The sequence below is a fragment of the Manis pentadactyla genome, chromosome 8 (assembly GCF_030020395.1).
Source record: "Manis pentadactyla isolate mManPen7 chromosome 8, mManPen7.hap1, whole genome shotgun sequence".
Lineage (NCBI taxonomy): Eukaryota > Metazoa > Chordata > Mammalia > Pholidota > Manidae > Manis > Manis pentadactyla.
Window position 1 is genome coordinate 71,769,349 of NC_080026.1, and position 72,089 is coordinate 71,841,437.

General features: G+C 39.5%; 1 long non-coding RNA gene across 1 annotated transcript; it reads left to right on the plus strand.

Moving 5' to 3' along the window:
* Window positions 1-3,880: 3,880 nt before the first annotated feature.
* Window positions 3,881-43,335, plus strand: LOC130684498 (uncharacterized). Its single transcript, XR_008998775.1, has 3 exons — window positions 3,881-3,955; window positions 20,655-20,757; window positions 43,276-43,335. It is a non-coding gene; the product is annotated as an uncharacterized LOC130684498 (long non-coding RNA).
* The last annotated feature ends 28,754 nt before the right edge of the window (window positions 43,336-72,089 follow it).

Below are 72,089 nucleotides of genomic sequence, written 5' to 3' on the forward strand. Positions count from 1 at the left end.
CAAGCATGTTCCCTCATATTCTAAACCAGACCTTATTTAAAGGGAGCACAGAATGTGACACACCTCTCCTTCCTATGCTTGTTCTGTGGAAAGAGTATCCCAGAGCTGTTTGTGGAGGCAGAGGAAAGAGGAGGTGAGAAGGAACAGCGGAAGCATCACACATTTCCCCTTTTTGCTCTGATTCAAGTTTTCTGAAACAGGACTATTTGGAAACATGAAGCCTCAGGCAAGATGCTGCCCTGACTCTTCCTACTGTTTGACCATGTTTTAACATGTCTTGGCAGAGAATGTGATCCTACTCCGGAAGATAGCGCTGAGTCCCCACAGGCATATCATTTACCAGATGGAAAGCTGGAGAACTGAGGTCAACCTCTTTCAAACTGAGGCAGTATGTGACACTGGTTAATAGTAAGAGATCTGGTGTCAGACAGAACAGCATTCAGTTCACAGCTTTGCGGTTTACCAGCTCTGTGACCATGGGAGAGCCCATCCTGAATGTTCCTTCCACTGTGAAATGATACCGTACATTCATTCAGTGACTGTGGATGCCATGCGCTATTCTAGGCACAGGGGAGACAGCAGAGAACAAAGAAAACAGAAACCCTTGCTTTGGAGAGCTTGCTTTCGAGGTAGGAGAGGGACATAATAAGATATATAAATAAAAATATGTAATATACTAGCTCGTGGTAAGTGTAGAAGAAAAAGGAAAAACTGGGAAGGAAGATGTGAATTGGTTGGTGGGAAGCTGGAATTTTAGGATGAACAGGGCAGGCCTCACTGAGAAAGTGACTCTTTGATAGACGTGAAAGAGGAGAGAGCAAGCTATGCAGATTGCTGCTGATGACTCGTAGGTGGTTGCGCACATGGCTTCGTTGATCAAGAGAAAGGCTCCAGGCTAGTGATAGAATTTAGAAATCATCACCAAATAGGTGATATCATAGTTTAAGCCATTAGACTGAATGAGGTCTCTGGGAAGGGACTGTAAAGGAAGAAAGACAAATGGTCCAAATATGGAGCCCTATAGCATGCCAACACTACCGAGTGTGAAAGAGAAAATACCAGCAAGAGAGCCCAGGAAGGAAAAGCAAGAAAGGAATAGAATAACAAGGTGTGTGTGGTGTCCTGGGATCAAGATGAAAATGGATCTGAAGGCAGAAAGAATGCGGCTGATACAGTAAGTAGACAGGAGGAGGGCTGAGAAATGACCCCTGGATTTGGTGACACAGCAATCGCTGGTGTCTCGGGAAACACTGATCTCGGTGGAGTGTTGGGACCAAATCCTGCTTGGAGTGGGCGTAAGAGAGACAGGAAGGAGAGAAACAAGGGCAGTGTGCCCCGATAACTCTTTCAAGATGCTTTGCTGCAAAGGGAAGGAGAGAAAGAAACGTGATTTAATGAAGATAAAAGCGGGATCAGGAGAGGGATTTTAGTTCTTTATTATTCTGATAGAGGAAAACAATCCCAGACATATTTCTACTAAACAGAAACCTGTGTTAGTGGAAAAGATCCTGAGAGTGGGAAAAACAGGTGGGGTTTCCCATTAACGACAACTGGGACAGTAAGACCAACCATACAATTGTAACTGGTTGTTTCTGTCAAATACCTTCCGTGAGTCAGGTTCTGTATCAGGTCCTTGGCCTTTATGATTGTCCTCTAAACCCGTTGCTGGTCATTCCATTTTACAAACAAGGAAACTGGGGTTCGGTGTGTTAGTTGTCATGCTTTTGACCAAGGCTTCTCAAACTTCAGTGTGCAGATTTGTAAACATGTAGATTTTAATTCAGTAGTTCTGGGCTGGGTCGTAAGAGTTTGCATTTCTAACAGTGCTGCCAGGTGATGCTGATGCTGTTGTGGCCTCCGACCACACGACAGGTCTGAATCCCTGACCTGGCTGATAAAAAACCCAAGTTCTTTCTACTGCGCCATATGTCTGCTCATGTTCGTGGCTGGGCCACAGATTAGGAAACCAAGTGAATGAAGCAAATAGAGGAAGGACAACATCGTTTCTCCTGCTGTCTTACAGGAAGAAACCTGAGGAAGCTGAGCCACGACCTGTTTGCAGCACAAAGCCTACGTTTACTATCAGCGCATCTGAAACCCCGAGAATCTCCCACTCAGCCACGTCAGGGTGGTTGGGCCAGACACGCTTTTCTAGTCGTGATGAAATATTGGCTCACTCAATTCATTCTTATTTAGCCCCACTCTGGTCCCTGCTTCTGTAGTAAATGTATTGAAGTCCCACCTGTATACCCAGAGTGAAGAAATAGACAGCTGAGTTTATTGTAATTTAACCTGAAAACTTGCTTTTCTGCATCAGTGATGTATGGTACAAAGCACAACACTCAGATTTGTATTTTACACTGTGTTTTTAAAATGTGTTTACTTCCATGCTGTTTAGTTTAAATATTTATTTAATAAATACTGGGTCTGCTATTTATTAAATGTATGGCCTGAGCACATTGTGAACCCACACCTTCATCTCTTAAATGGAGATGAAGTTCTTTAATTTGCAGGGAGACAGCACTGCATCATGGTTAAAGTGTGGCCCCTGGGAAGATTAAAAAGTTCACATCTAAATGTTATGACTTTTTCATTGTGCTCTTAACTCCTTGAGGCCTCAGTGTTTCTCATCTGTAAAATGGGGAGAATAATATGCTTCCTTCTCATGGCTGGTCTAAAATCAAACGAGATAGTCCATGTAGAGATCAATAACTGCTAGCTCTTTTCATAAATATTAATGCTATTATTACAGAGCTTTTATGAACATTGATTGGGACACAGATGTGAACATGCACAGTGCGACACCTTACATGGAAAAGGTACTCCACACATCTTTGTTTTCCTTTCTCCTACCAAACAAAGTGGGCAGCTCTGGCATTACTTGATGAAGTTTGTTAATGGAAACTCAAAAAAGGGAGAGAGAAAGACAGAAGCACCTCAAGTATCCAGGGTTTTAGCAATACCATTAAATTGGACTGAGGCAGAACTGAACAATCAAAGAACTCACAGAAATACAATTCTGTCTTGAGCAGTAGGAAAATACCAGAAGGATGAGGATGGTGACGATGCTCTCAGAAATCTTGAGGTGCTTATGCAGAAAGATTCTACTGGCTGCCCAGCTGCTCACAGCTGTGCCCTCCCTCAGCTGAGAGGGGCTCTCTAGGCAGTGCTTACCTGGTGCTGAAGCAGCAACCTTTCCTATGATTTCCAGATCAATGTGGCACTATGGCCATCTTTGCACAAGTGTCTGCCTGTGGACTTTATTCATGCCATCTTGAAATGCCACCACTTCATCTATCCTAGGTCTTCAAATAGGATATGTACAGACAAATTTTTTTCTTTTTTTTTACTTTGGAGAGTACAAAAATCATGAAAATTCATGTAAAAGCATAATCTAATTTTATCATTAATAACTGCATACAGAATATCACTTACAATCATATTTGAAGGAATAACTTGCAGAAAGTGCAACAACTTTTTCATCATCTTAATTTAAAGTCCCCACCTATTATGTGCAAGGCATTGGGCTTTGTGTTGTAACTAAACATGGGCCCTGTCTTCCAGTAAACTGCAGAAGTGTGAGGGTACAACTAAGTAAAGGATGAAGGAGAAAACTGAACATTTCTTCAGCCAAACATTTCTTAAGTAAATACACTAACCTCTCAGAGGTAAAGTTCATCCCGGGAAATTTATGGAGGAGGAAACAGTTGAGTTCAATCTTCAAAGCTGGGTGAGATACAGAAGTGAATCATCAAAATCCACTCAATGTGCAAATTTGGACTTTCAAATCCATGTTTACTCACTATACTAACTCCTTGAGGCACAGGACTTCGGGAGATAAAGATCCTCATTTTGCAGTAACTGGTAACTTCCATTACGGATTGATTCCACAGAGTTAATTCTGCTCTCAAAATGATCCTCTCTGGGGTGCTGTACTGCTGGGATGGAGAACCAGGTGAGTCCCTGACGTGTAGGGATAAAAGAGTTTATCAGTTCATTAGCCACCACAACTCACATCCCAGCCTCCTAACATGAAACTGATTCTTATCCCCCTATCAGCTTCTCTCTCCTCTGCTTTTGCTCAGGCTGTTCCCTCTGTCAATAATGCCCTTTGCCTACTTCTAATACCAGTAACTCAACTCAGTGGTTACATTGACCAAGACATGTGACTCCACAGAGAGGATCTTGCTCTCTTGTGTTCCTGTAACACCCCGGGAGGACTTCTGCCCACAGACTATAGCTCATGGTACCAACGGTTGAGTAACCATTTCCCTGACATCCCCTCCTTTCCGTAAGCTCCTTGCCTTTCTGTCCCTTGGACACAGTCCTCAGCACACAGCAGGCATCCAATTTGACACTGTCCTTTACTGGACAAAGACAGTCCATCTACATATTCCATAATTCATTGTTATGTTGAGATTTATTTCTACTGTCTCATTTTGTGCTGTTTAAACTGTTTGTCTATGTTTCTACTACATTCTTTTGGATGGATTTTTTTTTTAAGTTCCTCTCATCTTCCATTGTGGTTTGAAGTCATACATTTTATATTACTGCATTCTAATTTGGTGGTTAAACTTAACATTTAAAAACCATATACTTCATCTTAGAAAGTCAAGTAAATTAGCATCTGTACACTCCACCTGAATGGTACAATGACCTTAGAATGCTTAATAGCTTGTCATTCTAATTTTGTGTGTAATTGCCTGGTGTCTTAGTTCACTTTTATTTTATTATTATATTTATTTTTAAATCATAATTACTTTTGCTGAAGAGCACTTAGCTATATATAAGTTGTTCTAATTCTGAACTTTCCATTCTGGTCCATTCATCTATCAAGGTACAATTTACCTGCAATTAAATTCACCAATTTTAAGTATAAAAGTTAATGGTTCTGTACAAATGTATGCAGTCATGTAACCACTACCACAGACATAACATAGACTATATCCATCATGTCACAGAGTTTCCTTCCACCCATTTTCAATCAATGCCCCTTCAATCAATACTGTCTTAGTTCAGGCTGCTCAAACAAATCACCACAGACGGGAGACCTAAATGACAACAATTCATATCTCACAGTTCTGAAGTCTGGGAAATCCCAGATCAAGACGCCAGCAGATCCAGTGTCTGCGGAGGGCCCACTTCCTGGCTTGTAGATGGCTGTCTTCTCATGCGGCAGAGAGCAGAGTGTGGAAAGAACTTCTTCTCATAAGGATGCTAATTCTATTCATGAGGGCTCTATCCTCATGACCTATCCTCTTCCAAAACTATCACATTGGAGGTTAGGATTTCAACATATGAATTTTGGTGGGGAGAGACAGACATTCAGTTCACAACCACCACTGTGCCCCAGACACCCACTGATCTTCTTTCTACCAATACTGATTAGACTTAAGTTTCTCAGAGTTTCATACAAATAGAAAAATTTATTGTGTATTATTTGCCTCTACCATCTTTCACACAGTATAATATTCTGAGATCTGTCCATGTTGTGTATATGAACAGATGGTTCTCTTTTATTGCTGAGAAGAATTCTGTGATATGGAAAAATCATGATGATTTTTATCCGTTAATCAACTGATAAATATTTGAATTATTTCCAATATGGGCTATTATAAAAAATGCTATGAACATTCATATATGGTTCTTTGTGTACACATATTTTTATTTCTCTTGGGGAATTACTTAGGAGTTAAATTGCTAAGTCATATGGTAAGTTTATATTTTTCTAAATTTCATCCTGTAATTCTGATCGTAGGCAAATTAATATCACATGCATTTTTTTAAATGTAAATATTTTTAAAAATGTGTTATGCAATATGATATCAAGAACATGTAGCTGATGAAAGTATGTTTACTTTCATAAGGAAGGTCTAAACTGTTTCCAAGAATAGTTGTACTATTTTGCATATCCATCTGCAGTATATGAGAGCTCCCCTTGCTTCACATCCTCATTAACATACCGAAGTTATCAGTCTTTTTAATCCTAGCTATTCTGTGGACATGTGGTTGTATCTCATTGCGATATCAAACTAAAATTTCCTCAAGATTAATTATGTTAGGAATTGTTTTGTGTCTTAATGGCCTTTTCTATGTTTTCTTTTATGAAGTGTGTTCTCAAACTTCTCTGTATATTTAAAAAAATTTGGTCTTCTTGTCATTGAATTGTAAAGGTTCTTTGTATACTTGTATATTTTTTATTATAAATACTTGCTACCTACCTATAACTTACCTTTTAATTTTCTCAATAGTCTTTCATGAAGCAGAAGATTTACATTTTGCTGAAGTCCATTTTATCAACGTTTTCTTTTGTGGTTCATGGTAATTGGGACCTATCTAAGAAACCCTACCCCAAATTTTCTAAGATTTTCAACTGTTTTTATTTTAGCAGCTTTATATTTATAGAAGCTTCAGCTGATTATTTTGCTTGGTGTGAGGTAAGGGTTCAAGTTCACCATTTTCCACATGGATTTTTCAATGCTTCCTGCACTGTTGTTGAAGAGATACCTGTTCCCCATTTCTCAATTTGTCTAAAGTCAATATATATAGACACACACACACACACACACACACACACACACACACACACACACACACACATTCTGGACTTTCTATTCTGTTCCACAGTTCTATTTGTTTATCTTGATGTCAGTATCATACTGTACTTATTGCTTGTAGCTTTATAATAAAGTGAGTATGTCCACTTTAACTTCTTTTCCAAATTGTTTTGACTCTTCAATAGCCATTTATACCTTAGAATCAACCTGTTAATCAATTTTTGCACAAAAGCTGCTAGGATTTTGATTGAGGTTGGGATCCAATTTCATTTTTTTTAAATATAATTTTCTGATTTCACTCTTCTGTGGAGCATAAAAACAAAGCAAAAACTGAGGGAACAAAACAGCAGCAGACTCACAGAACCCAAGAATGGAGTAACAGTTATCAAAGGGAAAGGGTCTGGGGAGGGTGGATGGGAAGGGAGGGAGAAGGGGAATAAGGGGCATTACAATTAGCACACATAATGTGAGGGGGGGCACGGGGAAGGCAGTATAGCACAGAGAAGACAAGTAGTGACTCTATAGCATCTTACTATGCTGATGAACAGTGACTGTAATGGGGTATGTGCTGGGAACTTGATAATGGGGGGAATCTAGTAACCACAATGTTGCCCATTTAACTTTATATTAATATACCAAAAAAAAAAGTAGTGAGAATAGACATCTATGCCTTGTTTCTAATGTTAAGGAAAAAAAATTTATATATAATTTTCCCAGCACCATTAAAAAAAATTCCATCCTCACTGAAATGCACTGCCACATATATCAAATGTACATATATATATGCATTTATTTCTAGGATATCTGTTCTGCTTCACTGATATTTTAATTTTTTTCTTGTGCTAATAATATTTTCTGATAATCATTACAACTTTGTAATAATTCTAGGTATCTAGTAAGAGCCATCTCCCTCCCTTGTTCTTTGATTTTAGGAGTGTGTGGCCTCTCATAGTATTTTTATTTTTCACATTACCTTTTCAGTTAAAAAAAAACCTTATTGGTATTCTGATTGGAAATACTTCTAATCCTTAGATGAATCTGGGAAGAATAAACACCTTTATGATATTAAATCTTTTATCAAAAGGTGTTCTACCTCTACTGAGTTGATTATACAGCTTTTCTCCTTTAATCTATCAATGTGTTAAATTACACAAATTGATAGTTTAATATTAACCTGACTTAACATTCTTGGGATAAATCAAACTTGGTCAGCACATATTACTTGTTAAACATTCTATGTTCAGTTTTTGAGAGTTTGTTTAGGATTTTTGCATCTATCCTCATGAGTTCGATGGGGCTGTAATTTTCCTTTTTAATACTGTCTTCCTGAAATGTCAAAATCTGGCTCCTCAAATGTTACCAACACAGCCTGCTGATGAGACAAAGCTGTCAATTTGATGAGACAATTGTGTACAGCCATAAAAGGACATCAGCTCTGCAAAGCTTTGGCAGTGTCTCTGAGAAGGGAAGGGAAGGTCAGAGTTTATTGGAAGTTTTACAGAGCAAAAGTTTTCAATTCTTTCATAGATCATGCCTTTGGCATTGTATCTTAAAAGTCATCACCATACCCAAAGTCACCTAGATTTTTCTCCTATGTTATCTTCTAGGAGTTTTATAGTTTGCATTTTACATTTATATCTGTGATCCCTTTTGAGTTAATTTTTGTGAAGGGTGTGTGGTTGATGTTTGGATGCAGTTCACTCTTTTGTACATGGATATCTACTTGTTCTAGTATCATTTATCCTACATTCTTTTAAGTTTAGCTGCCTATTAAAAAAAAAGGTTTGGTTTCTCCTGTGATTTCTATGTATTTATAGTGGGCAGTATTTTAGTGTATCTCTTCTATCATGATGTCAGGAAAGGAAGTCCTCTATAAATATTTGTTAAAATGAGTAAGTCCCATAACTGGGGAAGTGTACTGAAAGTTCAATTTGTTGTGGAAAAAAAGAGATTAGTAAATTCATCAGTTTCTTAGTTTTCTATATAATTCTATTTCCAAGATCTCATCAGCAGATACTCTGTTTTACATGAAACCACAGACATATCATGGTATTACTTAACCATGGGTATGATTTCCCTGGGTCAGATCCAAGTCCAGCATCTGTGGTGAGTTCAGATCCTGTTTGTGGCTGGAATAAGGCAGGTTGCAAGTGTAATATGGGGTCAGGAAGTGGAAGCCATCTGGCCCACAGAAAAGGAGATCACAAAATAAAAAGACCTGCCATGTTGTTCTAAGGAGAGAATTCTCGCTGTTAAAAGTTAATTTACAAAAAAGCATAAAATCACGATTCTTACAGAGATGGATAAGTGAATTATGTGTTAAACTTTTTATCTGACTCATAATGAGGGAACCACACTGATGGTTCAGAGGAGAAATCACAAAAGCACAAATTTATGTGAAGTAAAGGAATGTTGAAACAAATGTTCATGGGGAGACAACACTAACCTCTTCCATGTTGGGAAGGGAGGTCAATTTTGAACCTCTCCTAGACAGGACAGAAGTTGTGTGCCTAGAGGGAAACATTCATTTCTGTCCATTATCTATAATTTTCAGGGTTGTAAAATAGCTTCCATCGAATTCCAGTAAGACATCCTGGAAGGGTGTGCTTTAGATAGTGCATTGTTTTCCACTGAAGCATGAATTTTTCCTTACACCACAGAGTCTGAGACAGATCCTTTGTCTTGGGGCAGTTTGTCAATCCATGAAATGAGGGTAATTTATTAAAAAAATAAAAGCTCCTTCCAGATCTGAGAGTCTAATTTTCTGAGGTACAACTGACCGACAAAATGAGTCTAAGTGAATTGGAGAAATAAATGAGAACAGTGCCCCATCTCCATGTTCCTCCTGCTATCTCTGCCTCCTGGGGCTCTTGACCACAGTCTCATCCACGCAAATCAGTATTATTGCAACATTTTGGACCACAAAATATAGTAAGTGTATTTTAATTGCAACACAGTGTGTGCGCGCACACACACACACACAGGACTGAAACAAAAGTTTTACTAAATCAAATCCTACCTTTATTATGCAGAATCCCCTAGTATATTTTCTTTTCCAATCCACTCCTTTTATAAAATGCTGGTTATGACTCAATAAATTAATGTTAAGACCCACTAACGTAGTGGTGTTCAACTTTGGTTATATATTAGGCACGCAGAGAGCTTTCAGAAATACTAATGCCTGGGTGGCACTCCCAAAGATTCTTATATAAATGCTCTGGCAAATGGCCTGAGCATTTGTGTTACGAAAAATTCTACAGGCAATTTGATGGATAACCAAGGTTGAGAACTATTCCCCTAGACAGAGCCACAAATTTGTAGCCCTGTTTCTCTGTATGCCAAGTCTCCATTCCATGGCTAACCAGAGTGTTGGCAACAGACTGTGGTCATCAAATAAATTAAACCCTGTTAATAAGATCAAATACTCATTTTGTCTTAAGTAGGGCAAAGGAAAACTATTACTTACTATGGTCCATCTGGAATAATGCTGTATTGGGGAATCCTACTAATTTTAGCTTCTAACTGCCTGAGGCAACCAAAACAAAACTAATTATTTTCTCCCCAATTAAAAGATTGATAATTCTTTTTAAGCCAACATTCTTACACTTGAAACTTCTATGATTCATTGATTATTGGAATAATGCTCTATCTGTCTTCCTGAATTTCCTGAGTCTGTGTCATGATTAGGACTCTCAAATTTGCTTCAAGCTTGGGAGTTCATTCTGGAATCTCCCACCTACCATTTTTGTAACTTTCGGCAGACACTTAAAATCCTTGTGTTTCACTTTTTTTCATCAGAATAAAAATTTAAAATAATTTCTGCCTCATTGGTCTCACAGTATTGTTGCATATGACTTTAAAAATTATAACAAGACATAAAATGGGTAGGAGGACACCCAACCCTCTCAGAAGCTCCCTAGCTTAATTTTCCACATCCAGGTGGTGCACCTGTATGGAGCATTGACTATGCCCCAGCTGCTGTTTTACAAACTGCAGGATAGGATGTCTCCCTGACTGCCACACTGTATACAGATGGACCAATAGAGAGCCAAATAATGGCAGTACAGGATAGTATCTACCAGACTTGAGTCTTTTTTTCAGAAACAGTAAAACTAAAGCAAGGAGGCCTGTGTTTCCTTCGGAGCATCACTGAATTTCCCAGGGAAGCCTATTTGGAGGTGGCAAGGACTGGGTCTGATCACCTGTTCCCACACACAAATTTGAAGACATATTTGAGCATTGAAGGTGAGCTATAGTCGGTATAATTCTTTTTTCCCATTATTTATATCTGGTGAGAAGTTTTCTTTAATTACTGTATTTCCATCAGAACCACATTTCCATTCCAAACAGTTATCTAATCTTCCAATCTCAGATTCTATATATGAATGGAAAATTCCCTGGCAGGGATAATGGCTTCTTGAAGTAGAGGAATAGGGTGAGTGATCAAACACCATCTCTCCCTTTTAAGTCTGTCTTATAAAAGATGTTGTCTTTTGGTTTTTAACACACACTAGAGTTGGAGTTCAATCAAGCCAGCTGTGCTTCCACAGCATAAAGGGTGACCAGGTTAAGTATGGCTGACCAAATAGTAATAAAACTCTAGACAGGACTTTTATTTAAAGACTTACACTATTGCATAAACAATGTTTAATTCTCCACAGAATTTAGTTTAATTCTCCTCAGGGTATCTGTATGAGGCATGAGGTTGATTTCAGAAAACTTGTCTTTCAAATATTGACTTGAGATTGGGGTCCGTGGGTGTCATTTGATCAGACGACTCAGATGTAACTAACTCCTACCTTCAGATGGAAATACAGCTGACAGCCAAGAATAAGAAAAGGCAAACTAGCACTCAGACACATAAACACTGATTACAAATATTACTGATATAATTGTTGCATAGAATACAATTTACAAATATCGATAGAGTATGCAATACTCTTTACTGTATATTCCATATAACCAACTGATTCTACAAGAAAGCCTTCTCTGACTTCGGCTGAACTCTCATATCTGTAGTCAACTTGTGGTTACAATTGACACAGGAATATAGTTCTGATAGGAATGCTCACTGATATTGTCATACCCATTAATGAATTAGTTGAAAGTGAAACAACTAAGATATAGATTGGAAACTCACTCATTTATCAGTTATGTGAGTGACTTTATTGCTGAGTTGGATAATGGTTTTAAAATACTAGAAAAATAACCCTCAGTTTTTGCTACTATTCACCACAGTTATGATGTACTTTTTTATGATATACTTTTTAAAAAATAGTTTTTATGTTGTAAATACTCCATGACCCATTTCAAGCTTCCAACATGACATCACTGAATATGATGTTGGGAAGAGATGCATGGTAGCATGCAATTGTAATATTTACATGATACAGTTGCAATTGACATAAAGACTCTTGAGAGAATAGTTAATAGTAAACTATCATAAGACAATTAGGAAGTGATGATTTTTTTAAATGAAATATTGATATACAATTTTATACTGGTTTCAAATGTACAACACAGTGGTTCAACAGTTACCACATTATTAAATCCTCACTGACACTAGTGCAGTTATTATCTGTCAACATAGGAATAATGTTGGGTTCTTTGAAATCTTATATTATAATTGAGAATTTGTGTGCTCCTTTATCCCCCTAAGCCACCCTACCACCCACTCTACCCACCTCAGCATGGTAACCGCTAATAGGAAGTGATGAGTTTTTGAATGTTTTTGTTTTAAATATGATTTATTTAAGTTTATGTAATTTACTTTACTCAGATTTAAAAGCTGACTCTCAGTATTTCTGAACATATGATTGGCTTTAGGACCTGGTATGAGATGGCCCCAGCACACCATTGTGAATAGCATCCTGGCGCTTGGGGAACTGCTGGTGCAGGGAGGAGGGGTGTCTAGTTTCATGGGTGTGTTCTTGTATCAACAGTGATTTGGAAAGACTTCAAAAAGGGGAAGGTGGAAATAAGAATGGGGGATCTTTGAAGAATGAGAAGGAGTTTGAGTGAATAAGTCATTTTTATAAACATTACTGAGAATGTACAGGTGTTGACTCAGAGCTATGGAGATACAGAGATGAGTTAAGACACAGCCCTGACCACAGAGTTCACAAATGATGGAACAGGTGTGCCCAGTCAGTCAGTCAGCTAGTTAATCAACAATTTCTTGCTCTCCTACTATGTGCCCCATGCCACAGATTTAATAGTCAATAAGATATCACAAATAAAATAATGATGCAAAGTGTTAAATGCCATAATAGAGATATGGGAAAAATATATAAGAACACAGAGAATGTTCTCATAGGGTATGATTCACCCTCTCTGGAAGGAGTGGGAAGTGATTTCATTGAACCCTGTGGCATATTCCACATTTGCTTAACACTCTTGCCTTCCAAACTAGTTGTCTCACTGCCTCTGAAAATGCCATGGGTATCTTATCTTTCATGCATTTTACTGTTCATTTGTCTTACTTTCTCTCCAATTTGTCTATTCAAATTCCAACTAGCCCTTAAGATTCAATTAAAACCTGACTTCTTTCTAGAAGCTTTCACTGACCTCCAGACCACAGTTCTATCTGCCCCTTCTGAACTCCTGTAGCATTGTCTGACAGCAAAATTATCTTGAGTATTTCTTAAATTATCTCTGTTTATCAGTGTAATGTGGAAAGAAAACACCATAACCACAATTGACAGGTGAGTCAGTTAAACTCAAAATTATTGGGCCATTGTGGGTGAAATTACAGTATTTCCAGAATCTTTCATCTGGCCGTAATTCATCTCCATATCAATAGGTAGTTACAAGGGTGAGTGAGGGCATATCTGGGCCGGAGAGGTTTGGCGGGGTCGCGAGAGACATGGGAGAGCAGAAGTGGGTGACTGCTTGTAAGCAGCAAATGGGTTTCTCCCACTTCATCTCTCCCTTTGACTAATTTTGGTTTCAAAGATATTTTGCCCTGGGATTTTCCCCCGGAGTTACAGGGGGAAAAAAAATAAGACTTGTTTTTTATGTTACATAAGACTGAAAAAAAAAGGCTTTTACAATTTTGCAAAGTGATAGAATGTGACCCCAAAATGTCCAGATATAAAGTATTTTTTATGAAAGGGCTTAAGTCTGGAGGAAAGTCACAGGGTATGGTGGAAAGAAGATGGACCTTCGCCTCAGGTGGGTGCACATTCAAATCCCTGTCCTGCCCTGCCCTGTTATACCCATGTCATGTAACTATGGTGAGAATTACTAGACCATGCAATCCTTGAGATTATGGACTGAATGTCATTTTTCTGTCGTTAGTTCCAGGTGCTAAGTTGGCTTGCAACATATATTTGTTAAAGGAATGACTGAGTCAGCTCCAGGCTACTATTATGGAATCATTTAGAACTGTCACCACCTCTCACTGCAATGGAATAGACCCAAGGACATTTTCTCCATTCATGTGACCAAAATAATGACTTAAAAAGAGAGAATGAATGTAAAAGGAGAAGTGAAATTGAATACTCAGTGGATTTGTTAACATGATCCAATTCCTTCCTGTGGCCATTCGCTTTAGCTATGTCTGGACCATTTCCTAAAGTCTCAGCCTACTTCAGTTTCCCATTTGCTGGGGATCTTGTCCTTTCAAAGTTATTTATGCCTGCAGAATTCCCAAGTGCTAAGCCAATCTGAATTGTTTGTGGTGAGGATGTGGGAAAGAGTTTATGTCCTAGGCCCACAGTCTTTTCTTTCATCCTGGTGCTTTCTAGAAGTGTATGTATATCAGAACCACAGAGAGGTACCAAGAGCACTCATTATAAGAAATGAGCCTGTTAGACACTCCTGCTTAGCATCTTTAGATTGGCATCAACTTTTAAAAGCTGATGATTTACTGATTCAGGGCTAGGATTAAGTCCCTGTACTGTATGTGGCAGGCAGAATAAAGTTCCCCTGAAAGTGACCACATTCTATCCCCAGAACATACAAATATGTTTCCTTTCACGGCAAAAGGGACTTGGCAGATGTGATAAAGTTAAGGATTTTAACATAGGGGAAGTGTTCTGGATTATCTAGGTGAGCCCAGTGTAATGACAAAAATTCTTAAAAGATGGAAGAGAGAGGCAGGAGAGTCAGAGAAGCAGAAGCTGGAGTGACATGACTGCTGGTTTTGAAGATGGAAGAATGGGCAATAAGCCAAGGAATGTAGGCAGCCTCTAGAAGCTGGAAAAGGGAGAGAAACATATTGTTTCGTAGAGCCTCCAGAAAGAATACAGCCCTGCCTAAACCTTGATTTTAGCTCAGGATGACCCGTTTTGGATTACTAACTTCCAGATCTGTAAGATAATAACTGCTGTTTTTCAGCCACTATGTGACAGTTTGTTACAGTGCCCATTGCAAAGCAATTCCCCATGCCTTCCTCCTACCCAGTGAAGTATATGACCGCACTGCTGCCTGACCTACCAAGTCCCCACCCTGTTGCATTGTCTTCTAGGACCTCTGTAATCTGAACCTACCTCTCTGTGACAGCTGCGCTTTTTACTTCCAGTCAAACTGGTGCCATTGCTGTCCCTCTAAGGCCCCCAGCACACATACATGAGCACACACACACCATTCCAGAATAGGCAGTTCCTTCTCTCTACACATCCAAGTAATAAAATTCTATCAGTTTCTCCAGACTTATATCCACTCCAAAAAGGCTTCCTTGATTATTTCACCCTCACTGATCTCCCTTACTGAACATTTATAACCATTTCTATGCAGTTTGATATTTTGTAACTAAATATACATGGGAGGGACAGAATGCATGCCTTATTTTTCTGTTACAACTCTTTTGCTATAGAGTTAGATAAATAATCCAAATCAAAAAATACTTGTTGCATTCATTATTCTTCTGAATCTCCTGAGCTGCCAAACATTAATTTTGGGTTCCTTGTTGAGCCTCAGATTCTATTAAACTGTAAATCTTCAAGTGTCAGAAAACTAAGCATTGTTGTTTCTGAATACGTCAGGTCATAAAACTAACTTTGTGGTTCTAAAGAACTTTGATTCTTGTCTATGACTCCGAGTGGTTGCCCAGGCTTTGAGTTTTTGGATAGTGATAGCCCTACGCCCAGCACAGCCACGGAGTCGTGTGATGACAAGGGGAATCCATAGTCATGCACCAGTTCTGTACAGACTGTGCCACCCAAAATACTAGTTCTCCGTTCTTTCTGACTTGATTGCTTCAGCCTGGCTATCTCCCTAAAACTGACTCTTGGTTCTCATCTGGTTTAGTATTGCAAAATAGTACCAAGGAGTTTTGATTCTGTAACTGGCCCTTTCCGTATTTGGAATGATGTTCTCAATATACTTGCACAGCGGTAGTGCATTCTGTCTCTGTCTCTGTCTCTCATGAAAGTCAAGAATCATGTGTTGTGTTCTTTATTTACATCTCAGTGGTATTTTCTTTGAAATCCAACATTTGCAGATGTGAGGCATGAGCCCAATATTTTACTCTTGATAGATGAATCCTTATGTTACCATTATTTTTCAACAGAGTAAAAATAAATGAAGTGGAGGCAATGGCAACTCTCTCTTCTGCTGACTACCCCCAAATTATTACAGGAACGACTTCCTCCATATGACTTGCAGAACCTCTTTGCTAAACTTCAGCTATCACCACCTGGGATCCTACTGCCTTTGAAAAGGGAAAGAACTGGAGAAATTTGCCTCTTTTGATGTGACAAACCTCTCCAGCTCTGCCCCGATGAGATCACTCATTTTCAAAAAGCATATGCAAGGGAAGCCAGATTTTAATTGACTAAAATACTTCTGACCTCGAAGAAGACACATGTTGTATTCAAAACAATTTCTATGTTTAAAAAAAAAAAAAGGAAAAAAGCAAGTGAGAAAATGAGCAGTCCAGCCGTATGGAGATGGATTATTCAAAGGCAGCCTCATCTCAAAGGGCACATTTACTCACTAATAGAGTGACTACTGTCATGGAGGGCAGGGCGAGTGTGACCATGTTCTTGGATGTGGGGGTGGAAGAAAGGAGTAAGAGAGGGTTCCAGAGTTTTGCAAGCAGGCCTCTATTAAGCCTCTTGCTCATAAGTAACAGAAACTCAATTCAAATTGGGTTCAAGAAAAACAAGTTTTAAAGGATTTGTTGGATACGTTAGTTGAAAAAAATCAGGGATAGGACCGATCAGACATGCCTGAATATAGATCTCTTTCTGTCTCTCAGCCCTACTTTCTTATTTGTTGGCTTCATTCTCAAGCAGGCTCTCTCATCAGACTGACAAATGGTTGCTCACTGTACGTGTACTTGTTCATACTTACAGCTCAGCAACCCTATTGGGAAGAGTTTCTCTTTTGCCAAAGATTCCAATAAAGTCCTAGGATTGAGCCTCATTGAGCCAACGTGGGCCATGTGCCAATATGTGTCTGAACCACTCATAATGTACAAGGAGTGAAATTAGCTTATTTCACTTATTAGTATCCAGGCTGAATCATCCTGGAACCTAGATGAAGGAGACAGAAGGTTAGGAAGCAGGCAACTCCATTTGGGCCGGATGGGCTGAGAGATAGGGAACAATGTTTCACCAGGGCTTTTGCAGTGTCTGGCTCACTTACCCTAAATCTCTGTTTCCTCTTCTTCCTAGATACATACACATTCTAATTATAGTTTTCAGCCTCCTTAACAGTTAGCTGTGCCCATGTGACTGAGTTTTAGCCAACGGAAAGTTAGAAGTAATATGTATTGCTTCTAAGTCCATCAAAACCTCCCAACCAACTTTGCAAGCCATGAATAAAATAGTGGTAGGGGTGCAAAAAAGGAAGGAGCCTGGGTTCATGAATCTTTACCACTTGGAGGAAAGCTGCCCCAAGCAGAAACATCCCTTGTAGATATTCTATCATGTTTTGTTTTCTTTTTAATTCTCCCTTTTTATAATCAAGTTATAAGTGACATGTAACATTATGCTAGTTTTAGGTATACAGCATGATGATTGAGTATTTGTATATATTGCAAAAGGATCACAATAAGTTTAGCTAACAGCCATTACCACAAATAGTTATAATTTTTTTTCTTGTGATGCAAACATCTTAAGATTTACTCTCAGCAACTTTGTGATGTAAAATACAGTATTATTGACTATAGTAACCATGCTGTACATGACATCCCTGAGATTTATTTATTTTATAACTGGAAGTTTGAACTTTTTAACCACTTTCACCCACTTTGTTCACCCCTCCCACCCCCCACTTCTGGCAACCATCAATCTGTAATCTGTATATATGAGTTCATTTTTCTTTAGTTTGTTCCTTTTTAGATCCTACCTGTAAGTGAGATCATACAGCACTTCTCTTTCTCTGTCTCACTTGTTTCACTTAGCATAATGCTCTCAAGGTTCATCATGTTGTCACAAATGGCAAGATCTCCTTTTTTATGACTGAATAGTAACTATATATATATATATGCCACAAGTTCATTATACATTCATCCATCAATGGATATTTAGGTTGCTTCCATGGATTGACTATCGGAAATAATGCTGTAATGAACATTGGGGTGCTGATATCTTTTTAAATTAGTGATTTAGTTTCCTTTAAATAAATACCCAGAAGTAGAATTGCTGGATCATAGTTCTATTTTTAGTTTTTTGTGGAAACTCCATACTATTTTCCACAGTGGCTATGCCAATTTACATCCCCATCAACAGTGCATAAGGGTTCCCTTTTCTCCATATCCTTAGCAGCAATTGTTATTTCTCATCTTTTTTATAACAGCCAGGTGTGAGGTGTGAGGTGATATCACACTGTGGTTTTGATTTGCATTTCTAACAGGTGTGAGGTGATATTGAACTGTGGTTTTGATTTGCATTTCCCTATTGATTAGTGATGTTAAGCATCTTTTCATGTACCTATTGATCATCTGCACGTCTTCTTTGGAAAAAGGTCTATTCAGATCCTTTGCTGATTTTTTAATTGGATTCCTTGTTTATTTTGGTATTGAACAATGTGAGGTCTTTATATATTTTGGATATTAACCCCTTATTAGATACATGATTTGTAAATATTTTCTCCCATTTGGTAGGTTCGCTTTTCATTTTGTTGATGGTTTCCTTTGTCTGCAGAACCTTTTTAGTTTGATATAGCCCTACTTGTTTATTTTTGCTTTCGGTGCCAATTTCGAAAAATCATCTCCAAGACCAGTGTCAAGAAGATACCATCTATGTTTTATGTTAGGAGTTTTATGGCTCAGTTCTTAAGTTCAGCTATTTTGAGTTTATGTTTGTATATGGTATAAGACAGTGATCCAGTTTCATTCTTTTGCATGTGACTGTCCAGTTTTCCCTACATCATTCCCACTGTATTTTCTTGGCTCCTTTGTTATAAATTAATTGAACAGATATGCCTGGGTTTATTTCTGGGTTTCCTATTCTGATCAATAGATCCATGTGTCTATTTTTATGCCAATACTATACTCTTTTGATTACTATAGCTTTGTAATATAGTCCAAAACCAGGAAGCATGATGCCTCTAGCTTTGTTCTTTCTGAAGATTGCTTTAGCTATGTGAGGTCTTTTGTAGTTCCATACAAATTTTAGGATTGTTTGTTCTATGTCTGTATAAAATGCTGTTGGAATGTTAATAGAGATTGCATTGAATCTGTATATTGCTTGGGTAGTATGGACATTTTAATATATGGAACTATTAATCTAAATATATGATCACAGTCATATTATACAGAGCCCATATATTAAAATGCATGATATAAATATTGCTTTTCCGAATCCATGAGCACAGAATATCTTTCCATTTATTTGTGTTTTCTTTAGTTTCTTCACCAACATCTTGTAGTTTTCAGTGGATTTAATTTTAAATATGTCAGCAAAATTTTTAAAAAAAGGTTAGATGGAGGAATAGATAAAATAAAGCATCAGAAAGTTGATAAATTCTGGATATTGGTAATGGATATATGAAGGTTCATTTTACTATTCACTCTACTGTAGGTATATCTGAACTTTTCTATGATTAAAAATGTTTATAAAAGGTTGTCTGTCATTAACTGTGCCCTTCTGGGAATTTTCTTTTTAGAGCTTTGCCTTGGATTTGCTTTTTTTAAAAAAATGCAGTCTACATTTTCTGCTTTGGTGATTTCACGTATTTACAGCTTCTAGTGTCAGTTCAGTTTTTACCTGAATTAATCTATGTTTCCCAACTTGTCTATTTTCAATCTATATAATTTCTTTTCTGTAGGTAAAATAATTTTTTTCCAAGTTGCAAATCATATCATGCATGCATTCATTTCATCGGAACTATTAATCTAAATATATGATCACAGTCATATTATACAGAGCCCATATATTTAAGTTTAATTTTCCATCCCCCAAATCACATTATAAGGTGATACACACACATGAGCTCTTGGAATAAAGACTTACTATCTACTTAATTTGATTTGGCTCTTTCCAGCTTTCTAGACACTAATCTTTTCTTTGGGTATAACCTTTATCTGGATCTTATAAACTCACCCAAAATTCTTTTAATATTTTTTCTGACTCATTTTCCTCTTCCTCTAACTCCAGACATTTGAATTCCTTTGCCCTCCACCTGCATTGTTCTCTAGACTTTTGAGGGTCATTAAAAATTATTTCCTTCAAGACTTGACATGACTTTTTATTCCCATGTCCAGAAAATTTCAAATTATGTTATTATGCTACTATGTGGCTAGCAATGTTCACTTATCTGTCTTCCCCACTAAACAAACCAGTTTCTTTGAGGATAGAAGATGGGCTTTCATCTCCCTGTCTCTAGGGCCTAGCACAGTTTCTGACATAGTGCTTGGGCTCTGGGAGGTGTGCACAAAGTGACCTCCAAAGGCCAATGGACCAAAGGCCAAAGGACCAAGAATAAGGCAGACAAGTCCAGCTTGAGAGTTAAAGCAAGTTTAATAAAGAGGTTACTTACAGTGGTGTGCCTTGGGTGGTGCCAAGACAGCAAGTGAGGCTTCTCTTTCATTTTCCTGCACCCTTTGCCTGTCCTGAACCCCTTTTTGTAGCCCTGCCAGTATGAGCCCACGTGCTGAAACTCCTTTATCCAATAATTACTCCCAAGGGGTCTGATATCTTGCAGCTCATGCCTATCTTCCATCAAGGGCAGTATTGGGGGATGGACACAAGAAGCAAGGCATCCGGTTATGCTAACAGCATTCTATAGTGGGGAGAGCCATGTGAAGGTCAGTGAATGGTTAAGCAAGTGGCAGATTCCACAAGATGGAGTCGCTCTGTTTCCACAATCCACCCCGAAAATCTGGTTTTTCCAATCTCACACACCCCCTTTCCTGTGATGGTCCCTGAGCCTTATAGGGGAGCTCCCTTGCTGCCATAAAGCTTGGCCATGAAGTGGGATTGGACTCGAAGGAAAATACCACCACAACAATATAAGCAATAGTAAGAAAGGTCCTATTCCTGCAATGCAAGTGAGGATGAAAAGAACTTTGTTACCCCAGACCTGAACCAACTTGACAACCAATTGTTGAAAGACATTTCTGGGCTGGATAAAGCTTCTACTTGTTTCATATCTGCTAAAACACAGAAGGCCAGAGGTGCTGGAGAAAAGGAGGAGGCTGCAGACCCAGCAAGCGTCTGTGTCAAGGCTGTCAGCAGAGTGTTGTGCCCAAGCCAGGAAGACGTTTCCATCACCCATTCCAGAGTGAAGAGAGAGAAGAAGCAAAAGACTAAGGGTGAAAGAGTAGATGATTAGCAGGAACCTGCCTGGCTAAGTCTTCTCCTTCTATTGATAACACACCAGTAGCCACATCCATAGATGTGAGAATGGCAGTGACTTATGGTTGATGGGGGACAGACAGTAAGTACCATGCATGTTGCCTGGGTTTGGGGGTGGCGGATTCTCTTTATATAGCCAGTGGCATAGGGGTGGCAAAGACCATGTCAAAGTGCCAACTGGCGTCCCCTTTTCAGTGGGCTGTTCTCCTGTGTGTACATATACAGTTCACCTAGGCTCACTATTCAACAGGATCAATAGAGCCAAGTTTAGGGCCCACCCACCCTTGTATGGACATGCCCATCCTTACCGTGACGGGCAGGGTCCCACTTCGTGGCTCCACCCCTTGCAGGGCTTTGTAGACTCCTAAACCTTGTGGTCTATAGGGGAGTATTGGCTCTCAGCACCTTTCCACAGTGGAGACCAAAACCCCAAAGGTGCTAATTTTCCCTGTTGTCCTTGCAGAAGTGCCCAGCTCATTCTGTCTACAGACACCATAACATCCAGGGTCACTGGGCCCCCAGGAATGGGTGTCTGCAAGGCTTGTGCCTGAGGGACAAGCACCTTTGCCTTCTTGAATGCAGCTTCTCATTCGGTGTCCCAATCCCAGCAGCTGCTTTTCCTTACCCAGCAATACAGTAGTCGTAAACATGGGGCTAAGTGGGGAGTAAAGTCATGTCCCTAGCACAGTAGTTCCCAGAAAACCCTGCATTTATTTTATGGTCTTTAGCATAGGGTATTTTATCAACCACAACTCCAGGTATTAAATGGGTCTTATCCAACCAGGTGACTCTTAGAAATTTTACGGCTGGTCCAGGCCCTTGGATCTTCTGTGGGTTGATGGCCCATCCCTGGGCCTGTAGATGGCTGTACAGGCCCTCTAAGTCTTCCTGCAATACAACTAAATCATTAGAAATCAACACAATATCATCTATTTAGTGAAAGCATTGTACCTCCAGTGGGAAAAAGTACAGGAAGGGTGTCCTGCTACCATCCGTGGCATGTGGTCCGGCTGCATAGATACCCTCGAGGCAGCACCTGGCAGGTCCACTGTCTTCCATTCTAGGTGAACACAAGCTGGTCTTGTGAATCCATGTGGGAAGAAAGGCTAATTAAAGTGTTGGCCAAATCTATAACAGTGTGATGAGATTTTGCCTTCTGTACTAATTGTTCAGGAATTAGTGTAAGCTTGGCACTGCAGCATGGATTTCAGGAGCCACTTTATTTGGTTCTCTCTAATCGACACTCATATTCCAGCTGCTATCTGGGTTCTTCACTGGCCAAACCTGAACTATTATATGGCCTCTGGGCAGCCTGAATTATCTGTACTTTCTCTAACTCCAAGACTGTTGCAGAAATTTCTTCAAATCCTCTGGGAAGTTTTATTTTTATTTGTTTATTTATTTATTTTTGTCCACACTTTCTAAGTGAGTAACTTTATTTATTTTTTATTATGTACACTCTTATGAAGGTTTCACATGAAAAACGTGATTACTACATTCACCCATGTTATCGTGTTCCCCCCATGCCCCATTGAAGTCACTGTCCATCAGCGTAGTAAGATGCCTCTGGGTAGTTTTTATTGCCTTACATTTAGTACCCTTCTGGGTGGAGGTAAATGTGTCAGTTCCCACTTTGAATAGCTCTGGAGAATGGCCTTTATGACCCACACCTGCAGACAAAATGTACACATTGTGTTACGATGATATGTAGAGATGTTCCTTGCAGTGCATCCAGGCCTATTATGTTTTCTGTATGGGGGAGAGGAACACTTCATATCCTTGTGGTGGACACCAATTCCCAATTGTGAAGGTACCCTTGTTTTTCCCCATATCTGTCAACTGCTGTTCACTCCCCTTGATGTCGCTCTAGGTTGCTGTGAATTAGGGGACATTTGTTAGAGTAGGCAGTTAATTGGACACAAGCAGGAGAAAAGGGCCAGCCCTTCACCAAGGAGGACTCCTCTCTGGCCATCTCCCAAGCCCTGCTTAGTTCCCAGTTTCACAGTCAAGGATATGTAGCTTATCAGGAGGCCCAGATAGTTAAGGGCACCTAGATTGTCAAGAGGCCCAGGAACACAGGGGCTTCCCTGAGTACAGGGCATGCGCAAGATCCGAAGACCTTGTCCAAAAATCACCCCACCTCATTAATATACCATAGTTGACATTGTGGTTTTGTCCCCACCAGGGGCTTTGCTTAGGCTGTTTGCTTGGGTAAGGTGCCTGTGTAATGAGGAAAAGGTTATATAACCTAGAGCTGTCAATCAGTCTGTCAATCAAATGACATTAAGTCACAGGGCTGGACTTCCTGTCATCTTAAGAAAAATCTAAAGCCAACCTAATCCTAATAGCAGGGCTGCTTCAGTTTTCAGACAGCCTGCTCTCCACCCCTCTTGAGAGTGTACTTAAGCTTTGCTTAATAAACTCCTGCTGTTTAAAACTGTCCTAAGTTTGTCTCTTGATTAAATTCCTTCCTTCAAGAAGACAAGAATCAGGGAAATCCAACGTCCACCGATAACACATTCAGCCCCGATAACCACTAAAGCCACGACTTTCATTTGTTCTTGGGGACCAGTACACAGTAACCACTCTATGGGGCCCCTGTCGCTCCCTAGGGCTCTCACCTGGAGGCAGCCTCAGCCTGTGCCCTGGTCCCGGGGAGGCGGGCAGCCAGGCCTGGCCCTTGGCCCTCTGACTCATTGTTTCAGCAGGTCATTTGGTTCAGTGGGAGGATCCGTGGGGAGCATTTAAAACTGCTTTGAAGTGGGTATATCTTCTCATAGGGTCACTAGGACTGCATTTGGCTGTTTGTTTTTTTCTATTTAGGGACTGCAGCCATCAGAAGGTCATGACACATTGCTTCCTAGTGACTCTGATGGGTCCCTGCTGCTCGGCCCTTCCTTCTTTTTGTTTTTCTTCATCCTTTTGGTCCTTTGTAACATACCTCACCCATTGTCTTCTCTTTTCTGTTCCACCCAAATCTGCAAGGGCTTCCGCAGCATCATACACATCCTGTCCTACCAGAGGGCTGAGAAGAGATAGCAATGGCCCCATGCCATTCACAAAGGGCACTCTGTAAGACTTTATTTTTCACGCTAGCAGTGAACACTGCCTTGTCAGGCCCCTCAAATGCTTGGACGCAGATTGCCTTATTCATTTCTAGATCCCTTAAAATACAGTGGGCTTCCTCTAGGATCTTCTATACTGCTAAGCATCCAGGAAAGTCTCCCTCATTGGCCAGGCTTCCGTCATGGCCACTATGATCCAATCCATAACATTGTGGGACCCTGGTTCCATCCATCATTGTGCAGACTCTGCAGTACAGCTGGGTGAGTTGTTTTATTCCTTATTTTTTCTCCCTCATGTCCTACGGGTGCACTATCCAGGAGGTTAAGCTTTCTCTAGGCAGCTGCATAAAGGCCTTAGCAATATCTAGGAGCTCAGCAGTAGGTATTCATGCATGAGGAGCATCCCTTGAACAGGCTGTCCTTGCCCTCACTGCCCTGCTAAGCCTTCCTCTGCATGAGTGGGCAGGCTTGTAAAGGGATCAACCCCTCTCCCTTCCCTCAGAGGACCTCAGTGTTCCCTCTGACTCACCAGCTGGTTCCTGTGGATTCCATACTTTGGCATCCCATTTTGGTTTAGACATCATAGTCCCTAGCTTGGGTCAGTCCCGTTTCTTTCCTCCTAGCCTGCTCAAGTGGTAAGCCGATGTTTCTAGTTGGGATTCTTGGATCTCAAGTTTCTCTAAGTTGGAAGCTAGCAGAGGAATTGACACGCACACGTCCCTTTCCAGTTGTAACTGCTCCTCTAAATGCCTCGAATTGGCCTCAGCTGCCAAGTGGGCTTTGCCAGCCGCCCTTACAGCCCACAGCAGTGATGGCCCCACTGCTGCACGGCATGGCGGCCTCCTCTTGCGGCTCATGGCTACATTCCATCAAGGGCGGTGTTAGGGGATGGACACACAAAGCAGGGCACTGGTTATGCTAGCAACATTCTACAGTGGGGAGAGCCATGTGAAGGCTAATGAGCAGTTTTACCAAAGAGTGGGTTTTACAAGATGGAGTCACTCTGCCTCCACAAACATAGTTGGAAGACTTAATTGAATGAATGTTTCATAAACATCCTGACACATTCAGTAGAGATCAACTTGCTAGGTTTGTAAAAAATCAGTGAAATAAATTAGTGAAAAAAGTAGTGAAATTTTATTTGGGGCCATTAGAACTCAGCTAAGTCCCAATACTTACTTATCAGAATGTCTCTGTTTGCATTACTCCTTAAGGCCTGGTTATTCTGACAGTTTCTTTCCAAGTATCATCCATTCTTCAATGTTCAGGTCAAATGTACCTTGATTCTTGCTTGCTCACCCCATTTAGTGATCTCTCTCCCTTCCTTGTACTCCAATTGCTCCTAGTGCTCCTTTTGTGATAATTACCCACATACCAGGGAATCTAACATGCTGCCCTGGTTTCCTGCTGTCGATGAACTCATTTTATTATAAATTCAAGACTGTAAACTCCTTATGTAGCACACAGATATATCCAATTTCCTTTTGTACCACGCGTCTCCCCAAACACAGAGCTTTGACTGAGGTTAGTGATGATAAGACGTTTGCTGAACAAATAACATTTGGTTACGTTTGTTCTGTCACCCAACTGCACTTAGGCAGTTACTCCTACAATACTGCTTCCAGATAACAAGCAGTGTTGAGTTTGAAGAGTGCTCAAGTTTACTCTTACCTTATCACTTTGAAGATAATAGTGTTTGCTACATAGGGTTCTTTATTTCTTGAAAAGCCTATGCCATTTTCTCAGGTATGACTAATGTCAGAGTCAGCTGGAGATCCACTCACCAAAGTTTTACACTTCAGCGTGGAAATTTAGGCAATGTCTGTCTAATGCTTGGAAGTATATTTGAAGAATGAGTTTCTGACAGATAGCTGAATGTCTTCTGACATGTCTTACTCATTGAGTTTTCTAATGTTCATACCAATGTTTTGATGTAGCCACAGGCTTGGTGGGCAGATTCAGCTTATACTCTTCCTCTTCCATGAATCTTTTACCTAGCTACTGCAAGATAGAATGATAGCTTGGGGGATGGGAGAAATAATATACAGGTTAAAAGCACACATTCTGGAGCTAGACAGACTCAGGTTCAAAATGTTGCTCTGTTACTTACTGTGTGACCATGGGCAAATTACAAATCTTAGCATGCTTCAATTTTGACATCTCTAAAACAGCAATAACCTAGTGCTAACTTCATGGAGTTTGGGTGGGGATTTAATGAGCTAATTTACGTAAAGAGCAGAGAGCAATACTTTGCACTGTATTCAATATACTGAAAGTATATTGAAAGTTTATCACATGCCAGCCTTTGCACCAGACACGTGTAGATGACCGCATTTGAATTTTCATTACCAGAGGAAAAAAAATTTCATTTCCTGTAGGGTTTCATAAAAGTTATCCTCTTTGGGAATTAAAAAATCCCATGCTATTAAAATTACTTTTTTTTTTTTGGACAAAAATACTTAACTCCATTAAAGTTTGCTCCCTTTAGTATCCTCAATTTATTTCCTGCTTAAAAAACATTACTTTAAATCAAAGAATAAGTTAAATTTGAATAAGTTGGCATTGACTCAAAAGAATTTCCTTCACTTTTTATAATTGTAATACATGAAAGGGAATTTTCTCTTCAGACAAAGGCACATGACTCATAGATTTTCCTATTAAATTTCTAGATAAATGCTCATGTGTATGATATCAATTCACTTACATTTAGAATTATTTTAAAGTTTCAAAGTTTTATACCTTGGGAGTATAAGGACTTGAAAGACTGTCTAGGGCTAAAAGAAGACCTATTGCAGTAGGGATGGGTTTATGGCAGAAAAAGGAACTAACAGAAAAAAAAAAACCCATGACTTTCTTACAGGAAAGAAAGGGCAGTTTGTTGTGAGACTGCTAATTGTTCCCCAAGCAATCAGGTTTGGAAATGCAGAAGAGAAATGAGCATGATACGAATCTGGTAAACACTCCACCAAATGCAAGCCACAGCATAAAATACTTTAATGATGACAACTACCCAACATCAATCAATTTGTGTATGTGTGTTGGGAATAAAACAAAAAATTTCTTCCAACAAAACTAGAGAGACTGCAATAACTTAGATTCAATGATTTTTCCATTACTGTTATTTTTCTACTCATTTTCAATTAAATAAAAATAACAACAAAAACAATTATTAGACATGATTTTAGTCAAGCATTACACAAGGTTGGGGATACAAAGTTAAATAAGACATAGACATTACTCTGTGAAAGCTTGCAATCTGACGGTGTGAGGGTAACTCTCCCTCCAGGTTCAGTGGGATAATTATTTTCATATGATATAAACAAAGATTTATATCCTAGAGATATAAACAAAATGCTGTATGACTACAAGGAAAGCTTTGGGGAGAAAAGTTGAAGCTCCTTGGTGACAGAAACGGTGTTATTAATCTTTGTAATCTAAGACTAGACATAAAGGAGACCTTCAGAAATGATCATTGAACTGAAGTGAACATTGTCAATGAGTTAATTAGAGATTTAGGTGTTAGAGATTAAGTTTAGAATAATATTTGGGTGAATCCTTCCACCTACCATTCTTCCTCATGAGATACTTGATAGCTAAATTGAATAGAAGTGCTTTTATATTAACTGCTTGGTAAGCATCTCCCCAATACTTTGGTGAATACATATTTCAAGATCTATCTTACAGAATAGGAAAATGAAACCCGGAGATGGGAATAACTTGCTTATTAAGACTGGTCTCTCCACCAAACCCCATTCTCACAAATTTAACTTAATCACCTTCCTGATTCCAGCTACCACTGAAATCTTACAAACCTGTATTAGAATCAACCCTCTTGTTGCACCAGACTGAATATATACTGCCATGGAAAGTTCATGCTCATCTTGCTTTCAACTTTCTCTCTTATGTTTTACTTTTCTCCAGCTTCTATGATTACCAACTCATGGTCTATGCATAGATTTGGTGATTTGTTTTAGATATAAACAGTCCCCTCATACAGCAGAATGTCAAAGCAAAATTTCCAATGAAGTTTGTGAAAAGGGAGTGGTATGGCAGGAAGGGCACCAGACTTGGCCAAGGAAGGCACTTATTCAAGTACTAACTCTGATATTTACAAGTTATGTCAGCATCAGCAAAGCCACTTCCTCTCTCTGGACCTGAGTTCCTGTGTCCATAAAATGAGCAGTAAGTGATTCTTCATTGATGTTCTGTATTTCTAAATGGAGAAAATCTGACAAATGTTAACCTCCATAGAAGGGGAGAATAATTGGTAAATCCACAGATTGTAGTTCTGTGAACACTTTTGCTGTCAACTGGTTCTTGGTGTCTTCTCTGAGCTTGAGCTAATGAGAGGAGATGGTCAACATCATCCTTCCTGAATATCCGCATGCCTTTGGGGCAACTCGTGCTGGCCTTCTATTTCTCTCCTCCTTCCCTCTCATTTGTGCTCTCAAATTTTTCATAAGAAATAGCCACAAAACAATCAAGAATCCGGGCTGCTCAAGGCCGAAGGACTGAGACAGCTTTAGATTCCAACTACTATATACAGCCGACACTGGACCCATGCTGGAAATGCAAGTACATCTTGGAGAAAGTGGATGTATGCAAATGTGAATTGAAAGAGCCCTGTCACCAAGTTCAGTAACATTTTGGGAATAAGGCTACTTGCTGTGGAATTCCACTTGAATGAGTGTAATGAGAGAGAGAGAAAGGGAGATGGCACCCTCTTATGCTTCAAGGGCATGGCTGCCTGAGGGAATTGGCAGGAGACTATAATGATGCCAGGATCAACATGAAGCTTGATCAGAGCTGTGCAAAGCTCTCTCTGTTTGTTCTCTATTGGCACCTGAACTGGGATCTGCTGGTGGTGGTAACAGTAGGTTTCTGACCACACCAGTAGATGCAGGATGGAACCGTGGTCATTTCATGTGGCTAACCCTATCTAGTCTACACTCCATTGGCTGTCTGGGCTCCAAGGTCCCCAGCCCTAAGCACCAAGAGGCACACTTGAGTTTATCAAGGGAGCAACAAATATTAACACCCTGGATGACACTTCATCATATATAAGCAGCCTTTAGGACACCCTGAATATTTGAGGGTAGAGGATATCTGTAAAGGGGTGTGTGGGGAAAAGCACTGTCCACTTATAACCTTTGTTCCAGAATAGCCATGTGTCCACATGGTCCCCTCCTTTGGGCGGTATGCTAAGCGTAGGGTATGTTGACAGCCTGGGGCTGGCGAAATCCAGGCCCACCTTATCCACGGAAACATCTTATTGGGAGGCAGACCCCTCTGTCCAGTGTTTTGTTCCTTGGAGAGCTGGTCCCACAGGAATGATCCCTCCTAGCCTAGCACATAGTCTTTGTCCCCTCATTCCTGGAACACATGCAGTCTCTGTCCCCTTGTCTCACGTAAGCAGTTCCCTCCCTGTCCACAACAGCTGTGAGCCACCTCGTCTAGCTGGCCACTCCTGGACTCCCTGTATGTAAGTCCTAATAAACCTTTATGTCTCTTATGGTGTCTCCAGGTCCTTTATTAGGTCTCTCAAGCATTTTCCCATCACAACTGGCTCACTTGGTAGCGTGATTGGACTTGTCACACTGTGTGGATTTCCTACAATCCAAGCCAGGGGTGCCTGGGGGCACGTCTATTTGGGGTGATAATGTATATGTATTCTCCTTTATTCCAATAAGCAGGCCAAGCTCAGGACAAAGGGGTTACACTTCTACAATTTCCTTTAGTTATTTTGGGATCCATTTGGCAAACAACTGAAGTTGGCTGTATGTCCCACCCCATCTGTAGCTACATCTGGAGCCTTGATGTTGTGGATTGTGGAGTTAGAATCATACTTACATTTCAACACCATCATGACCACAGTCAACCTCCATCCTACCTTGCTCCCTTAGCAAACTTAAAGGGTTACAGTGAAGGGGTGGCAGGTGGTATGAAGGATGGGGCTTGGTGAAGGGAGCCCTACAGAGGCTGGCAGGATGTGAAGAAGTACCCGAAGGGTAGTTCCGATCAGCTTCTTTTTTGATTTTCCATATCCAAAGAAGAACAACAAAACCAGTTGTCACTGTGATGGAGCATACCAGCTGCTCACCTTAACCCATTCTCTCCCTCCTCCATGGTAGTAGAATGGAAGGTGAACATATCCATGCTCGGTACCACTGCATTTCCCAGTCTTTGCATCTAAGTGTAGCCAGATTATTATACTTCTGACAAAGGAATGGGAATGGAGGAAATAGGCTCTACTTCTGAGCTGTTGCCTGAAGCAAATGTTTGTCTTCTCCACACCGTTGTCCACATCCCACTGGCTGGAACCCATCACAGTGGGCCTTGACTTTGAACATGCAGTAATGCCTGTCTAGGAGATGGAAGGATCTAGTCCAGAATGACAATTTGGGGCAGAGCCAGACTTTTGTGTGAGAGAGAAGTCCATCTTCCTTGAAATATTATCAGGTCTTCTGTTACTGTTGCTTAGCTTTACCCTAAATATAATTAACTTTCATTAATGTTTCTGGTAGAAATTCCTTTCTTACTTTAAGCTTCTGGATTCATCTGACTTGGTCTTTTTGTCTATCTCACAAGCCTCTGAGCTCTGACCTTTGCTTATGCCATTATCTCACTATTGCTTGTTCTTCTGGTCTGTTGTAATTTTCTGACTTCAGCCATCAATACTCACCTTTAAATGTGAAATGAACAAGAGAAAAGTTTACAATTAAGGTAGAATTGGAGTCGTGTTCCAGATTGTGGAGATAATAAAAAATTCCTGCTGAAGCAGGCCAGCGTATTCAAATAAGGTGAAACAAAGGAAACAATGCATGTGGTATCCTTAGAATAACAATAGTTTGGGAGCAAATTTTGGTAACTGGTAACTGACTGCACAGCATGCTAGTGCCTGATTTATATTGCAGTTCATTCTTTTCAAAGAATTACTTGAGAATTACTTCAGAGCTTAATTAAAGTCTCATTTCTTAGCTTCAGAATTCAACTAAATGCAGATTGTTTTCCTCTGAGTAGGCATTACACAGAAAATACAGATTAAACAGGCATTATTAAACTAAAACAAGCTCTATTATCCTCTAGTCAAATACTAGACACTGTGAGAAGACAGGCTAGGATATCTACACATGGGGAGAGCAGATGTTGCTCTTTTAGCCCATAGGGTGAGGAATGGCATTCATTCCTTTGATAAAGAGACTTTGTCCTCATCTTGCAGAACCCTGGTAATGCTACGTCTGTCTCCTTTGGTCCAGGGAAGAGCAATCATTCTATCTGTGCGTTCACAGTCTAAATCCAGAGCAAAAAGCACAGAGCTCCCTTTCATGGGGCTAACTGGGTATCCCTGTGTATCTTTCCAGAACATCAAAGTCTTCAAATGCTAGCTACACAAATTCAAGTAGCAAACCAGTTTTCTCAAATAACAACCTAAAATCAATCCTACTTTTGCTTAAAGTTACTATTTGTTCCTAAGTTAAATTTTTGTGCTATAACACATCATCTTCTTTTTAAGTTTAGGTCTGTAGACTTCAGTTGATTTAACAGACAGACTGGTGACCATCTGTGATGAACCAAGAAAGTTTTGTTCTAAGGTACCTTTGTTGGAAGGGTCTAATGATCTAAAATTATCTAGAATGAGATTTCTTGGGCACCCCTAGCAACACAGGTGATAACTCTCTTTGCCTCAGTTTCCTTCTCTGGGTTGTTAGATGGTCTAAGTGAACGTTCTTCAAATTATTATTTTTTGTTAAAATATCCCCTAAAGGAACTTTTAAAAACTATGTCACTCCTTGTACATTTAAAGTTCAACTATGATTAAATATTTCAAAGGTGTAATTTGTGGTATATTATAAATATTGACATTTTAAAATAAATCTCTTAGTTTCCAATGTAATAATTGATTCAGGCAAGAATCGTCAATGGATGGTAAAATCATTGGCTAATAGGTTGATGAATAGCAGATGCCTATAAGGTCTTAAAGAATTAGTCCACAGATTATTTAGTAAGGAGAAAATGCATGTTTACAATGGAGAGCTCTGGGGACACCACCTTAGCCAAGCATCCAAACTTATCATCTCCAACAGTGAGACCACCTGATGTAATGTGCCTTCTGATTTGATCAACTGTGTAGTATTTCCACCAGAAAATCTAATCATGAAGAACAACCAGGCAAATTCAGAATCTGGGACATTCTATAAGTCAGTTGACATAGATTCTTAAAAAAACAAAAACCCATGACATGAATAGTTGGAGCAACTGTTCAGATCAGGTAGACATAAGAAACAAATACAGAGCATGAGCTCCGATTGGATTCTAGATTTTTTAAAAATGAAGCAATGAAGTTATAAATGGAGGGGGAATTCTGGAAAAAAATTGTATATTAGATGATATTAAATCAGCATTAATTCTTTTGAGTGAAATAATGATTTTTCTGTTTGTATAGGACAACGTCCTTATTCTTAGGACATGCATGTTTAAGCATTTTAAGGATAAATATAATGGTAACTGAAAGTTTCAAATTGTTGAGCAAGAAAGTGTAGTATGTGTGTGTGTGTGCAGACATTGAGAGAGACAGGGAGAGAGAAAGAGAGGAAATGTGGCAAAATGTTAACACTGTGAATCTAGGTAAATTGTGTATGGGAGTTTATTCAATATTTTTGAAACTTTTAAAAATTAAAAGATGGTGAAAACATTCAAGGATGTGGAAAATGTCTCCCTTAAAACTAGTCAGGTCTACTTAGTCTTTGCAAAGGGCTCCCAGAGTTATGCTATAGCTGGGCAGGCCATTCTCCAACTCTTTTCCTTTTGTTTTACTAAAACCCCATAGGCTGAGCTATACTCTTCCTGCCTCCAGGACACCTAGAATTTACTTCATGCTTCTGCATATGTTTGTAGATCCAAGTTCCTGGAGAGGCAGCTTAATTATCACGAACATGGTGCCTAAAGAGGATGGAAGAGTGGTGGCAGGAAGCGGGGCAGTTTGCTTCTGGAAACACTGTATTGGAAAGTGGATGGAGGCATCTGGTGAGTTTGAATCTACAGCAGAAGCTTCAGCAAAGAGGTCGAGAAGATGAATTCCTGGTCTCTACTTTCTAGACATTTTATCCTTCCATTTTAGCATTCCCCCTGAGCCCCTACCACATGCCAGGCAACATACTGGGTATATGGAAATGAATGAGAGATGGTTCCAGTCCCCAAGCCATAATCTCACTTATTCTGAGTTTGCCATTACATTGGAGTGAAAAAAAAGAATAAGGTAAGACTTCTTGAGTTGGCCTCTGAGGTCAGGTGGAGAAGGTGAAAATGAATTCTAAGGAGCGAGGCCCGTGGCATGGTTGAAGTTTGGTGTGTGGGAGAAGGAGCTGCTTAGGGCAGGGCCCAGAGAGCTTTCTCATCAGACGGCCACCAGTTGCCTCCTCTGTTCATGCAAATTAGGAAAAGAACACCAGGCAGAGATAACAGAAACCAGCATCCTGATATTCGGGTAAGGAAGAGATTAAAAACTCTGGGAAGAAAGGTAACACTCTGGGGAACAGAGGGTAGTTCCACGTAAGGAAAAGTCTTCCAAACAGAAATCAGGGGAGTTGTTTCAGGGGCTGCTACTCAGATGGCTGTGAGCTACCAGGCAAATTAGCCTGCAGAATTCCTGAGGTGTATTTTATATTTTAATGATCTTGGCTACTAATTCATTTCATCATGGTAATTAATTCATTAGACAGAACAGGACTATACCTTTCCCACCTATCTAACAACATACCTTAAGTGGTCTTGAGCAGCCTTCTCCAAAAGCTGATGTGCTATGAATCAGGGATGCTTATGATGAAAAGATAGAACATCTTTGGGTGTGACTGTTTTCACAGCATAAATTTATGATGCTGAGAAAAATCTTCAGATTTAATCTGTCAGTTCAGACTTAAATTGATAACCTGTGTGGATATTTCAGATCTTGCTTTGGTCTGAATGATATTTTCATTACCATGTTCCAATCTTGACTTTTATTGTACAGATTCTCCTGGTTAGGCTTCCCTTGCTAACTTGTACCTCCTTCCCTTATTAATCTTACTCCACTGTTGTGTTGTTTCCAGGACTACAAAAAAATTGCATTGTTTTAAGAGGTAAGTGGAAAATTCTATATTCATGTCAGAGATTATTTTTGTTGTTGTTATATGGCAGAAAAATGTTCTAAATAATGAGTGAGAGCAATTTATATATCATCAGTATATAGGCTAGCTCCATTTGGTACTCTATGATGCCACAATGTTGCCATTACTGTAATGTTTTGGGGAGTATGTTAACACTTATGTTTTATTGAAATTATAGGATGCCCTGCAACTGTTAAATTCACTAGGGCTATTTTAGCTAAAAGATCTCTTTGCTCTTATTGAAATACTCTTTTTTCATTATATCAACAAATGCAAACTAGATAAATGAATTGGGGCGATGATTTAGTAATGCTAGTAAGAAGTTAAAGTTGTAACCAAACACATGGAAAATTATAGTAAAAATAGCTTGCAGTTTGAATTGCCCCTTAATTTTACTCAGATTGTGGAAATTAGCTATAAAACAATTAGACAGTTATAAAACAAATAGGCACACTCAATAGGGTGATTTATCTTAGCTTTAGTGGCAAAAAATTGCCATCAATCTCAATATCAATTAGCAGTCCAGGTCCTATATCATTTAGTCACATTTTACTATAAGTGTGTTCTACTTTGGTTCAACCAAAAACCACATTTTGAAAAAGACCTTAGTAAAAATCAGTCACCTACAGGTAGAAATATTTTTAAATCAATGCAGTTTTCATCTTCTACTATCTGCTCACATTCCATTACTGACTGTCTTTAGAAGCCCTAGGAAGGGGCCACACATTTCCCGTGCTCTGCATAATGGAACAGAATAGGTGGGCAGAATTACTTGAACCATCAGTAACCTTGGGGAAACTGTTTTCATAAATTGTGTGATGGAGTTCAGAGCTTCCAGCTAAAAACTTAACTTTTTCCAGGCATAATGACGGCTATAAATTATTATGGGCTCATGGAAGCCAGGCACAAATGCTAAATATTTTGATTCACCTTACCTATAAAGTAAGTGTAAAGTAGGCATGGTTATCCCATTTCATAGAAGGAAGGAGTGGCTTAGAGAGAGGTAAGGTAAATTTTCTATTTTCAAACCCATAGGTTGTAGAGCTGAGATATAAACTCCTACTGTGGTCTGGACACCAATGCTATTCTTCTAGTTGATCATTTTGTTTACCCAGCATTTGGTTACTTTCTATAGTTGAGAGAAGACAGAAATTACTAATTTACAAGCGTGTCAAGATTTTACCACTTACTCCCCAAACCTACTCATGAATGAATTTTGCCTGTTCAATTTTCTCCCCTCAGTTCTGGGAAACCTGGAGAGTGAGAAGGAGCGTGTGCTGGCTCGGATATGGCCCCAGTTTTGGTTACTGGCTCCCCATAATTCATGGAAACTAGTTGGAGGAGTTTAAAGGGAATGGGAGAGTCTGTGGTGTGGGAGAGCACTGGATGTGGGTGGAAGCAAGAATCCCCCTCAGGGTGTTTGAAAAGTCGTTTTTATCTAATAGTGTTCCTAGGGGAGCCAGAGAGCTCGGATTGGGCAGCCACGGCTACTCCCCAGGAGAGGAACCTCCAGAGTGGGAGACTGCGATACACATCCTAGGGCTGTGCATAATGGAAGGGTCCCCAAAAGCAGCGTGACCCCCACAAATATTAGTGAAATAAAAAAAAAACCATAATATGCTTGGGAGATTGGATTTCTGGTAGAAAATGGCAAAAGAATAAATTTGTGTCCAGGTCAAAAGTGCCTAAGCTTCATCTCAGCATAGGAATAAGTTTTAAAGAAGTAAGATCAGGACTGTATAGACATCATTTAGAGGGTGCTGGATTAACTCAGACTGAGACATTGGGGATTGGAGTCAAATTTATAAAAAAGAAACCAAAGGCCAGGGAGGTCTCACATGATAATGTGGATTATATTTTGGAATCATAGCTCTGACAGTTAAATGGATGAGCATTTCCTTGCCCCACCAGCTCCCTAGTTCCATCTTTCCCATGGAACAGCACTGGGAGAGGATCAGAGGGCATGACAAGTAGTACAGATGGGAACAGTCATTTCACCGCTGAACGACCCCACAACAAGGCCTCCTCCTCTTATTGGACCTAAGGGACCAGAAGTAGGAAAAGGGGAAGAGCTGAGGGACAAAAAGTCCTGGGTCAGAGAGGAGAAAACTGCCTTAGCGAAGACCCTCATAAGGAAATCTTGGCAAAGGGGACAAGGAAGTATTGAAGAAGTGCCTCAGCTGAGGGCTCCAGTGGAAGGGACCTGGGCTAGGAGATTGGGTGTGAATGTAAGCGTGGTAGGCCTGCGGTGTGGGGTGGAGCCTGAGTCCTACACTGCAACTCCCTTCAGGAAACTGCATTAGTGAGGGAGCAAATCTGGAGAGGGGAGGGCAGCTACCCCCATGGAGCTCGCTGGGCAAAGCCTTGTAATCATCTACGGTTGGACCTTAAGGATCACACATGGGATTTTTGCCTTTAGTTAGACTTCCGAAACACTTCACCAGTGTCAGAGAGAAGTTGTAGAGAGTACTCGGCAGTAGCCCTTGGGGGAAGCATCATTCAAGGGCCACCTGATGGAGACTAAGTTCTCTGCAGCCTTGCATGGGTGTAGGAAGAACGTCTAAGAGACTCATGAGAGAAAGGGCTAGAAGTTGGCATTTATTCCAGGCTTTATGTATGACAAACCTCTTATGAAAGGCCTAGAACTGTTCTTGGATGAGGGCAGGTACACTTGTGTAGGTCCATGGCCAGTGTACTAATCATTGGTAATTGGGTAAACTACAGACGTGGAGAAAGCTATCAATAATTCATTGACTCTTGTCAAGCTGACCCTCCTCAAGGCTACACCCTGCCAGAAATCATAGACACTTAGGATATTGTAGTTCCCGAACCTAAGAAGAATAATTTAGGGTTGTGTTTAGGACAGGTCCCAGACTTTCCTGGGACATATCTTAAATTAGGCACTCCTTAGAGCAAACCCAGAGATAAGAATTTAAGAATTTGGGTGTAAACCTATTTTGGAGGTGATTCCAGAAAGCTAACAGAATGAGAAGGCGAGACACGGAAGGGAGAAGAACCAATGAAGCCGGAGTTAAACAGCAGATGATTGCCAGGGGTCCCTGAGGATATCTTGAGGTATAATCCCACTGAGGATGCTCTGAGAAACTGTAGAACACACTTCAGAATTATCCAAAGAGGGGCAAAGAATTTCTTCTTTATTAGTCGAGGATCATTCCTGAGTCCTTACTTCCTAGCACTTCCTGCTGGCCTGGGAGCACGCTGAATATCAGGGGAATGGGTGCTCTAGGTAGAGAACTGTAGGAAGACATGGCCCCCAACGAAGACTGTCTGCAAGTGTCCTTTGTGGTGAACAATGTACAAATAGCATCTACCATAGCATTGGCTCTGGAGATGGAGAAACAAGGCAGTCAATTACTTTGTGGCTTGCAGGGTCCAGCCAAAGAATTATAAGTCATCATGTCAGTGTAAATGACTGAGCTTTTTGGAAAGAAATCTGGTGGAACTTCAGATGTTGTTGATGATGTATATAGTTACTGGGATCTGTATGCCAGGTTGTGAACCCCACATCCACAAGAAGGGGAAAGACTTTTAGACAATTGCTAAGACTTCTGCAAAGAACTGTGCTACAAAACATTGAAATGCAGTTTGGGAGATCAGACACAAATTGGACTTGAGTTTCACCCTCTGTGGAATATTTCATAAATTTTGCTATGAATAAAAATAACTCAAGAGAAAAGAAGTAGCAGTGTTAGAGGCAAGCCAGGTTTGGAGATGCCTATTTCAACCCAATGAACTGAAGCTCTTCTAAGCGTGACTCAGCTCCTCAAGCTAGAGCACCCCATGACCTAGCAAGGGAGATGAAGACCCCGTTTTTGGTTACTGGCTCTCCATAATAAATTAGAGCTTTTGCCTTTTAATTTACTTCCACATGTAAAGGGACAAAAAGGAACACGTACTTTCCAGCACACAGTACAGAGTACAGCCCAGTATGTTTGTTGTGGACACAGGACGCAGCTAAAAAAAAAAAGGACAAGTGAGAAAAGCACTCTGAGGTAGAAACACCTACCCACCTGTTTGGGTCATTAAAAGGAATAGCGTCTTGTGGCAGGTTGTACATATAAAAGGAACTCTTTGGTCCCCTGAAAAAAGATGATCATGAAAGGCTACAGGGGCCGGCTGGCAGGTTGCTGCAGTCCCACAAGAGAGAAGGCTTGGCGGGAGATCACCGCCATGTGATGCTCCCTGCTGAATAGGAGGCTCGGGGACCCAGGGCAGAGCTATGGATCTAAGAATACAGGAAAGGTGGCAGAAGAAACTAAATCTGTACTTGGGCACCTGTTCTGCCATAGCTGATGTCATAACTTCCCATTCCCCAGCCTCACAGGGGCCCCTATTAACAACAGTCTTGCTGCCAGCCCCTTGCATGGGTAGGTTAGAATGGTGGCGATCCAATCTAAGATGCTGAGGAGATGCTGTCCCTATACCCGGCCATCAAGTCAAGTAAAAGAACAACCCCTCCCAAGTCTGCAGGTACAGAAGCCCCAGGATACTTCTGAGTTTTAAATGAAATTGTTTTCAGAGATGGGTAGCCTGGGAGCTTATGTCTTTAGGATCCCCCAAATTCATGACTGCCAGTCTTTATCCAAAGTGTGCCTCATGTTTGAGGGATCACCAAGCTTGCCCTGCCTGAATTATGCAAGACAGAGGATATAGCTGACTCTCCAACTGAATGGTAGTTTTGGGTCAACCTGGTTCTCTATCCTTGGATAATTCACTAAATTCACCTCCCATAGATTTCATGTAAAAACAGGAATCCAGGAGCATTAGTAGAACAAACCAGTTAGAAGCTGGGACCATTTTCTGTGTGCTCTTTCCAGACTGGGAAAGCTAGAGATTAGCCTACCCATTTGTGTGGATGACAAAAGATATCATTGGATGTGTCCAATAGCTTTTATATATAGCCTAAATTCCTCCTTTGAGAAGGATATCAAAATGATGTGTATTTAGTTGGAAAATCATTTGTTCCATTCTTGATAATTAAGGTGAAAGGTCACATTTTCTTGATTAAACAGAAAATATTCTTAGTATAGAGGAAGTTAGTACCGAGAAAGTGTTTTGTTCTGTTTTTTTTAGCCCAGTTTTCCCAGACCGGAAGAATTGAAGGTCCTATAATCAGGGAACTAAATATTAAACTATTTGTACTAGTATGTGAGCCCACATCTAGGCATTGAATGGTTAGACTCTTAGAAACATAATCAGAGCCACCTGCTGGTGGTCTGAGTTTCATAAAAGTCTTAAACTCTTAATCCGTTCATCTACTGTTAACATTTAAGCATTGCTTGTCTTTGCTTTCCCAATAACACCAGACTAAGTCAAAATACTTTGTGGGACTGAGAGAAAAATAAATCCAAAAACATGTAAAATTATTGTACCAAACCAATTCCAGTTTCCTGAAGGTTCAACATTGTTGCACACTTCCTGCCATTTGTGCTGCAGGAATGTCTTTTGTCCTCTCACCCGACCCTCTAGGATGCTCCGATTCGCTCCAAAGGACTCAGTTCAAGTGACCCACCTCTGTCATTCCCTGAAGAGGCCTAGTGTAGCACCTACTCCTTGATAGTCACAATTACTAGGGAATTTCTTCATGTGGCAGTTGTATATTTTCTTCTAGGCTAGGCTTTCTCCAAGTATACTCCTCGGACCACCAGCATGAGAATTCCTGGTGACAGAGGAAAGGAATTATTAAAATGCACATTCCTGAGCTCACTCCAGGCATTCTCAGTCAGAATCTCCTGAGAGTGAATCCCAATAAGCTGCATTTTCACTAAATTCCTTAGGTGACTGTCTTAGAACCCCTGCACTATGTTCAAAGGACAATAAAACTTGGACACTCAAAGATAGTGCCCCTCAATTGCTTCAGCATGTGTTCTGGCAGTTAGTTTTTTTAAAAGGAGATGTCCCATGTTGTTTTCTAATTGTGTCTAGTATGTATTACATGACCCTCACACCAGATTATAAATTCCATGAAAGCAAGAGCCAGATTGTATCTTTTTCTGCAAGTTCTTAGGTACTCAGCCTTTCATTTACTTATTCACTTCTGTATTCTCTAAAGTGTTAAAAAGACAACCACAGGCCCAAATATGGAATCACTCACATTAATGGCCCTTAATACCTTAAGACTTAATACCTAAACTAACAGCAGTTTCAGCACCCCCAGGATTGACTCTCAGCAGTCAAAGTGGAATTTCCTGATCAGCTCTAGGAAATTTACTGACAGGCTCCTTCCGTTCCCCCTAGGAGGGCAACCTTGCTTAAAACAATGGATCCTTTGCTGATAACTTCCTTTTCTCCACTCCCTTCCTACCTTTAAAAACCTTTCCTTTCCTGTAGTTCAATGGAACATCCTTGTACTAGATGCTGGAGGGGATGAGGTTCGATTCTTAAATAGATTACTAAAGCCAATTAGATCTTCAAATTTACTCAGTTGGATTTTGTTTTATTAACAACAGTCGGTGAGTACTAACTGTATGGGACTCTATTGGCCAGACCCCGAAGGCACAAAGAAATATGGGGACATTGGCATCAAGAATCCCAGTCATGGTAAACCAGTATAATACCGTTCATCAATAATATTTCATTTAAAAAGAATTGAAACAAAAAAGAACCCCAGCTATGGGAGAAGCAGGCACATGGGATAGAATTATAACAGACTGAATTTAACAAAGAATTATTATGTAGCACCAAGGCACATAGGAAATGCTAACTCAATGACCATCGATTTGAATTAATTATACACAGAAGCAATTTCATATGATCTAATCAATGAAATGTACTTTCATTGTATCATAGCTAAAACTGTGCATGTTCTTGCATTTATGTGTTATTTGCTGAAGTTGTTTCCTTCCTTGATACATGTCTGCCTGGCAATATGTTATCTTTCTTCCAACACTTACCTCTAGTTCCACATTAGAGTTTCATAAGGAGCTTACAAAAAAAAAAAAAAAAAAAAAGAAGGCCAAACATGAATGACCTAAATATGGACTCCCTCAAAACCAGCTGAATCCGAATCCTTGGAAGTGGAGCCCTGGCATTTGGCATTAGTGTTTTTCCCTTTTTTTTTTTTTAAGTTCTTCAAATGATTCCCCTAAGTAGTCAGTAGCCAGCTAGTGGTAAAGGTATATATTAAATTAACCAGTCCTTTTGGCTCTGTTAAAAGAAACACAATTCATCTAAGTAAATTAAAAAATAAATTAAGTGATTCATGAGTAGGACAGCTTCTCATCTAGCAAGAAGAGCTGCTGTGCAGAATGGAGAGTTTTATAGAATGGAGCAGGGGACAAGGAAATTATTATCAAAAGAAAAGAAGGGGTTGTTTTGAGCAAGGTAACCTTTCCTTAGGGGGAAGAGCAAGGGGTCTTACGTTGATTATCTCATCCTGTTTAGGGGTAGGGAGAGGGCGCATGTGACAGAGTACCTCATCAGTGCTGGCCAGAAAATTCCTGATTGACTGTTCAAAGGTCACATTCTTGGAGTAGGTTGAAACTGTTTCAACCAAGTGATTCCAATAATGTGAAGTGACAAATCAAAAACTCTAGAGACTGGGAGCTCTCTGAAGTAAAAGGGTTTATGGAGATTTTATAGATTCAGACAGAAAAAGAACTGTCTTGGGACAAGAAGTTTCTGCTTCACCAGCAGGAAGGCCAGTTAACAGAAACAACTTGTCCTCTACACTCAAGAAATAGGGCACATTTATAAGGTGTCTCAAAGAAAGAAAGTTCTTCACATTTACACTGCTACAGATAAGGAAGGAGGGCTAATGCAAAGTGGGGAAAGCCCAGAGAAAGGTGTTTAGTACATACAGCAGGCTGTGGATTGGTCACTGATGATGGTTAGACAATGATCACATGTGCAAGGGGGATGTTGTGGTTCGAGGGACCTTCTAGATGATTGTTGAAATGACTTCATCCAGGAACATGTTTTTTCTGATTAACTATGTCCTGTGGCTATTGGCTGATGATCTTTTCTTGTATCCTTCATTCTCCAGCACTTATGTCAATTAATTTAGGACATTTCAGAATTTTCCCTTATCAGCAGCAAGATTTGAGAACTACTGTCCTAATAGATATTTAGTGCATGATTGAAAAATGTGTGGAGAATAATCATAATAAGTAAACTTCTTTGTTCAGGTATAGAATGCTTGGATTTCTAAAGGAACAAGTTTATGTAAGTACTTTAAGTGATCAGTCTTCCATCTATCTGCATTTGTATTGAGTTAATTTTGTATGTGTGTAGAGTAATTCCAAAAGAGTGAATGATTAAAAAACTCTCAGGTGTGCAGTGTATAAATTTCACTGTGACGTAATGGCTTGCATTCTCATCAGGGCTCCAGAGGCTAGTATTCCAAAGAGTTTGTCTTCCCATGGTAAACACAGGAGATGGCACACATCTACCAACAGGAGATGGGGTACATCTAACAAGAGATGGGTTACAGAATGATTCAAGGAGTAGAAGTCAACATAGAAAAAAGACACAGTAAAAAGAATATAAAAATCAACTCACTGATAAAATTATGAGTTTATGGTAGTCTTAGGAATTTAATGGCAACATATAAAGTGACATAATATACTGCACTGTCACAGACTCACAGCACTTATATAAGCTCAAAAAAAGAGGATAGGAGAGGGGACAAGTGGACTTATTACCTGATCACCTACTATTATTCATTAGACATTTTATACCTGTTATCATGATTAATCCTGCCAACTACTCTGTAAAGTGTATTATTGTCTCTATTTTATAGGTGAAGAAACTGGAGCTCAAGAAGTTATATTTCCTAAGGTGATGAAGCTTTCAGTGGCAGAACCAGGATTCACTTCAGATCTGAGCCTGAGATACATGTCCTATCCACTGCAGAGAGCCTTCATACGGGGTCCTTCCCCGCCACCCTCTCTCCCCTCCTGTGGCTCAACAGCACGTACAGTCTGTGTGCTCAGTAGCCACAGGCTGTGAATTTAAGAGAAGAGGGTCACTAATTACTGATGTTGACAATTGAAAGGCAGCACCTCCATCTGCCCGAGGTTGCCCATGAAGCTGGAGGGGGAGACAGGCATGTGGAAGAGATTTGATCTCCTACATTTAAGGAAATCGGAAAAGCTCAGCAAAAGCTTCCATGGATTTGAAAAAATTCCAATGATTAGAGAAAATAAGAGTCTCTGACATCAGCACCTCCCAAGACCAAAAGCAGTTCAGTTTTAGCACATTCCTCCGTAGGAGGCCAGAGAAATGTAGCCATGTTTCCAGAAACACTTAGGGAGAGAGGATGCAGACTGTCACAAAGACTGATGCTTTGGGGATCATGTCCCTTTTTGGACATTTTTAGAACTTCCGCCAGCCAGTGGTTGAGGGTAGGTGGTGAGATCCTGGTGTCCTGTTAAGAAGACCTCATGACTCACTGCTGTGCCCTCAGCTGTCCTCTAGCTGCTCCACCCACATCCTTGGTTTGCATCATTAACTCTCCTCATTCCCATGGTTCGCAGATTCACCACACCCTCAGCCTCCACTCCACTTTCTTTGGATTGCGTCACTTCACTGGTGTAGGGGAAGACAGCGTCTGTTTCAACGAGGCAAGTTCATCGGCTACCACTGCTGCCATCAGTGGCAAACAAAGACCTCTTTGTTGTGTGTGGGTGAGATGGCAGTGGGTTCCCTCAAGCAGTTCCCTCAGTTCGAAATGCCTTGATATTTGCTGTGGCAGGGCTTTTGTGTCCATTTGGCTCCATCTGCCTGTGTCCGTACCTGTTCTTTACACCAGCTGGAAATGTTCTATGCCAAACTAGTACACCGCTCTGAGCACAGCCCCCTCTCCCGCTGACAGCCTGATCCACACGATCCTACTTCAGTCTGATGGAGATTTCTAGTCTCTCTGCAAGTGCCTTTTCTCTGCCCTGAAGTGATGGTCAGAGACCTCTGCCCTGGACATTACTTGTTCTCAGTAGATTGTCTATAGGCCCCAATTCTTACCCTACGTGGGAAAAAATGAAGTGCACTGTCCTGTGTGCAAATGATTCCAACCTGCCTATGAGATCAGTGGAAGAGTCAAAAGCTGAATCTAGTCCTTCCCTTATTTCCAGATAATGCTTAGCCCAAATTTTAACTGTGAATAGTAAGTCATTAGGAAATGTTGGCAGTTGTGCCTAAATAAAAAATGTGGGTTCCAAGTGCTTCAAATGGTCATGAAGTCATGTTGTTTAGCCATCATTTTCATAACTAGGCACAAGGTCATGGGGTCATGAACTCTAGCTGGGATGCATTATTATAGGAGCCTGAGTTGGTGATCATTTCTCAGAAAAAGTGACCTAAAACCTAGCATCTCAGTGAGATGAGAAAAAAACAAAGTGACAGAAATCTGCTTCTAAGACTTTATCATAAGGCATCAACCAGAGACGTGTGCAAGAATTTATGAGCAAAGATGCTCATATCAGCATTATTTTACAATAGCAATAAAGTAGAAACATCCAGATATCTAAGAATAGTACATAGACTAAATAATTTCTGGTACAGCTATATGATTGAATAAGAGTGGTAACCAAATGCTAACACAGAAACATGTCTGTATGTCCTTTAAAGTACTACTGCCATGAAAAAAACTTACAAAATAATCTTAGTGTAGAAGGTAATGCCAATTTTGTGAAAAAAAAATTATTAGTTGCTAGGGGTGATGTAGTGAAATATTAATCATGGTGGTCTTTAAGTGGTATGATTGCTGGTAGACACCAATATTCTTTTTTTCTTTATATAAAAATATTTTATGTATATAATTCATTACTTACATAATTTTGTAATTGGAAAAATTATCCTTAAAAATGTAGTAATGGGAAAAAAATATCCAGAGGGTGAGTTTCTAGGCAAAAAATCCAAGAGGGTAGAGAGAGCACAGACCTTAAAGAAAAGAACAATACATAGAGGCAGGGTTCGGAGCAAGTTCCAGTTGAAGATAGGGCACTAGCAGCTTTAAGCGTGGTCAGAGAGCAGAGCATGTGCTCGGATCATTATACTAGGATTCACAGGGGATATAAGGACATAGAAATTCTATTTGGAAGTCTTACCAGAACTGGAAAATACATATGTGAAAATCAAACGCGTATAGATAATAGCATTCAACAATATGAAAAGCATTTTATTTCTGGACAAAGAAGACAAATGACAAGGACAAAGAAGCATGTTGATAACATCACATAAATTTGCCTGGTATAAATCACCCTGAATGTTCTTTTAATTTTCTGAAGTTAAAAATTCACTTGCCCAGGGAATTCACTGGGGAGGTATGTGTCTATCCTTGTGTGAGTGTGTGCACATATGTATATACATGTACTTGTTAGGAGGTTATTTCCAAAACAGTTCCTTCTGAGGATGGGGAATGCGAGTGAGATCCTAAGCTGGTATAGCTGCCCCCAAAAGTTGATATACCTCTATTTATATCAGATGAAATAGACTTAAAAATATATTACTAGTGATGAAGACCATCAGTATGTAACACTAAAATATAAGTTTTAAGACTTTAAGAATATAAAGCAATCTTGTATGCATCTAATAAAATAGTCTTGGAATATATAAAGCAGCATGGAAAGGATTACAGAAATAAAATGATCAACTCACCATCATAATGGGTGACTGTAACACACCTCTCTTGATAATAAATGATAGACACATTAATCTTCAAAGATACAGATGATTTAAATAATATAAAAACCATTTTTGACCTAATAGGCACATATAGATCTCCACAATCATGGTTAGAAAAAAAAACATTTATCTCAAGCATACATAGACCATGTTTAAAAATTGATCATATGTTAAGCTACAAGAAAGGATCAACAAATTTCTAAGAATAGGTGTCATTCAGACCACTATCTCTGACCAAAGTATAAATAGGTGTAAGATAGAAATTCATTTAAAATATATTAATATATTTAATTATTAAAAATATTTTTGTAACAATGTATGATGATAAATATTAACTAGACTTATGGTGAACATTTTGCAACATATAAGAATAGCAAATCATTATGTTGTACACCTGAAACTAATATAATGCTATAATGTCAATAGTACCCGAATAAAAATATACTAATATAGAAACCCCATATATTTAGAAAATAAGGCAAACTTTTATATAATTCATGGGCTAAAGTAGAAATCATAATTAAGATTTTAAAAGACTTAGTACTGAATGATATTTTAAAAGTAACAAAATTTGTGGGGTGTAGAAAAATGGTTCATTGAGGCAAATGGTTAGCCATATTAACTGTATTAGAAAACCAAAGAAAAACTAAAAAATAATGAGCCAAGTGTATACCTTGAGAAAGAAGAAGAGAAAAAAAGCAAAATAAACCCCAAAAAGAAAGAAAAATACAATAAAATAAGACTAGGAATCAATGAAATAGGAAATAAAGATACAATAAAAGAGAACAACACAGCAAAAGCTTGTTTTTTGTTTTTAAACAGCTAAGAAAATAAACCAAACTCTAGCAAGATTAGTCATGGAAAAATAGAGAAACCACACATTAGTAATATTAGGGGACAAAGGGAGTATGTAACTAGAAATAAAGCAGATATTTTAAAAGGTAAGCTAATATTCATAATATGTGAGTAACTCTGGAAAGTTAAACAGAATGAAGAAATCACTGGAAAATTATAATATACCACAAATAACTCAAGATAAAACACAATGCTCATCTATTCCCAAATTTTCATGTGTGAGAGGGTGTCCTTTCTACAATATCAACTCTAATCTAAGTGTCTGGGCCAAGGGATGAAGAAGAGATGGAGAGATGGTTTATAAATGACTTGAGCCACTGAATAAAGAGCTGTGTACGAGGTGAGCAGGTTGGGAGGTACATCCTATGCAGTTTTGGAACGCTTTTGGGCATTCACCCTATAGGATGATCAGCAGGTAGGTGCTGGCTGCTAGCCATGGATGCTTTTCAAAGGAGTACAATGAAATGGAAAACCCACATAGCTCCTAACATCACATGTATACTGTCCAAAGGTGGAGAGCCTACAGTTAGTAGCTTCAGACTCAACCTCCATGCTTGCCTCTGGTGCTGGCAACCAGCGGGCTTAGTCTCATGGAGGCGGATTGCCTTTTCATGTTGATTTCACTCTTTGTTTATACCTTTAGCTTCGTTTCATGCAGTCGCTCTCCTCTCTTTTTTCTCCAGTCTGTGGAATATTATCTTGGTCTGGGAGATATTAGGAGAAGGGTTAGGGCAACTACCCCTCCATCTTCCAAATATTTCAGTTTTACCCCTTTCTGTCAGCTTTTAAATTCACAGCCCAGAGATACTTCCTCTGTGTTTTTGCTGAGACCTTATCTTAAGGCAATGGAAGACACATAAATGGTTACCTGAGCAAAGAAAGTTTTGACTGGGACGACCTTAGGCTTCTGAAGGAGAGAAGACATAAGGAGTGTGGAATACATCTTGTAGTTACATTGGAATATATTCCTGCCACATGTATAAATAGCTATAAGACATGGTGACATGTACTATGACAGAAGCATGTAAGAGACTCGATTGGAATATTACTAGGGAGCCTAGCAGGGAAGATTTTCAGTACTGATGTTTTAACTTAAGTCTCCTAATGCATATCCCATGCTACATATTAGATCAAGCTTCAAGATTAACAGTCACACTCAAGTATAACACTAGGGACCACTCATTCACCTAACGCAGCTTTATCTTCCCTTTTACTTATTTATTTGATGGTTGGCTTATTTGGATCTTTGTCAGAGAATGGAGATGCCTGGTCATTTAAAACTTGCCCATCAGACTTCCTTTCAAACCTCTCTATAAATGGGTGGAATGTCATAGGACACCTTTTGAACAAATTTATTTGGAGGGGAATTTTTCTTGAGAACTTGGAACTTAAAGTTCAATTTAAAATTAGGTTTAGGGGTTCAACTCTTGGATACCTTGATTGCTGGGGGGGATAAATTTTTCCATTTCTTCAAGAAAAATCTGGTTAATGTGAGCAAATAATGTTGAAAAGATTCACACACACATAGAGGAAAAATAGAAAATGCACTAAATCCTCTTAGTGTTTTCCTGGCATAGAAAATAAAATCTAGATTTGTTTTTCACCTGAATGATTGAAAGCACTATTGATCTCCAGCCCATTAATAGTCACCATTATTCAGATGGTTCTGTCCTTTTACTACTATTTTAAATTACATTCAAGAGCTCAAGAAAGAGGTCCAAAAATTGGTTAAGAGCTTTGTTTTTATGATTACAATGGGTACCATGGGCCTTAGGAAGTGGAGAAGACAGGAGCTGGGAGGTTCAGCAATTGAGAATGAGATACCAAATGTGGAATTTCTCCCAGAGCAAGTCATGCAACACATGCAAATGAACAAAGTTGTTTTCTGGCTTGTTTCCATTCTTTCTATATACTATCATGGTGTGTATACATTTTATGTCAGGGTACAGAATTTTAAAACATGCTTGATGTTCACAAGCCCATTCTTGGACCTTTACCCTCTGGCTGTGCAGCGATGCATCCGACCTCCCTTTCCATGGCAGGATCAGTTCCTGGCTCAGATATTGGAGTATTGACTTTCAGTCATCCCCTGCATCCCCTGCTCCCTTTCTCTTTCTTTTTGGTCTCAGTGTTCCCAGCTTTCTGATCTTGGATGTCCTCTTTTAGGTCAATAATTTCATGAACAACCCTATCAGTCATGCTTTTTCCTTCTTTTGTCAGGCCTGGTCTGAAGCCATGCCTTCCTGTGCATGGCCCACACAGGCAGTTCCACGGGCAAGGCCTGCCCTCTTGTAGGTCCAGGAACAGACTGCTCAGTGGTTCCAGATCTACCACAAGTCATCTCAAGCCCTGTGTGGGCAGCTGCTTGACCATGTTCCAGGCCATGAACCACACCCATGAGGTCACTTCCACATGTTAGCTATTATTTGCAGAAAAAACTGGATCTATGAGTGTGGTATAAACCATGAAAATTTATGTCTACTCTTGACATGCAGTCTACTGGTTTTAGGTCAGTTGTCCGCTTCTCTTAAATTGTGTTACCAAAAAATAGAGTGAATTGTAAGCTCTGAATTATTATTTATAAAAGCACATCCCCAATGTAAGGAAGTGACACTGATTCTAGGAAGAAGAGAAGACATCTTCTCTTCTGTCTTAGACGCAGGTATATCAGCTGCTCAGGTGGACACACAGCCGAAATTTAACATTCATGACCTTAATCTCTAGCTTTGGCCAGAGACGGTGGCTATCCATGACATGTTGTAATGAAAGTTTTGAATAATAATATGCTAGAGAGAATCACTCAGCTCTGAAGAGTCTGGCCAGTTTAACTGCTCAAGTCACAATTTGAACAACTAAGTAGCCAATAAAAGTTACATTATATTGGGGCATAAGCTAATTCTATCTTGTTCAGTTGTAACCCTGACATTCAACACAGTATTTGATATTATAAATGTTTACTAAGAAAAAAAAAAAAAGAATGAATCAGACTTTTTTGTTGGCTGCTCATTGCTATGTAACATTTGTCAACTAATAAACCAGCTATTGCAAAAATGGTCATGGGGTGAGAGGTGAGAGATAAAACTTTATAAAGCAATTAACTTCTGCTGTGAAACTGCCTAGGAAACTGAAGCTGTGGAAATGTGACACTGTAGAAAGTCCACATTTAGACTCTCTATATTTAAACTATATTTATGAATATGTCATAATAGTTTATTCAAGAATGCTTTTCTCTGGATGCCTGCTCTATGATAGCTATTATGCAAGAAAGTGGGGAAACCATGGTGAGATCATTGATGGTCTGTTATATTCTAAAAATTAGCAATTCATGAATTTTCTCTTAGCTTGATTTTGTACCCAAAGGCTGCCTTTATGTGTGGGTTGGGGTAGGGCTGGGGAGTGGGGTGTGGGTAGAGCTGGAGGATAGGGAAGTCTTTCCAAATACTGCAGTTATTTACTCAGAGACATTAGGTGGTAGACGCACATTGGTTACGAAACAGATTTAATTTCTAGAGGACACAGATGGGTACGGCTCCTCTGTGGCAAGCCTTGCGGCAGTCAGCTGAATAGCCCCTTCCTTCCTTCAGAGGAATGAGGCAAGAGGAAGAAGAAAGAGGAAAGAAAGGGACGAAGGAGGACTGGAGGAGGTGGGGGGAGTAGGAGAGAAGGAGGAAGAAAAGAAAAAGGAGAACAGAAAGAGGAGGCAATTAATTTATTCAAGAGGTTAGAATTCCCACTTTCTTTACTTTGTCACTATTATCAAAACCTTTTCACTCTGCTTGATGAATTAGCATTACAATTGACCATTAATCCAGAGCAAAACCAGAAATTCAAGTGGCACAGAATTATTTTCTGTACCATTTTTCCTCAGAATTGTTTCTTGTCCCCGCTGACCTTTCTCACTTGCGTGCTCAGTGGACCTTCCCTCGAGAGTGGGCCACCCACCACCGGCTGCACATCCTTGTGAAGAAGCCTCCTTGCCCTTGGCCCCTTTTTTTCCTCTAAGTCTCAGGAATAGCTATCTTCCCACATGGTCTTCACTTGAATTTCTGGTTTCTCCAGGAATCCCCAGTCCTTCACAGCAAAGTGAACCCTCTCTCTGTGTTTTGAACTAAAGACAAACAAGGTTACCCCCTGCTCTCCTTAATTCTTCCTCCCATTTTAAACAACGAGGCGCAATCCAGACTCTTTCAACAAATAAATAATCTACATAAATAAGATGTAACAGTAACTGAAATGTCAACTTCTTAGAACTTTCAGCCTATGACTTTTGCCATTTTAGGAAATCTACATGACTAGGACTGTGAGTCTAAATAAAACATTTAGACCACTATTTCTAAGGAGAATAGGAAACAGCAAAGTCTAAATTCTACCCAACTGTAGGCATGACACAAGTTAGAAGTTGCCATTTTAACAAAAAGTCAAGTGCTTGTGTATAAATGCACACATGGCCGCTTTGAAATGTGGGTTATATCGGTGACCAGTTTCACTTTGCAGAGTATATGGAAATGGAATAAACATTCCTAAAGCTTAGCATTGCATATATAGAGCTCTGCAGTGCCAGAGATTAGCTATACAGATGCCTTGTTTAGCATCTCTGATGTGACTTTGACATTTGTGGAAATGTTGCAATACTACCTTACAGTTTGGGTGGGGAGATATTGTCTGGAGCCTGAACCCTCCCATCATCCCACCACTGCAGCCTCCTCCCCAGGACCTTTCTCAAAAACTCCTCCTAATCCAGAGTCCAAAAACATTCCATCCGGAATAGCAAGAGATGTCCAGGGCTGGGCCTAGCCTCATGGCCTATGTCAGGTTGTTGACTGAACTGTACTGATTATAAAACACATTTACTGTTATCCTTGAAAAGAATTATGCCAGTGCAGATGACCTGACAAAAAAATATATGGAAGATATGAAGAGGATTAGGAGATAAGGAGAAGCAAAATTATTGTAGAAGAAAACAGGATCATTTCCATTATAACTCTCAGCATTTCCCAGTCATGAGTCATTTCCAGCGCCATACTGTGCGTTATTTGGAGACTTTTAAAAATAAGTGGTAATGCTCCAGATATTACATAGATTTCTGAAATGATCTCAAATTTGTCTCCTTCCTTAATGGGTCAATGTCTGCTCACCACTTGATCCACTGTGCCCAGGATAGGGTCTGGCTTATAACAGATGCTCACAAACTATTGGTTGAATGAATGAGTGATTTCACATGCATTATTCCAAAGGATGAGCCCTCAGAGCTCTTCATATTCTAAGAGAATGAGAACACATTTTTTAACACAGATAGGTATTTACCCAGTGATTTAAGAAATATTTATTGTTAATTTACTATAGGCTAAGTGCTGAGGCAACAATATATTGAGCATTTTTATTCACCCATTTTACAAATGACTTGCCCAAGATTGTGTGCCTAACAACTGAGAAAATAGATCCAGAACCCCAGTCATTAGTCTTTCTTTTTTTCTGGAAGTTGAATGGGTCTCATAGGGCATCTTGCTCCACCCCGTTTTTTTTTTTAAAGGTATCATTTATCTACACATAAGCAACATTGTGCTCACTATATTCACCCATATTATCAAGTCCCCCCCACACCCCATTGCAGTCCCTGTCCATCAGTGTAGTAAGATGCCACAGCATCATTACTTGTCTTCTCCATGCTACACTGTATTCCCCATGACTCCCCCTGCCCCACACCATGTGTGCCAATCATAACACCCTGCAATCCCCTTCTTCCTCCCTCCCCACCTGCAATCCCCACCTGCTCTCCCCAACCCCTCTCCTTTGGTAACCGCTAGTCCCTTCTTGGAGTCTGTGAGTCTGCTGCTGTTTTGTTCCTTCAGTTTGCTTCGTTGTTATACTCCACAAATGCGGGAAATCATTTGTTACTTGTCTTTCTCCGCCTGGCTCATTTCACTGAGCATAATACCCTGTAGCTCTATCCATGTTGTTGCATATAGTAGGATTTGTTTACTTCTTATGGCTGAATAATATTCCATTGTGTATATGTACCACTTCTTCTTTATCCATCATCTACTGATGGACACTTAGGTTGCTTCCATTTCTTGGCTATTGTAAATAGTGCTGCGATAAACATAGGGGTGTATATGTCTTCTTGAATCTGGGATCTTGTTTTCTATGGGTAAATTCTTAGGAGTGGAATTCCTGGGTCAAATGGTATTTCTATTTTGAGTTTTTGAGGAAACTGCACATTGCTTTCCACAATAGTTGAACTAATTTACATTCCCACCAGCAGTGTAGGAGGGTTCCGCTTTTTCCACATCCTCGCCAGCATTCGTTATTCCTAGTCTTTTGGATGTTGGTCATCCTAACTGGTGATATGTCATTGTGGTTTTAATTTGCATTTCCCTGATGATTAGCAATGTGGAGCATCTTTTCATGTTCCTGTTGGCCATCTGAATTTCTTCTTTGGAGAAGTGTCTGATCAGATCCTCCACCCATTTTTTAATCTGGTTATTTGTTTTTTGGGTGTTGAGGCATGTGAGTTCTTTATATATTTTGGATGCTAACCCCTTGTCAGATATCTCATTTAAGAAAATATTCTCCCATACTGTAGGATGCCTTTTTGTTCTACTGATGGTGTCCTTCGCTGTACAGAAACTTTTTAGTTTGATGTAGCCCCATTTGTTCATTTTTGTTTTTGTTTCCCTTGCCTGAGAAGATGTGTTCAGGAAAAGGTTGCTCATGTTTATATTCAAGAGATTTTTGCCTATGTTTTCTTCTAAGAGTTTTATGGTTTCATCACTTACATTCAGGTCTTTGATCCATTTCGAGTTTACTTTTGTGTATGGGGTAGACAATAATCTAGTTTCATTCTCTTGCATGCAGCTGTCCAGTTTTGCCAACACCAGTTGTTGAAGAGGCTGTCTTTTCCCCGCTGTATATCCATGGCTCCATTATCGTATATTAATTGAGCTATATGCCTGGGTTTATATCTGGGATCTTTATTTTGTTCCTTTGATCTATGGGTCTGTCCTTGTGTGCCAGTACCAAATTGTCTTGATTACTGTGGCTTTGTAGTAGAGCTTGAAGTTAGGGAGCATAATCTCGCCTGCTTTTTTCTTCCTTCTCAGGATTGTTTTGGCTATTCATGGTCTTTTGTGGTTCCATATGAATTGAAGAGTGTTGTTGGTATTTTGATAGGGATTGCATAGAATCTGTAGATTGCTTTAGGCAGGATGGCCATTTTGACAATATTAATTCTTCCTATCCCTGAGCACAGTATGTATTTCCATTTATTGCTGTCTTTTTAATTTCTCTCATGAGTGTCTTATAGGTTTCAGGGTATAGGTCTTTCATTTCCTTGGTTAGGTTTATCCCTAGGTATTTTATTCTTTTTGATGCAATTGTGAATGGAATTGATTTCCTGATTTCTCTTTCTACTAGTTCATCATTAGTATATAGGAATGCAACATATTTCTGTGTATTGATTTGTAACCTGCAACTTTTCTAAATTCACCTGTAGTTCTAGTAGTTGTGGGGTGGATTCTTTAGGGTTTTTTAAATGTATAATATCATGTCATCTGCAAACAGTGACAGTTTGACTTCTTCCTTACCAATCTGAATGCCTTTTATTTCTTTGTGTTGTCTGATTGTCATGGCTAGGACCTCCATTACTATGTTGAATGGAAGTGGGGAGAGTGGGCATCCTTGTCTTGTTCCTGAACTTAAAGGAAAAGCTTTCAGCTTCTTGTTGTTAAGTATAATGTTGGCTGTGGGATTGTCATACATGGCCTTTATTATGTTGAGGTGCTTGCCCTCTATACCCATTTTGTTGAGAGTTTTTATCATGAATGGATGTTGAATTTTGTTGAATGCTTTTTCAGCATCTACAAAGATTATCATGTGATTTTTTTGTCCTTAGTTTTATTGATATGGTGTATTATGTTGATGGATTTTTGGATATTGGACCATCCTTGCATCCCTGGAATAAATCCTACTTGATCATGATGGATGACCTTTTTGATGTATTTTTGAATTCTGTTTGCTAATATTTTGTTGAGTATTTTTGCATCTATTTTCATCAGGAATTTTGGTCTGTAAATTTCTTTTTTTGTGGTGTCTTTGCCTGGTTTTGGTATTAGAGTGATGCTGGCCCCATATAATTAATTTGTAAGTATTCCCTCATCTTCTGCTTTTTGGAAAACTTTAAGGAGGTTGAGTCTTCACTAAATGTTTGATAAAATTCATTGGTGAAGCCATCTGGTCCAGGTGTTTTGTTCTTAGATAGTTTTTGCTTACCAGTTCAATTTCATTGCTGGTAATTGGTCTGTTCAAATTTTCTGTTTCTTCCTGGGCCAGTCTTGGAAGGTTGTATTTTTCTAGAACATTGTCCATTTCTTCTAGGTTATCCATTTTGTTAGCATGCAGTTTTTCATAGTATGCTCTAATAATTCTTTGTATTTCTTTGGTGTCCGTGGTGATTTTTCCTTTCTCATTTCTGATTCTGTTTATGTGTGTAGACTCTCTTTGTTTCTTGATAAGTCTGGCTAGAGGTTTATCTATTTTGTTTATTTTCTCAAAGAAAACAAAAATTCCACAAATATATTCCTGCTTTCATTGATTCTTTCTATTGATTTTTTCTTCTCGATTTTATTTATTTATGCTCTGGTCTTTATTATATTCCTCCTACTAACTTCGGACCTCATTTTTTCTTCTTATAGTTTCATTAATTGTGAGTTTAGACTGTTCATTTGGGATTGTTCTTCTTTCCTGAGGTAGGCCTGTATTGCAATATACTTCCACCTTAGCATGGCCTTCGCTGAATCCCACAGATTTTGCAGTGTTGAGTTACTGTTGTCACTTGTCTCCATATATTGCTTTATCTCTGTTTTTATTTGGTCATTGATGCACTGATTGTTTAGGAGCATGTTGTTAAGTCTCCATATGTTTGTGGGATTTTTGTTTTCTTTGCATAACTTATTTCTAGTTTCATACCTTTGTAGTTTGAGAAGCTGGTTGGTACAATTTCAATCTTTTAAAATTTACTGAGGCTCTTTGTGTGGCCATGTATATGATCTATTCTGGAAAATGTTCCATGTGCATTTGAAAAGCATGTGTATTATGCTGAAGTATTTTTTTCCATACCTTCACTTTTAGTCTGTGTATGTCTTTGGGTTTGAAGTGAGTCTCTTGTAGGCAGCATATAGATGCATCTTGCTTTTTAATCCATTTAGTGACTATATGCCTTTTGATTGGTGCATTGAGACCATTTACATTTAGGGTGATAATCGATAGATATGTACTTATTGCCATTGTAGGCATTAAATTCATGGTTACCAGAGGTTCAAGGGTAGCTTCTTTACTATCTAACAGTTAAACTTCACTCACTATGCTATTTCAAACACAATCTAAAGGTTCTTTTTTATTCCTCCCATATTTTTCTTCCTCCTCCATTCTTTATATATTAGGTGTCACATTCTGTACTCTTTGTGTATGTCTTGACTCACTTTGGGGGTAGTTGATTTAATTTTGCATTTGCTTAGTAATTAGTTAATTGGTCTACTTCCTTTAGTGTGGTTTTATTTTCTCTGGTGACAGCTATTTAGCCTTAGGAACACTTCCATCTATAGCAGTCCCTCCAAAAATACACTGTAGAAATGGTTTGTGGAAGGTAAACTCCAATTTTTCCTTATCTGGAAATTGTTTAATCCCCACTTCAAATTTAAATGATAATCTTGCTGGGTAGAGTATTCTTGGTTAGAGGCCCTTCTGCTTAATTGCATTAAATATATCATGCCACCCTTCTGGCCTCTAAGGTTTCTGTTGAGAAGTCTGATGTTAGCCTGATGGGTTTCCCTTTGTAGGTGACACTTTTTTCTCTCTCTGGCTGCTTTTAACACTGTCCTTATCCTTGATCTTTGTCATTTTAATTATTATATGTCTTGGTGTTGTCTTCCTTGGGTCCCTTGTGCTGGGAGATCTATGCAGTTCCATAGCCTGAAAGACTATTTCCTTCTGAAGACTGGAGAAGTTTTCAGCAATTATTTCTTCAAAGAGACCTTCGATCTCCTTTTCTCTCTTTTCTTCTGGTATCCCTATAATGTGAATATTGTTCCATTTGGATTGGTCACATAGTACTCTTAATATCTTAATATTCTTTCATTCTTATAGATCCTTTTTTCTCTCTGTGCCTCAGCTTCTTTGTATTCCTCTTCTCTAATTTCTATTTCATTTACTGTTTCCTCTACCTCCTCTAATATTCTTATAAATCCCTCTGTTGTATGTTTCATTTCAGATACTGTATTTTTCAAAGTTTCTGTCTCTTTTTAGAAGTCCTCCCTGAGTTCTTGTAACTCCATGAGCATGTTTATGATTTTAATTTTGAAATCTTTATCAGAAATATTGGTGATTTCAGTTTCACTTGGCCCTCTTTCTTGTGTTTGTGGAATTTTGGTTTGTACCAGGTTCTTTTGACGTTTCATATTTTTAATGAATAATATGGAATTATAACTTCATGTAGGCAGCTCCCTCTAGTGCCCAGAAGCTCTACTCTCTGGAGCTGTTCAGCACCTGGAATGATGGCGGCAGTCACAGGCAAGCAGTGCTGGTGCCTGCTGGGAGGAAAGTGCTCTTTCCTGCTTCCTGGCTTCAGTGTGTACCTCCACTGCCAGGGCCAGTGGGCCAAGTGCATAAGGAGCAGCCTCTATGCTAAGCCCCTGTAGCTGCTGTAGGTGGGGCCACCCTCTGGCTGGCCTGGTGCAATGTTGGGGGCAAGAGGTTTGCAAGCTGGCACTGGCTGGGAAGAAGGAGTGACAAGCTGTGTATTGTGGTGGGGGGCCTTGGAGCTGCATTGTTAGCCAGGGGGATGGAACTCCTGAAGCTCCCAAAAGTTCCCAAGCTGCTGTGCTGAGTGCGCCAGGATGATTTTGTTCACCTGACCTTTCTCCTGAGCAGCAAGCTCTGTGCAATCCTTTCCTCTTTAACAGCCCTCTCACTGTTGGGAAGTCTCTCAGAGTTCCCACCTTTCTTTTGTCCCAGAGTGGCTAGTTGTGGGTTCCTGTTCTCCACAAGCAGCTGGAATCTCCGTCTCTCCAAGTATTCCACCTGTGTTAGCTTTCCAACCCCTTTAATCTCCACATAGGTAAGTGATAGATTTTGAGTGTTTGTTTGGCGATAGATGTTCATAACTGTAGGCAACAGATGTATTTCTGGTAAGTGAAATGTAAACAGAAATTTTATAAATGGAATCATATTTTCAGATTCAACACTAATCTTTCTTTCAGATTAGGAAAAGCAAGGTCCCTTTGGGGAACGTACTGCATCTTGTTTATCTTTTGATGCATGGCACCTGAGACAGTGCCTATGAAGGTGCTCTTATAATAATTAATTAATTAGTGGATATATGCTTTCAGCAATCATCTAGGTCTCCAAAAGAACCTTCCTTGCATTCACCTGACCCCTGTATGTGGGTACACTTGCTCAGGTTGTAAGAAGCGCAGAGTGTAGATATCAGGCTGTGCTGAATCAAACCTGTACTGGCAGCATACCAGGAAGTATTATAAATTACCAGTCAGCATTAACAGCAGCTCATTAAGAACCTTGGGCAGAGCAGAGAATGCAAAGGTGATATAGACTAGACCCTACCCTTAAGGAGTTTACATTTAGATGTTTTGTACTGACTTAAGTGGTGAGGTGTGAACTAATGATATAATAGTACCCAAAGAAAATCACAGAATTCCGCAGTTCTCAACACCTCTGAGATGTCACTTCTTTGCAAGAACTTTGACTTAAATTCTCTTCAGGTTTAAAGAACATCATCCAAACTGCAATGAATACAATGGGAGGACTCCAGAAAGAGGATTTTCTCTTTCTTCCAAACCACATCTTTCTTCTAAACCACAGCCGTTCGGGAAAGAAGCAAATTCCATGCAGGATACATGTAGCCTACTCCTTGTCCCAAATTATTTCTGACCAGTCAGAAATAGGAATCAAGTAAAACTTTATTTTACTAGCAGCAATGGGACCTCCTTCCCTGGTTCCTATTTCCCAACCAACACTTCCCAGGTCTGCTCTGGCCTCTAGTGTCCTCTCCATCTCCAAAATTCACAATGCCATGATTCCAAGAAAACATCTGAAGAATGGAAACTCCAAAGTCTTAAGAGGGTCCTTTCCTAAATTAAACAATAATTATGAATGCAAAATAGTCACCCTCAGGGAGGGATAAGAGTGGGGGGGAGAAGTAGGGGGGTATTAAGATTAACATGCATGGGGGGGTAGGAGAAAAGGGAGGGCTGTACAACACAGAGAAGGCAAGTAGTGATTCTACAACATTTTGCTATGCTGATGGACAGTGACTGTAAAGGAGTTTATAGGGGAGACCTGGTATAGGGGAGAGCCTAGTAAACATAATATTCGTCATGTAAGTGTAGATTAGTGATACCAAAAACAAAACAAAAAAAAACAAAAAAAAAAAGGGCAGTTCCTGTGTGGTAACCTCCAATGATTTCTACACAAGGGTATAAAGGGCATATAAAAGTGTAGGCAAAGGGTCTGTTTGCGTTTATGCAGAAGATCAAAGCCTAATTGGGCTACCCCGAAAATGAACTAAGATACGATATGAAAGAGAACTTCCAACATCAGCACTCTCTGGAAGACTCATGCCAGAAGATGATCATCAAGAAACCCCGAAAAGATCCACGCACTGCTACAGCTGTAGATGCACTCATCCCACCAGCTCCTGGACTTGCCATGGGAATGAAGGAGATATCTAAGCTGGCCTGTGCATACAGTAAAACAACAAATTTGACTGGATCTATACTGTTGGAACTCAACCAAGAATTAGGAGAAGTGCAAATTGTAGCGCTCCAAAATCTTACAACTACAGACTATTTACTGTTAAAAGAACATAAGGGATGTGAACATTCCCCAGGAATGGGTTGTTTTAATTTGTCTGATTTCTCTCAGACTGTTCAAGTTCAGTTGGACAATATCCACCATATCATAGATAAGTTTTCACAAATGCCTAAGGTGCCTAACTGGTTTTCTTGGTTTCACTGGAGATGGCTGGTAATTACAGATATGCTTTGGTTATGTAACTATACTCCTATTATGTTAATGTGTGTGTGCAAATTAAGTAGTAGCTTAAAACCTATACATGCTGAAGTTACTCTACAAGAAGATATGTCAAAGAAATAATCAATCTTCCCATGTTTTCTTCTGCCTGCTACTTCTATAGCTTTTCTTCTTCCTTCCTAATTACAACCCTTAAATAGAATTCGTGCCTCATATCAAATTTACTGAGTATCATAATTCTTCCAAGTGGTAAAGATACCTCAAGACAAATGCTGGGCATAGAAACCACAGGGCATAAATATGCAAAGAAATAAAAAGCTAACCATTTCAAACAATAAGGCTTCTCTCTCACTTACCAACTTTACATTCCCCTGTACGGCCCCGGAAGATGACTGGTTAGCCAGAGACGGGTAAGATTCCTCAAGGGAGGAACAACCTAAGACAGGCACAGTCGCAGGGGGGTCATCAGGTGAGAAATTGGGGATCAACAGAGGTGAGGCTTAGAACCTCACCCCCCTGTTCTGAGAGAAATCTTCTGCATACGTGGATGTTTTATTGCCCTGGTCTAGCTTGGATTAACACATAGTCTACAGGCACACACCTGATCATCTACATTTGCTCTCTTACAATACTAAAGTATGTTTTCTACCTTTATCTTGTATCTACCTACCACTCCAGCATTTTATTAAAAATAATAATAATAAAGAGAGAAATGTGGTATCCACATATAAATCAAGTATAAAAACCAAATGAGTATTCATATTTGAACTGACTGTTTATAGTTCATAATGCATGAGCGAAACCGAAAGTTTCTGTGATGACTGCCCTTGTACTGTTCACTATGTAACTTATTCATTATGTAAGAATTTGTTCTACATGTAAGAACTTGTTCATTATGCTTCAGAAGATTGGAGACTGACGAAAATTAGGCTTGGGGTGGATTAATGATTGTGCATTGAGCATTGACTCCCCTATACAGAATTTTATTGTCGTTAACAACCATTTGATCAATAAATATGAGAGATGCCCTCACAAAAAAAAAGGACAGACTTCCAATGGTAAAATAAATAAGTAACCGGGATGTAATGTATAGCATAAGGAATATAGTCAAGATATTGTAACAGCTTGGTAGGGTGATAGCTGGAACCTAGAATTATGTATATAAATGTTTTATCACTGTGTTGTACACTTGAAACTAATGTAATGTAATACTATGCGTCAACTACCCTTCAATAAAAAATAATTATCTTAAAAAAAAATAGTCACCCTCAAAATAATTGACTCTCCAATTTAAAAAATTCACACTGCCTTTTTCAAAGTGAGTTATACTTTGCAAAGAAAACAGCTTGTTACAGGTTCTTCATGCTTCTCCATTCCATACTCTGGCCCAGAGTTATAGAGTGGTCAAGGAATCCATTTTTTCTCTTTCCTTGTAAACTCAGTGACCCACTTACTGTTAGGGCTTTGCTTGCTCTACTGGCTGATTATCTGAACACCAGCTGTGGTTTCCCTTGAAACTCTCTTTTTGAATGGAACTAGTAAGCAAGAGTCCAAACAAAATTACCTTTATTTGCTGTTTCTTATCCTCTATCCAAATGTTCTGACCCTATGTTTAGTTTAGAAGGGAGAGGCTGCTATTTCACTCTTAAATAACTCATTTTTACTAGAGCTGTAACAAGTGTTCCCAAGACTGAGTGGTGGGACCGCTCACATTTGCCAGGTGTCATGTGCACGGCAGTTACTTCCTTTCCAAGGAATTGATGTAAGTTTGGCTCTTGAGTCATGGACCCTTTTTGAAACAACATTTTAAAACATAGGGAAACAGATGAAAGGGTGAATGTTATTTCAGAAGATGTCCCTTTTTTCTCTTTAGCCAAAAACAATAACTTAGTCTGGGAGTCCCAGGTCAAAACTTTTGCCCTGGAAGCCCTCACATTAGGACAAAAATCATGGCATATATTTTGTACTGTGGCAAACATTTAAGGCTCTAAAAATCTTGTCCAGGCACTCATGCCTAGGATGCTGTCCCATATCATAAGGCTACGGGGCTGTCTTAGTAAGGCTCTTTCCTTTCATGGTCAGAACCATACCTTGTAACCTCCAAGATACTCTGCTGGGCCCTACTCTCTGGACTTCACCTGCAAGAAAGTGCTGTGTTTTCTCCTGCAGGTGCAATTTCAGCTCTTTTCTCAGTTTTTTGAGTAAAGCTGCCTATCTCCTGGATTCTTCCCCCTCCTCTGTTCTTTGACTGTTCTGTAACACTGTCCTTGCATTTAATGACAACAACTACCATTTATTGAACTCTTCTCTGAGAGGAAGTTTAGCACTGAGTTTGAGACCATGGCCCCAGGGTCAGATGATCAGGTTTTGAAACTTGAAGATGCTACATGCTAACTGTGGCTTTCTTAGGTCACTTTACATCTCTTTGCCTCTATTTCCTCATCCATTTAATGAGGCTAATAATTCTATCTCCTGCACAGTATGGTGTGGGAATTGAATAGATAATATATATAAAGTACTTTCCCTGGCAGGTCATAAGCCATGTTAACTGTTAGCTATGTTATTATTACCATATTCAGGTGCTGTGGTGTATTGCCTCTAAGGTGGTGCTGCTGATCCCTGCCTCCTCATATGTCCTTATGTAATCTCCTCTGATTGAATGTAAGCAGGACCTAATAACTCACTTCTCACAAACAGCATACGGCTAGAGTGATGGGATGTCACTTCTGAGATTGTTATAAATAGACTGACTTGTCCTGAGCTTTCACTCTAGCTGTCTCTTGGATTGCTCACTCTGAGGGAAGCCAGCTGCTGTTACGAGACAGCCCTCAGAGAGGCCTGAGTGAGAGCTTGCAAGTGGATCTTCCAGTAGGCTGCCGAATGCCACATGAGTGAGCCTGGAAGGACATCCTCCCTGAGATGAAGCTGGAGGTGACTACAGCCTTGGCTGACACCTTGACTGCAGCTTTGAGAGAGACCCAGATTCCTGACCCACAGAACTGGTGAGATAATAAATGATCCTTGTTTCCAGTTCTGTTTTGAGGTAATTTGTTACACAGCAGTAGATAACTAACACAAGTACTATGCTAATCACTTCACCTAATGTGTCTTCTTTATCTTAGTAGCCACTGAAAAGGGTAGGGCATATTATCTACTTTATGGATGAGCAATGGAAGACCAAAGCAGTTAGGTCACTTGACTACACATAGCTCAGCTGTAGTAGAGCCCAAATTTGAATATGAATCTTCCTATCTGCCTGCTCATCCACTGTGCTCCACTGCTTTTCCCTTGATGCAGAAAATGTACTGGGCTCTGAGGATTACAGAGATGAGCAAGATCAACAAGATTCCTGCCTTTGCAGAGTCCCCAGACCAGTGATAAGACCCAAGTAAATGACAAGTAAATAATAATTTCACATCATGCACTGGCTGATATAAACAGTGTGGCAGGACAAAGATCAATCTGGTGAAGGGGAAATAACCCCCTGTTCTCACAAGAGCTTACATTCTGACTAGAGCCCTAGCTCTCATCCTAACTGTGGACAATAGCATATTAGTGGAAAAATATTTTAGCAGACATTCCACATCTTGAACATAGTCTTTCAGAGTGTACAGTTCACAAGATAATGTGTTGTTTGAAATATGTTTCATGTTAACTGATAGGAAAATATTCTTAAGAAGGACTCATCCCACATATTGAAGATGAAAAAAGCTTTGAGAGGTTGCCAGGGAAAGAGTGGACATAAAAAGATGAGAAAAGTAAGAAAGGATGGAAGGAACAGTGGTCCAAAGTGGTCTTGCCATGAATTACATACTATTATAGTAGCTGCAGAGACAGAGGTGCTTAAAACAAAACATGGATGCCTTCAAAACAAATTTTACATATCCATTCAATAAGTAAACATTGACTCTTCCTTGTAACTTTAGTATTATTGAAGATTTGCTTAGAAATTTGGTCACAAGATGCAAGTTTAATTTCTACACTCAATATGGTCACTTCTTATGTAGCAATGAAAGATTTTTCAGCTTAAACCGAATCTACCCCTGCAATATATTCTGTGGGCTATGGCACTAAATACAATAACTGTTGTCTTTAATGTTAATTGAGACCTTACAAAAATGGTTTATAATAAGACTAACTATAAGCAATCTGGTCTGAAAATAACCACTGTGGTAGTGTAAGCTGTTTAAGCAACTATGTTAGGCGCAGTCTACAGCTGGTCTTTTAATTGCTACAATAAATGGGCTGCTTAACTTACTTTCAAATTTAGTAAGTTAGTCTGTTTATTCACAGCCTAAAACAGCCTCATACTGAAATGGTGGCATTTTCACTCTCATTCAGCAAATTTACCTTCTGTGAGCTTAGAAGTTACAGGTGATGGGCTGAGTTTCCCACAGTGAGGTCCTAGGAATTGGTTGTCTGCCCTAAGAATTCAAACATGTTGGAAAGGATCTCTTTTGTATGTGGGCCCTACTAGTGGGTGCATCAGTCATGATTCTTCAGAGAAACAGAACCAATAATGAGTGTGTGTGTGTGTGTGTGTGTGTGTGTATAGAGAGACGAAGATTTTAAGGAACTGGCTTATGTGGTTTTGTGGGGACTGACTGGCAATTCTGAAATCTGTAGGGCTGGCAGATGGAAACTCAGGCAAGAATTGAGGTTGTAGCCTTGAGTCCAAATCCAAAGGTCAGGCCAGTAGCCTGGAAACTCATGTAGGATTTCTACGCTATAGTCTTGAGGCAGAATTCCTTCTCCAGAAACCTCAGATTTTTGCTGTGAAAATCTTCAACTGATTGGACAAGACCCACCACCATTATCAAGGGTACTCTCCTTTACTTAAAATCAACTGATTATAAATATTAATCATATCTACAACATACTTTCACAGCATTATCTAAACTAGTGTTTGGCCAAACAACTGGGTGCCATACCCTAGCCAAGTTGGCAAATAAAATTAACTATCACAACTGGCTCCTAGGACTAAGACCCTAAATAATCAGGAAGAGGAGGCTACCTCTTATGCCCTGACAGTACATGCCAGGTCCTCAGGGGGATCTTGCTCAGAACTTGGGACCCTGCTCCTACGGTGTGGCCCTCCAGTGTTCTAACTGAAAGCCCCTGGGGCTACTTCCCATTGCTGGGCCCTGCATTCTAGTTGATAAATCAAAACTTGAAAATGCCCAGACACCTCTGCTTTTCAGAGGTTTACTTTTCTACTTCACCTGCTCCTCCAGTCACCTTTAAAACTCAGCAAATGTTTTGAAGAGTAGACCAGCAGAGCACTGGGCTCAGGTCTCTACCCCTTTCTTTGGGAATTCCTTGGCCCCCAAGATCTCTAATTTTTGTCAGTCCAACCCAGTGAGTCTTCTCAAAATTTTGCTGGGTCTCGCCTCTTGGCAGTGGCTTGAGCCTTCTTCCTGCATCCTCAACTTTCCCAGTTGCAAATGCCCCGAGGGATAAAATGGATGCACTGTGGTGGCTCATCTCTGTTTCAGTGGTTCCTCTTTCTCTGGAATTCTGTCTTTTTAGGTTCTGGTTGTTGTGACAAATATCTGGTGCCTTCAAGTGGATGGTTCCTACTATTTTATCTCTTTTCTAATTGTTTCAATGGGATGTCGGCCCGCTGTAAACTATTCCATCGTTTCTCTTTCTCCCTCTGTTTTGTATCCACCCCTTTTTATTAAAATACATTTAATTCTTTAACACCCCCCATGTGGAATGTATTTTGTTACAGATTAAGAAATAAAAAACTTTTTCCCAAGTATCTGAATTCCTAACACCAGTAGTTTCCTCTGAGCAGAGCAGTAGTAATAACTCCCAGGTTCTTGTATATTTTCATTAATGTTACATTCTAGATATTCTCTGTATAAAAGGAGGGCATTTTTCCCCTCCTATTTCCAGGTGATGAGCTCTTTTGTCATTTTGTTATTATGTCTTAGTTTCATGCTATTATGAACATAGCATGTTTTTTTTCTATTTTCTGGAATTTATTGATATTATTTGTAGCTTAAAGTATGGTCTACTATTGTCAGTGTCCCATAAGCAATTGAAAAGAATGTGCAGTCTCTGTAATTTATGGAGCATGTGTGAATGTGCATGAATATATAATCTATCTTATTAAATTATTATGTTCTTCTCTTTTTCACATTTTGTGAATTTGATCTGTCTTGGTCCAAGCAATGGGCTAACATCTCTAATGATGACTATATTTCATTTCTCATATTTCCTACAGTTTTGCTTTGTGAATATTGATGCAATTATTCACCTACTTTGTGGGTTGGGTTCTTTATCATTATATAGGTCCTATATCATTATATTGTCTCCTTTAATGCTTTTGCAACTTGTCTTGACATTAGGATAATATTCCTTGCAATAGGTAATTTTAGCTAATTTACATTTTTTTGATAATACAGAAATGGCAGGATTCAACTGTTGTGTTTTCTGGTTTCTCCTGTTCCTCTTTCTCCTCTTCTTTTTAATCTTTCTCTTTGTGTGTTTGGTTTTTATTTAGTTAAGAAGGGGAAAAAAACAAGCATAAACCAATGAAACTATTGGAAGGAACATACATGTGATATAGACCATTAAAAGAAAATTCTCTTAGCTGTTACTTCTCCCCCAAACACAAGGAGCAGGACTACTCAGAGGTCAGTCTCTGCCCTCTCCCTGCCTCCCTGACAGACTGCTTCCTGCAAAGATGCTGGGTCTGTGTGTTTCCTCATTAAGTTATCCCTTCTCTGGGTTTTCATGGAGCCAAGGGAGACCAAGGAAGCCCCAGCTTCTGGCCCTCATGCCCCATTCCAAAGGATTGTTGAGGAGTCCTTGCTCTGCCAGCTGTAGGTGTCCCCCCTCTGTGACATCCCAAAGCTTGGATTGATCTTCCCTATATTTGGTGGTCTTTCCACTTCTGTTATGGTTTGGGTTAGGAATAGTTCATAGTTCCTGAAAGAGCGAGTTTGTGATTCTGCATCTCATTGTCCTTGTGACATTTGTATAATCCCAGAGAAGAGAACTGGTATATCTTCACTCTGACATCTAAAACCCAGAAAAGCAATAGTTAACATTTAAATAGTACTAAGCATGTAGAGCAGTGTAAAGCACTGTTTTAAGCATTTTTAAATACATTTACTCAAAATCTTCACTTTGCAAATGAGGAAACAGAGGCACAGAGAAGTTAAGTGACTTACCGCAGGTCACAATGTTAATAAATAGAAGAGCCAAGATTTGAATCTAGGGAGTTTTGCTCCATAATTCATGGTGGACTTTGCTACACTGCCTCTCAGTCCTGGACATTTAAAATCCACTTCTCTCAACCAATGAAAATGGAGTCTGACCTTGTCTACACTTCAGTAGCCCAGCCCTTGTTGGCTATCAGTGGACAGTGGAAAAAATACAGACGTGAATCAGTTAACTCTGGCCTCTTGCTACATCCAGGGCCTGGACATGTTACTTAACTTACTGATTCTTAGTTTCCTCATATATATGTTATCCAAATGAAACTGAGCTTTTTAACTTCCAATGACTAGTGTCTTTTTAGAGAAAGATGGTTGATTATCTACAGTAAATTGTTGGACACCCCCTAAGAATTTCAAAGGACAACACACTTGGTAACACAAACCAAATTCTGTTTTATTTTTACATTCTTTTCCTTAAGAATTTTCTGAATCTCTAAATTGATCTGAAATTCCTACTCTTCTTCTTACTGCAAACTATCAACCCCAAAAGCTCCCTCTAGATTCCCTGCATTGCTCTTGCCTTCCTCAATTCCTCTCCTGTTTAAATCTCTTCCTTCCTATTTTTCCTTCTATACAAGCTCTCCCTCTTCCTTCCAAATGTCAAATACTTAAACGGTTCTTTGACTCTTGGGATTCTCCATATCTTTATATCTATTACCCCATGCCCTTCCTGAGAAGGTAGGACAAGGTGCACAGCCTTAGGATTTCTCTTAAAAAGAGAAGAAAAACATCAAGGGACCAAATATGAGTTCCTTAAAGCAGGCAAATAGAAGGATGGGATGTCAAGATCTATAATTAAGTGTGTTTTATCCCCATCACCATAAAAGGAGGCTAATAATACAGAATTTACAATAGTATTGTTAAAATTCTTGTGTGAGAGCATGTGCAAAAGATGCCTGGGATAATATCAGTGTATAATAGACACTCATGACATCTTTATTCCCTTCCCACTAGGAAGAAACCATTTAGATACAGAAAGAGAATTACTAACACCAATGAAGTCAGTTCATTACATTGAGCACCACTGGTTGTCTACCAGTGAGGTAAAATATAACTCTCCCATTTGGATTTTTAAGGCCTCAATAAGTAGCACTGGATTTTTTCTTAAACATTACACGAGACACTTCTATTTCATGTTTTTTAGATTATTTTCCAGTCAAACTTGTCAACCTTCTTTCATCAACTGTACCATCAAATTAAGAACAAGCAGGTTTACAGTTGAGGTTTTTGGAGTCATTTGTTATAGAAACTGACTTATACTTCTTATGCCAACAACTACAGTTGACCAAATACAGATTTAAAGAAGGGGAGGGTGCCAGAAGTATTTAGATGTTTTCTTTTATAAAATTAGAAAATTGTCATGTACTAAGAAATGATTCATTAAAATATTGGGAAATGTTCTCTTCCAGTTGAACAGCAATGTCTGATGAGAATCAGATCAGTCTTTGTTAGACAGGGAATGGATTTGTGCTAATTCATCAGCTTTGGGACCACTTGGCTAACACTGAACATTTCAAAGTTCCAGGCAGGTGTTGAAGCTACATTCTCTGACCATTTGAAAGAGCTTTTCCTTGTGTAAATTATTTGTCTCTTCTGAGGCATAGATTCAAAGTAGACTTTAGCTACATTGTTTATGCACTATCAAACAAAATCAATCCATTCAGACCATTGATTTTCCTTACCTACACAGTGAAAAAAGGTGTTGTATAATCAATCATCTGTAACTCAAGTTTGAGACTAAACTGTATGTAGAAAGACTGCTACATTGCTGAGTGGGCAGAAAATTTTCAGATTTCAGAGAAATGGAGTTAATGTGCTGATCAGAAACCTTATTTTCCATACCTACTGAATTTCTCCTTATTATTGGCCAATCTTGAATTGGGTTTTTGATTATTTTCAACAATGCATCTTAACAGACAGGGAGCCTTAGGCTGTGCTCATAAATCAGCAGAGGTTAGACTAGAAGAAGCAGGCATGGAGACAGGAATACAGCCCTGGGCTCATTGAGAAGTTGATAAATAGTGTGAGGACTTTGGGAGGGTTATCTCAGGTGATGGGGCATGGCTTCATGACATAATGCTATGAAATATGGCAAATATTATATAACACCTGCCATGTGCCAGGCACTGTTCTAAGCACTTGATATAACTCATTTAACTCACTTTTAATCTTCATGACAACCCTTTTAGCAGATAATATTACTATCCACATTTTGCATATGAGGAAACGAGGCATAGAGAGGCTAAGAAAACTGAGCAAGGTCACACATCTAGTAAGTAGGAGAACCAGGAGCCAGATGTTTATCTGTGCATAAGTACCCTCCCATAGTAAAAGGAGTTCTTATATCAAGTATATAATGATGAATTTTGTAGACACGCTATTGGAAAAGCCCATAAATTTTAGTTTTCCTGGTCTCCCTGATGGCTTTGTGGTGATGCATCCACCCATTCTATTCCACAGCTCTTGGGAATGACTGACCTCTATTTGCAAGGTTGCTAGCGAACATTCAGTGTGCCACTTCTGGACAGGAAGGATATTACTCCATGGAAAGCTAACCTGCTCATTTGTGGCTTCAATAAGTCTGAGCTGTGGTCTCAAAAACTCTTAAGCTATGACCAACAGCTCATAGCTGTGGTCAAATATGCCTGTACTTTGTGAAGAATATGGAGGCAGCTTGTCTCTGTGGGAGTTTGATTTTCTATCCTAAAAATTACTTCTCCGACTTTACTTTTTCAGGGCCAGGATGACATATCATTTTCTCTATATACAAATAAATTTGTTTAAAAAATACATGTGATTTCCATAAAATAACAAATCACACTCAGAAGAATGGTTAATATGAAAAAGAATATTAACATCAAGCACTGAGGAGGAGGATCAATCAGAATTCTCATACTGCAGGTAGGGGTATGTTTTGTCATGGACACTTTGGACAGCTGTTAGACATATACTAAAGCTAAAGCTATCATTATTTCTAAACTCTTGAACACCCTCTTAGGTATATAATCAATAGAAATGCATACATATGCTCATCAAAAGACAAACACTAGGATGCTCATTGCAGCACTACTTTTAAAGGCCAGAAACTGGGGAGAAAAAAAACCTGAAATATCCATCAGCACAATAGGTAAACAAATTGTGATATATCCACACAGTGAAATACTACATTGGTCTACAGATACATGCAAAAATGTGGATCAGTCCCACAAACGTGATATTCAGGAAAAGTAGCCAAATCAAAAAAAGGACGCCTACTATATGTGTCATTTTATGTGATGTAAACACTGGGGAAAGTCCCCCATGCTATCTATCAGGTTACCCTTGGCTGGGCAGTGCTGGGGAGGGATGCCAGGGGGTTTCTGAGATGCCAGTGTTCTGTTTTTTTATTTGGGTGCTGGTTACATGGGTGTGATCAGCTTGCAAAATGTATTTGAGTTATACACTTAGTCTGTGCACACTTTTCTGTAGGCATGTTATATGTCAATAAAAGATTTTTTAAAAAGAAAGTGCACTCATGTAGTTCCCCTGCATGGCTGCAGTGACTAGCACAGGTTGTTAGTCCGTCAAGACAGTGAGCAGGTTTGCTCTTCCTCAGAGAATGCTCCTTGATTCTTGAAAAACAGCCTGGGCAGATCTCACAACCTTTTAGCCAAATAGACCCAAAAAGACCAGAATGAGTATGTAAAATATAATCAACATATTTTTAAGATTTGTGAAGTGTTTAGATTTTTTTTAATGAACGGGATTTCACCTAGAGAAATTGTCCTGTTTTGCCCTCTATATTAATTTTCTGGGTAGTTGGTTTTGGACCTTAAAAACTTTTATGTGTTCCTTTTGGGGGGAGAAATGTACTTCTAGTTCTTCCGTGCTGTGTTCCTCATAGCACAACTTGGAGTCTGTGTCAATTCTGAAAAAAATAATATGCACTTAGATTAGTAAAATTCTAGAGCATTTAAGCCTTTTCAAACTGAGAAGAGATGTACACTGATAAGTAATTCAGGTTGCCTGTTTCTTGGAGTTTTGTGAATAGTGCATAACATTGTGATCAATGTGTAAGATGCCTTTTAGGAATTCAGTTTCAGCCTTCATTTATTGGAAACTTCCTTTGCACAAGGTACCATTCTATATATTCCATATTCTTAATTTAATTTAATTTTTACTGCAACTGTGTGATATAGATATTTATCCCCATTATACAGATAAGGAAACGGAGGCTATCATGACAACTTGTCCAGCTAGAATTCTGACTCCAACTCTAGGACTTTTCCATCATACTAGTGGCCCTCAGAGACCTCTTCTAGGGAATGTCACTGCTGAGAAATCTAGAAGACAGGGAGCCTTAGGCTGTGCTCATAAATCAGCAGAGGTTAGACTAGAAGAAGCAGGCATGGAGACAGGAATACAGCCCTGGGCTCATTGAGAAGTTGCCAAGCATTTCCATTCCTTTCTATTGAGGATGAGGTCTAAGTAAATAAAATCCAGTCGAAGACTTTTTTTGACTTTGTTTTTTTCAGACTCAGACATAATTTTGACTACCTTAATATAGGGAAATTTAGCAAACTTTTTTCATCTACACACAATGTTGATAAAAAGGAACAAACCATGGGGCCCTTTTGTTCTGTGATCTTGACCTTGGAGTTACTAAAGAATGTGTTCATATTTCTTCGTCACAAGCTCTGTTAGAACTGAAGAGAGAAGAAATTAAATTCTGTAAACAAAGTTCCAAAAATGCGCTTTGGTTCCAGGATTCACTTTGGCTCTGCACTTGATACGGGTCGATTTGGCAGCGGCATGGTCTTCTCTG